At 47.6% G+C, this 72,089-nt stretch overlaps 1 long non-coding RNA gene across 1 annotated transcript; it reads right to left on the bottom strand.

Annotated features, from left to right (window-relative positions):
- Positions 1–37,820: 37,820 nt before the first annotated feature.
- Positions 37,821–60,314, bottom strand: LOC129383947 (uncharacterized). The gene is made up of 3 exons (XR_008611733.2): positions 60,175–60,314; positions 39,275–39,410; positions 37,821–38,128 (listed from the first exon to the last, which is right to left on the bottom strand). It is a non-coding gene; the product is annotated as an uncharacterized lncRNA (long non-coding RNA).
- Positions 60,315–72,089: the final 11,775 nt, after the last annotated feature.

Raw genomic sequence — 72,089 nt, 5'->3', positions numbered from 1 at the left:
CGAGTCATGTTAGCGCCAGTGCGGTATCCGCGCACAAGAATGAAATAACCAATGATCCGTGTTCTGTGCGTTTGCTTTGCGATTTTGCTTCGTCGGTACTGTGCACTCCTTCCTGAGGATATCGATTTTCTCCGACTACAGCGCGCTGCCAGGAATTATAAGTGGATCATTGGAGATCGACGAGGTGCCTCGAGCAGACGACGCATAAAAGGACACTGGTGAAGGTTGTCGTCGGGAAACGGTCTCCCGCCCGAGGTCCGCAAACGTAGTTAATCCGGTCGGGCTTCGCTAGGAGGAATTCTAAGATAAAGCTATAAAGCGCGTGCTTTTTATAACGCCCGGTCTATTCGCAGGCAGAAACTAAGCAGAAGTATGTAGAGCAGGATATCACGAAAGTTCATAGAATTTGGCAGGGAGGAATGACAAGAATTTTTCAACGTGCCGTTGATGGCATCGCGATTTCGTTCATGCTATAAGATGGCCTCTGCATTTTTTTATAAGAAACACAAAACATGCGCATCAAGTGTTCGTTTCAGAATGTTACTATGCTGCTCGTGGTTACAGTGACGTGCTAATGATGTTGCGACGTCTAGAGTGTTAAACCTTCTCAAAACGAAAGTTACGTGAAAAAGAAACACTCGGGCTACGTGAATGTTTTCGGCATGATGTGCGTATATATAGGTACCTCATTGCTGTATTAGTTTTCTTTTTGTTGCAATTACCACTACCAGTCTGCAAAAAAAAAAAAAAAAGAAACGGACATTGTGCCTCACCATATGGTAGTAAATGTTGTGAAAATTTATACGAAGCATTGAAACGTGGGCTCATTTACGTATTGCTCTTTGTAAGTCGCTCTCACGTTAGCCCCACAAAGCCTGACGTATCATATTTCCTACGCAGAATCGCATACCTCAATATTCTGGTTTAGAGGGTCCCTCACTAGGCCCAAATGCAAATTTTGGCTACGACTGGAAGTTTTGTAAGTCGCCGTTCACGGAGCGTTTCAGCGGAAACACTTTTCGCATCGGGTAATTATTGGAGCAGGTCGAAGAAATTGAACGGCCCTGTTACCATGCCACCAGGGGGCGAGCGACACTGTCAACAGATACACTCTTCCCTTTCGTCTCGGCTAGCGTCCGCAAGCCGCGTACCTTCCTCGTCTTCTCCCATATACAAGAGCCGAGGGACTGCGTGACGGTCACGTGACGAGCCTCACCTTTTTATTTTCTCTCCCACCTTGCTTGTAGTTTGGCGCATTTCCAGTGGCGGCATTGTGCGTTCCGCATTGGATGATGAACCGAAGTCACGTGCCATGATCCGTGACGTTGCAATCAGTGCGTCTTGCGCAGACTTGTACGTAACGAATTGCGTGTTTTTAAATACTTGTAATCAGTTACACCGTTTGGTTGTTTTGTGATTTAACTACTTTGTTTACTCGGTAACGCTCACTGGAATTCAATTAGCTGTGATCAGTTACTTTATTTACGAAAGAAGTTGCAACAGGGAATAACGCAGCTTTCTGAACCTGAATTTGGCGAAAAACCACAATAGGACGCTCGAAATGGTGCGACGCCGCAGCCTGGCGAATGCACATGTTCCGACAGGCAAACATGGGGGACTCAGAATTTGTTTCCTCATCTTAACGCTCCACTAACTGTGGAGGGGATGCGTTTCCTCACCAGATGTGTTTCCTCATCTTAACATTTCACCAGAGGTGGAGGGGATGTGTTTCTTCACGAGATGCGTTTCCTCATCTTAAGACTCCACCAGACGTGGAAGAGATGCGTTTCCTCACCAGATGTGTTTCCTCATCTTTGGAATCCACCAGACGTGGAGGCTATGTGTTTCCTCATTTAACGGTCCACCAGCTGTGGGGATGTGTTTCCTCACCAGATGTATTTCCTCATTTTAACGCTCCGCCAGATGTGGAGGGGATGTTTCCTCACCAGATATGTTTCTTGATGTTAAGGCTCCACCAGATGTGGTGGGGATGTGTTTCCTCCTCTCAGCGCTCCGCCAGATGCTGAGGGGATTTGTTTCCTCATCAGATGTGTTTCCTCATCTTACAACCCCACCAGACGTGGAGTGTCGATGCTGAGAGAGCGTCGATGTCTGAGGTGAAGCTCGCCTCCTGAAATCATGGGTTCGCGGCACTGAAATATTTCTATCTCGCCTATTAATAGGCCGATTTAAAAAAAAAAAAAAATGGCGGCAGAACGCTCTCTAGAGGGCAGGTAACAACTTCCAGCGTACAACCGAAGTTTACTGTGTGTGGCCTGGTGAGGGATTCTTCAACGCTTCGCACCAGATGGGGAGGGGAAGTGTTACCTCACGAGATCTGTTTCCTCATCTTAACGCTCTACCAACCGGCGCTGGTAAGTCTCGATAGCGACGATCAGTTTGGACGCTAAATGGACGATTTCTTTTTTTCAGCATTTCATTGGCTCAACCGGGAGCTTCTTCTCCAAGTACCGGAAGCAAACAAGCGCTGCGCTCTACAGAGGACCCTGTTGCTTGGTTATCACAATTTTGTGCGCAAGATCCATATACAGTACAACACCGCCTTATACCCTTGCGGGCTCATCAAGCGAACTGGCTAACATTCCTATCTCTCTCCCTTTATTTTTCCTCTTAGGACGAGTTTCCATTGTCGCTCTGAGTGCTCCCCCCACCCCCCAAGAATAAAATAATTAACAAAAAAAATGGGGACAATTACTACCAAGCTCTTTAAAACAATTGTTACTGCAGATAAGTAATGTATGAATGGCTGCAGAAGACGCACTTAAAGTATCAGGCCGGCTCATTTTGTTTACTGCGCCTATGCAATGCTAATAAAAGTTTCTAGGAAAGTAACGTAGAAGTAGTTGACTACTTCTCACGGAGTAATTCCTGAATTACTTCTGCGGGTCAGTATAATTGGCAACTGTAATCTGCTACCTTTTTTCTGTAACGTCTACAAGTCTGGTCTTGCGTACTTTGTGCGCGTGACCTTAACTCTCTCGCTCGAAACGCCACTCTATCGAGGGGAAGGGAGCGCAGCGTTCTGCTTGGAATTCCCGTCGCTTTATTCCACGCAGCCGTTTCACATTTTGCAGGCACTATCGCCACTGCGTGATATACGATCCGCGCTTGTTTCTTTGCAATGCCCAAACCATGTGAGAGGCCCTTTCAGAACGGGAACGTAACGCAAAGTACGCATAAATAGCGTTGGAGCAAGTTTTCAGTTGTGAATAGCTATACGCGCAAAGTGAGATTTATGTAATTACGATACGCCCTAATTATTTTATTGAAATAGTGTTTAATGATTTCTTTTAAAGGGACTGACAACAGATTTTCAAGGACCTAGTCCTTCATGGCGCAATGCAAAGCTCACCCTCGGTAATGTTTACAGTTGCAGCGGTTACCTTCAAAAGCACGTGGATATTTAGTAAGCAGAACTTTTAGATCCGAGCGGCCTCTAAAAAAATAAGAGTCCGTCCTCCAGCAACGCCGAGAAGTGAGAGCGATGTCGATAGCCCGCCTCGCAAATTGCGAAAGCGGCTCATCGTTCCGCTTTCACAGGAGAGAGCGTGACTGTGGTTAACCACCTACATTTTGACATATTCAACCACTTTTGAAAATAAAAAGCTGGTGCAATAAGTTCGCGCTGTTGTAAAGACAGTTCTTTTATTTGTACCGCGTTTTTCCCCCAAGTACATGCCTACGTCATGGCTGGCTGGCCCCCGTCTTCGTTGTTCTGTCGATAGACGAGCCAAGCCAACTCATTGAAAACGAAGGCGAAGGCAACGCCACTTTTCTGCTCACTACAAACGAAGGCTTATCTGCACATCGTAAGTCAGAAAAAACTTATGACAACAAAAGGTATACTGCATTTCGATACTCATAAAAAAGACCAGAAAACCACGTACACTAGTCAGTAACAACAACAACAACAACAACAACAACAACAACAACAACAACAACGATACTGAATGTTGCGGGCGTTTATTTAGACTGCGTTCGCCTGTGGCAGCCACTGCGATCGCAGCGACTGAGCGAGCTCGTTTGTGGCGACGTCATGTCGAGTCTTTCCGGGCACTAACACTGATACAGTCTCGTAGAGACAAGCGTCACAGTAAATTATGTAAGACTCCCCGACTTTTTTTCCACCTTGGTAGCCAAGGGAAGGGAAGCGCAGTCGAGGACGGCAGAAAATTAGGTGGGGTGATGAAATCAGGAAATCTGCAAGCGCAAGTTGGAGATCAGCCAGCGCAAGACCAGTAAATGGGGAACGCTTTATTTTTTTTAAATTATGGGGTTTTACGTGCCAAAACCACTGCCTGATTATGAGGCATGCCGTAGACATGGGGGACTCCGGAAATTTTGACTACCTGGGTTTCTTTAACGTGCACCTAAGTCTAAGTACACGGGGTTTTCTCGTTTCGTCCCATCGAAATGCGGCCGCCGTGGCTGGGATTCCATCCCGCGACCTCGTGCTTAGCAGCCCAGCACCGTAGCCACTAAGCAACCACGGCGGATTAGGGATCGCTGATAGGGGCATTCGTCCTGCGGTTGAAATAAAAATATGATGATGATAATGATGATGATGATGATGATGATGATGATGATGATGATGATGATAACCTTTTCCCGTGTTTCTGTTCTTTCTGGGGTTTGCAGGGTTTGGGCGCTCACTCACTGTAAAAAAAAATGACAAGGAGTAAATGCTATGTCAGTATACATCCTTCAGCAGCTACACCCTTAAAGACGCTCTGTATAAATTACATTTTATTTGGATTAACTCTTATTCTTTTCAGCAAACTTCCTGCTGAGATGCAATTGAATGTCACGTCTATCTTTTGTTTGGGTATACATCGGCGCCACGACGGGAAAAAAAATCTGTGTTGGCAACCCGACTTCAACATTGAGGCTCCATAGCGACAGCGACAAGGGGACGAATATACAGCGGTCATTACACACGCAACTCGCCTCCTCGTTCATTTATGCACTCGTTTACTCATCGGCCCCCCCCTTTAGTATGGATCCTGGTGTCGCCGCTGTTTTCCCACGCCCACTCAGATTACGGCGCAGGGAACGGTTTGTATCATTAGACGTGCGTCAGGCCCGGACGAGACTCCACCTATACCGGAATACACCCGCGAGATCTCGCACTGCGGACTGTCGTGGCAAGCACTTACCTGATTAGTCGATAGGACGTGACTAAGAATACAGCGTCAATTATTTTTCATTTGGTTGTCGTTGTAGGAAGCGATGGGCAAGGCTTTCTTTCTTTAATATTTGATGCGGCATCACGAGTGGAGGTGGGGCTGGGATGTGTGTTACCAGCCTAAAACTTTTAATGTTGCTCGCGTTTATTTTTCTGTTAGTTTTTTTTAGCTTCTCGGTTCCATTCAGGCTTGAACTTGAGAGTCCGTACACTTGATCGACGGTGCTTTGATGTTGTAGTGTACGCGCGGAATTTTGGGTTCGAGCCGGCGGTACACACGTGCGCATATATAACACACATGTGTACACTGTGCGCGAATGGGCGCCGTGTAGACGTGCACCACTAGCCATGGGGGGGGGGGGAGGGGTGATGGGGGGCGTGGACGAGACGGCTCAGTGCGGTGGGCGGACAGTGTTTAGCTTGTCCGTAAACGCATTAAGAGGAAGCTTTAGCTCGGGCCCAACTCCGACGCGGCCTATTCAAATACATGTAAAACGCAAAGACGCTTTTGTCAAACAACCCCTGGACCGATTTTAATGAAATGTGTTGCATTTAAGAGAGAAAGTTAAACTCTTGTGAATGCTGGAAGCGGAATTTCGATTTAGGGCCTGGATTTTAGGAAAAGGATTTTCAAAGACTTGAAAGCTAGAAAAAGTCGACTCATGAAGTTTCTAAATTACTAGCTCTGCATCAAAAACAGACATCGCGGTTCTGTACACGGCATCCATTAGATCATTCAAAGCGGACAAATTCAATATGTCAATTTATATCTTACGTGAATCTATTACGTTGTGTACAAGGGTTCTGCGAAAGCTGTATTTACATGTTACAAATATTTTTAGAGATTCATATGTAACATCAGTTTTGTCCGCTTTAGATGTGCTATCAGATATAATTCACAGAATTGCGATATCATTCTTCCTTTCCGAGTTAGAGAGTTGTCAACTTGATAGTTTCGTTTTCTGAAAATTATCGAGTCTTGCCAAATTTTAATACAATATTTACCACATAAATCGAAAATTGGTAACCGACAGTCACTAGATTTTAAGTTTTCCTTTTAAATGCAACAAACCTCGTCAAATTTAGCGTGGTGGTTGCCGAGAAAAACTAATTCTCCTTTTACATGTATTTAGATACGAGCACCTGAGCTAAAGCTTCCTCTTGACCCTTCGCGCTTTCAACGCTTTAAGCGAGCAGTTAAACAGACTACGGTAAGTCACTGCGACGCTAACTATACTCGCTCTCCGGTTAAACGCAGCGTCACGAGATGCATACAGCTACTGGCGCTGTTGCTGTGTCGTACGCAAACGTATTAATCTTCGGGGAATATTACCAGGTTACGGGAGACGCCAACTGTGGTAACAACGCTGGCAGGGATACCTCGTGACCCCCCTTTTTTTTATTCCCCCAACAACAACGCGTTAGACGAGTTTCCGCGTTACGTCGAGGTGCGTGGATGCTCTTTGTCGAAGAAAAACAAATAAAAGCCACGTGTCTACGAACAGGTCCTTGCCGAAAATTCACACCGGCAGCTAAGTCGAATACGCAGCGACAATATGTCCGTGTCTTCTCTGTTTAAACTTTGCGTCAAGAGGTGGCGCCACCGACCCGGCCGGTCACATTTACGTCACTCGGTGACCAAGTATTCCAGAAAGGGGAAATACGTTCCCGGACAAGCTAATGTTCGTCAGATTTAACTTGCCCGCAAACGAATGCCTCTCCCGAAATACGCGAGTTACCGGAGACGCGGAGGGAAGCAGCATAGAGCTACTGTACGTGCTACCAAATTCGTAGCATATGCAGTAGCTCTAAAGTAGCGACGCTGGTAGCGCCATCTCGCGGCGTAGATTTTGAACCAAGAAGACAGGGGACTACTGTAGTAGAGACCAGCACTATTGCACTTAGCTGCTGATGTAAGATATCGACAGCTACACGTAGTCATTAACGCTCGGCCGATTCAAATTTTCCACCGACAAAAACACAACCACGTAAAAAAAAAGATAAACGTTTCTAACGCATTGTAGTTGGACAAAGGGTCACAAGATGTAGCTGCCAGCATTGCTACTGAAGCCCGCGTCACTGATAAACCGATGACCCGCCAAGGGTATCACGTTCATAGGATATAATCGCAGAATTCCCTAATGTGAGCCAGTTGATCGCGGTTTCGTCGGGGCGATCCTGCGACGCAGTGCGAAGGCTTCAGATTTCGTGTTGGGTCGGGAAAAACGCCTTACAAAGGAACGAGAATAGTCGCGGCAACCGAAGGGGCTCGATGCATTTCGTTACTAACAAACCAACAGACAATGATATGGCGCTCTGCTGCTGAGCACAAGGTCGAAGGTTCGATTCGCGATGACCACATTCAGACGGAGGTGGAACGCAAATGCGTTAGCATATAGTAGCCGATATAGATTTAGGTGGCACGGCAAAGAGCACCGTATGGTTGGAATTCATCCGCAGCTTTGCACTACGTGGCCTCCCTCGTAGCCCAAAGTGCGGCAGCTCCGGGACGCCAGATCCTGCAGTTTGACAATGGCGCTGAGACTCCCGTAAGGAGGTGGTCGCGCTCGGGTTTGATATGTAGCGCGTCCCTCTGATCCGGACTCTCAAGAGGAACCATTAGCTCGGGGCCAACTGCAATTAAGTTCTGGGGTTTTACGTGCCAAAAACCTCGATATGTTTATGAGGGACGCCGTAGCGCGGGACTTCGGATTAATTTGGACCACCTGCAGGCGTTGTTTAACGTGTACCCAAATGCACGGGCGCCTTTTTTTTTGCATTTCGTTTCAGGATTTGATCCAGCACCCCCGGACTTAGCAACGCAATGCCAAAGCCACTACGCCGGCAAGGCGGGTACGACTCTGATGGTCCTATTTTGAAATGCTACACGTAAAAACGCAGCAATGCTTTCATATCGACAACGACTGGACTTATCCAAATAAAAGTTATTGCCACTGAGAAATAAAGTTTAATCGTAGCAACTGTACGGATGAAAATACTCATTTAGCACCTTACGTGCTTTTTTTTTTACAAAGAATGCCGAAAATAGGTAAGTTTCAGGAATAATTGGAGCACGAAACTTACAGATCCGCAACTCTACACCAAAAACAGATATCGCGGTTCTGTAAACTTTATGTATAAACTTACAGATTTGTGCGGAATTGTTACAGTGTTCAAGAGGTTTTTTAAAAATTCTTGTCACGAGTTTGTGGCATTATTTGAGAGCGCTGTATAATGAACCAACTTGGACCGCTTCAGACGTCTTAATCGTAGAAGTTTCCAGAATCGGGATGTTCTAATACTGTGTTACAGAGTTGTAAACTTGGCATTGCTATTTTTTAACAATTTGCGCAATGAAGTTGACGACCTAAACAAAACGTCTGCTTTCTACAGTCGCTAGATTTTATAATCTTTTAAGTGCAACGAGAGTCATCATGATTCGGTGGACTGGATGCAGAGAAAGAACATTTCTCGTTTCCCATGTATCTGTATATGGCCTCCCGTTGCAAGACTTACTTCTAATAATGTTCGCTTCTGTCTGCTAGCGGAGCAACAGATTCGGTAGGTCTGTAGAGCTTTTCTTTTCGGCTGCTGCTGCTGGTGCATAAAGCTTGCTAAAAAAAATGCGGCAGAACCCATGTGACGACTATTGCTGACGGTAATGCGTTGTCGTTGAATTAATACGAGCGTATAGCGACACAACGTATTGCCACTGTCGAAACAAGTTATGTGCGAAGTGTGTACTGCAGCGGTACTCATCTATCAAGCTTTAATTATTCTTATTATTATTATTAGCATCTCCTTTGAAACGGGGCGGTGACAAATAGTCACCTAGCCTTCTTGAGTTGATCAGGTATGCTATACGTGCTTTTCATTGAAGCATTTCTTGTACAGATCATCCGAACGTTCTTTAAGAACACTCGGTGCCATACAACGCCGCCGCGAAGTCTGGGCGTGGCCTCCGAAATGCGTGGCGCGCCGTTGCGTGCGAAGGCTCTGAAACGCGTCGTGCGGGCAACCGAGCTCCTCTCGCGCGCTTCGTTCTGGGCCCGTTGCGCCATCTGGTGGCACCGCCGAGAAGTACGCGCGTGCCGGTGCCTGCGAACGCTGTTGCTTCGCTTGCCGCACACTCAGTGGCACATAATGAGTGACACAAGTTAGCGAGAGGTTAACTCAGGAGCGGTACATGCCCAGTGCCTTCGTGGCGCAGCTCGCTAAAGCGCTGGCATGAAAGGTGACCATCGAAAAGCGTCCTACACTCACTGTATTTGTGGCGCAGCCCGCCAATGCATCGGGCTGCTGTCCTTGAGGAACCTCTGTGACGTTGGTTAGATTCGGCTCAGGATAGGAGAAATTTAAGGGGCAATTTTTTTCGTCGTTGTAGCGCGGCACATTTCCAGGGGCACATACCTAATTAGCCAAGTTGTCGCCAGAGATGTTCATTGAAGAGTGGCACACACGCATTGGCATATACTCGGTGACCTGGGTTGGCATCAAAGATGTTCATTGGAAACCAGCACAGACCCGAGTGGTACGTACCGAGCGCTCTAAGTCGGCGTCGAAGCGTTTCTTCGAACAGCGCTACAGTGACCCATGTCAGCGTGATAGAGGTTCGTTGAAGAACCGTACGTATATGTACACATTGCCACGTACTCAGTGATCCAAGTTGGCCCGATGGTTGGCCTCGAACCCGGTTACCTCAGTACAGCCGCCCGATGCGCCACCCGTTCGACCACTGACTACCCAATGACCCAGGTAGTCGATGAACTTCGACGTCAATGCGATTAACATTGAAGCAATGTAGCGCACACAATGTAGCAACAATGAAGTGGCACCGACGCTAGGTGGCGTGTTTACCGTGTCCACGGCGATGGCCGTGCTAGTGCATGCGTAGACGTTAGTGTGTCCTTTTGCGCTCGAAGCAACTTGCAAAAATGAATTACCAACTAGCCCAGCTACGAGTTATTTCAAGTTTTAACCCGGACCTTTGACGCAGGTGGCATGCAATGCCTCCCGATTTCTGCAATGTTTCGTCTTAGTCCAACTGATAGTTCTTTTGCAATCTGTGGGGACTTTCTTAATGCGTTAGCATTAGGAGTGTAAGAGCGGAAGTGTATGTGTGCTAAGTGTGTGAAGCCGGTCTGAGGTGTGTGAAGCCGGGCACGTGGTATCGGTGGAGAGGGGGTGAGAGGGCTTACATGAGCTTGCCAATGGGAGGGCGTAGAACAGTGTGGGCGGTTGAGAAGCTAGTCGGAGCTGGGAAGGAGGGACAGAGGGCAGCACAACTATGGTGGTTAGATGCACAACTGCGAATGAGCCCTGGAAAGAGGAATCGGGCGGCCGTCGTAAGGCGCCAGCGGCGCGTTAGCGACGTAATGGCGAGCAGCGCCGCGAACGGCAGGAGTCTGAGCACTGGCAAGTGAAGCAGACGACGGAACAAAGGCGCTCGCAGTGCTTCCAGTGATTTCGCACTGCGGGTTTTGAGGCCTGACGTACCGGAAAACGCATTCCTGTGCATCTACTTTTGAGAAAGGTCGCCACTTGTACGAGGCAGGCCACATTCGTGGCACCAGGTAATACATAAAGTAGAAATTTAAGTGAGAATTGCGATGCAAATTCACCCCGCCAACAGAGCTCACCACGATACGCTAAAACGTGCAGCACCAGCACTTATAATATGCCAGAAATTATTTTCTGTGCACGTTAACGTTATCGCGTACTTAGTACTTAATCATGCAGCAGGGGAAGAGCAAAAAAAAAAGTATCACCGACGAAGTATGAAAAATGTGCAAAATACATGCCACTCGGTATGTATGTACCGTGGAGCCGCTGGGTGTATAACACTTGGTATGTGCCCCAAGGGCAAACGAGCATCTGCCGCTCTTCAATAAATCCTTTTGACGTCAACTTGGGTCACTGCAAGTATAACAACATCAAACCTACACGCAATGCGATTTTCCTTGCAAATGATTGTCGGCGTTGACGTTGCAGTTCTTTTTTCGGCGCGTCAAAAGCGTGTTCTTGCCAAGCATGACCTTCAACAACGCAATTGTGCCTTCGCATAGGAGATATTGAGCTAAGAAGGTTTCGCTGCTACCGAAGCGATTTACGAAGATCGTTCTGATGTTCTCGTTAATCGTACAATGACGAAGTATTTGTAAGAAAGACTGCAAAGTTGGTCAGAGCGGCAACTGTGGTTATGAGCGATAACACGTAGGCTTGCGCGCGCACTTTTCGACTCCAATGGCAGTACCGCCGTGGGCGTGATGTTAGTGCAGATGATTAGAACGAACCCCTAACGCCGCAAGCACAACAACAGCGCATTGTTCAAACCATACGCAGGTTTATCTCATGCTGACGCCAGCTGCCAGTCGAGCATTTCTACACGTTTAGACAAAGGTACACCATTTGGGTGTGTATTTGCCACACAACGATAATCGTCATCTGTCTCGCGTGCGTTTCCTTTCTTGAAAACGCCGCGCCCGCCACTTTCTTGTCGAGAATGCTCTGCCAGGCTGATAACGCGCATGCCGTTTGTGACATAGAAGTACCGGGCTCGCAGCGTTAAAGAAAGGAAATGCGGACAAGACAGATGACGATTATCGTTGTAGATGCGACCCAAAGGGTGCAATTTTGTGACCTGCAGGTCACAATAAAGGCGTTTGACTGCATTATATTTATTTGGCACGACCGACACGTATACGTCACGTCCCACATAGTACGAGCTATAGAGCACTTGTGTCCGCTCTGGCTTCCTTTCAGCTACTAGAATCAGTGACTTTCATCTTTGCTTCACGAGCGGCAGCGTGTCAGTTTGTCCCGTTCTCGCCTCGTGGCAGATAATGCTTTGGCGCGCTGTGCTAAATTGGACCCCCGCCTTCGGAGTCGGCTCTCATTCCCTAGTCATTTCCTCGCAGCAGAACGATATGAAGACGCTGCGAAGCATTTTACCGCGTTCGGGTTCGATCCAAGTTGTACCGTTTCTTTCTCTAGCAAAACACACACACACACACACACACACACACACACACACACACACACACACACACACACACACACACACACACACACACACACACACACACACACACACACAGACGATTACGATACTCCCTAACGCCAAATAAAATGTGTTTTCATTTTGGCACGTGTTGGCTGACGCGGACAATGTGTCTCGTGCGCACATTGCAAATGGAGCGAAGGGAGGCTCGACACACCTCGCTAATCGGGAGATCGCGAGAGGCAGCGCGTGATTGATGCGCGGTCGCGATTCACAGCGGCTTCCGCAGACAGACCTCCGCTCATGCAGCGCTTTGTTTCCATATATGGTATCGGTGGACGCGCTCTCCGCATGCCATCAGTGAACAGACGACGACGGCGCGCTACTCTGGCGCCATCTCGTAGCGGTCGTCACCGCAGAGTCATTTTCGCGGCATTACGCTTTTCTTCTCACGCTTTCGCCGTACCCTTCACCTCCACGTTCCTCCCCCACTCTCTTTGCGATCGCCTTCTTTGATACCCTGCTGTGTTCTGCATTCGCTCTTTCATCCTTCGCTGTGCTCATTTGCTCGGTTACGCCGACGCAAGAACAGGCGCTTAAGAACTGCGCTCTAGAACTATATATATAAAAAAATGGAGGCATATGTCTCCATTTATTGTTTCTTGAGTTTCTTCGCTAATCGCAGATGTGTCGGTAAGATCGTGTTCTCTGTCTGTTGTATTTTTACTCTTGTAATGCTTCGTCATTGTTAATTTTCTTGCAAACCAGCCCAATCTTTAGTCACGGTCCATTTTACACAGCTTAGTGCGACGAGAGCCGTCGGTGGCGGCATGCGCGAACACGCCAGTGTCTTTGCATTCGCCGTCGATGCACAGCAAACAGTCATGTGCCGGAGGCAACTAGAGTTGGGAAGCGCGAGGAAGGAAAATACACCACAAAGGGAAGACTGATGCACTGATATGACCCCAAAATGGCGACCACAAATCTGAGCGTTCGCCTTCGTAGCCCACGCTCCGGAGCCGTTACAGCTGTGGAGGCGAAGATGGGCAATTCCCATGGAACACGAAGCCGTTGCCTATGAACGGGTCCCTTAGTAATGTTAGAACCACTAGACCATAGCAAAGCGGCGTCGGAAATCTACAGTGCTCAGCGACTGAAACGCTGTAGTCGCGCGGCTGCCACCGTCTTCCTTCCTTCTTTCTTTTTTTGCACCACAGGTGAACTCTAGGTGATCGCCGTGGGGCCAAATGCAGTCACAATGCGTCACAAAGGTTCTCGTTTTCACTGTGTACTACGATGCACCAGTCCGTAACCCTTAATTAGAGAAAAGTGTATCACATCTGTGTCTCAGCAGTTCTCACCAACGGGGCGGAAATCTGGAGGCTTACGAAAAGGGTTCTACTTACATTGAGGACGACGCAACGAGCTATGAAAAGAAGAATCATGGGTGTAACGTTAAGGCATAAGAAAATAGCAGATTGGGTGAGGGAACAAACGCGAGTGAATGACATCTCAGTCGAAATGAAGCAAAAGAAATGGGCATGGGCAGGACATGCAATGAGGAGGGAAGATAACCGATGGTCATTGAGGGTTACGGATTGGATTCCAAGAGAAGGGAAGCATAGCAGGGGGCGGCAGAAAGTTAGGTGGGCAGGGACAACATGGCCACAATTTGCACGTGACCGGGGTAGTTGGAGAAGTAGGGGAGAGGCCTTTGCCCTGCAGTGGGCCTAGCCAGGCTGCTGCTGCTGCTGCTGACGATGCACCAGTTTGATGTATCCAGCGTTTATAGTCGCCGCAAAAAGTGCCGGCGATTAGGCGCTTCGAATATCGCGCTTCAATTGCTGAGCCCTCTACGTACTGTTGCCTACAGACCGTGCGTATCCAGTCCTTTCATCGCTCCATCTGGCGAGGCCGCGATGAAACACGATTGAAGTGAATGGCCTAACCAGCTTCATTCATGTTTCAGTAATCGTTTGTGCACCCGAAAACGGAGCGCGTTTGATCGGATTTGGTTTCACTTGGCATTTTATTTCGGCAACGCAAAGCAGAAAAAAAAAACGACGGAACATACTAAATCAACGTAGCTGGTGGCAGCGCCTGCTGAGCCCGGCCCGACCTTAACATGTCATTACATTCTTGGTGCCGCCGCATGAAGGCGCCACCATTTCAAGTTCATCCCAAGCCCGGTGCCTACACTCTAAGAAACCCGCCGTGGTTGCTCAGTGGCTATGGTGTTAGGCTGCTGAGCACGAGTTCGCGGGATCGAATCCCGGCCACGGCGGCCGCATTTCGATGGGGGCGAAATGCGAAAACACCCGTGTACTTAGATTTAGGTGCACGTTAAAGAACCCCAGGTGGTCGAAATTTCCGGAGTCCTCCACTACGGCGTGCCTCATAATCAGAAAGTGGTTTTGGCACGTAAAACCCCATAATTTAGTTTTAATTTTACACTCTAAGAAAAGTTTACACCCTTTGGGGTGGCCCTTCTGCCACACAACGATAATCGTCATCTGCCTTGATACACCCGCCGTGGTTGCTCAGTGGCTATTGTGTTAGGCTGCTGAGCACGAGGTCGCGGGATCGAATCCCGGCCACGGCGGCCGCATTTCGATGGGGGCGAAATGAGAAAACACCCGTGTACTTAGATTTAGGTGCACGTTAAAGAACCCCAGGTGGTCAAAATTTCCGGAGTCCCCCACTACGGCGTACCTCATAATCAGAAAGTGGTTTTGGCACGTAAAACCCCATATATTATTATTATCTGCCTTGATGCGTTTCTTTTCTTGAAAAGGCCGCGCCCGCTACTTTTCTTTCGGGAATGCTATCATGCTGATAACGCGCATGCCGTTCGTTACCGGAAAGTACCGGGCTCGCAGCGTTAAAGAAAGGAAACGCATCAAGGCAGTTGACGATTATCGTTGTGTGGCAGAAGGGGCACTCGAAAGGGTGTAAACTTTTCTTAGAGTGTATTGCACCGTCGCCTCAACTCTTATCCGGACTACGGTCAGTTGTACTTCGCCTATCACCGAGCGAGTGCGTTCTTTCACGCTTTGAAACAATCAACAAAAAAAGAAAAGAGAAATATGGAAAGTCACGAGAAATTATCGGGTTCTCCCAAAGTGCAAATAGCGCCGTTCGGGATATTTGAAACGATTGCTGTAAGTGAAGCTAAGCGTTGGATCGGAACGGAACCTTAAAAGAAGTTAAAAGAGAGACCCTTATCGGGGTTTCCTTGGTGGCTTCGGGTTGCATTATATTGAATGACAGTTTTCTCTTTCGTTAAGAATGGAGTGGGCATTCATTTTGCAAGACACAGTGGAGAAGCTACAGAGACGTGGGGTTAAGTCTGGTTGACACAAAGCCGACAGGACCGGTTTTAGAAGGCTTGCAATGGTTCACGCCGCATAACTAAAAGCGTGAGCCAATGAGAGCGCCTCGCGAACGCAACCTATCAGATGCCCCCCGAAAAAAAAAAAAAGAAAACGAAAAGAAAACAACAGTCATCCGTTCTTAGTTTGCTCGAATACGACAAAAAGGAAACAACTCTTCCTGTTTGAAACCCCCTATACACACACGACAGAAAAAGAAAAGAACATGATACTACGCCGCATTCCTGTAAGCAGACCTTAGGTTACGTAGCAGGAATGGTTTACACGTCGTCTGGAGGTCCAAGGGTAGAATAGTTTACGTTTTACCGCCAGCATCGCGTTCGTTTGTTTTTGTGCTGTCTTTTTCGGTTCCGAGCCGAGGAAATTTTTAGCAGAGCCTGTTCCTCTTCGACGCTTACGGGGCTTTGCAAAAAGGACGGTCGTAAATGTCGTATGCCCACTAGGGACGGACGTCATGGACGCTTCCGGCAAGTTGCAGCACACGCGCGGTCCATTCTCAAAACGGGAGCGGTGCTGCCAACAAGGCGTCTGTTGCTAACGGCACATTTCGCTGACGATGAATGCGTACGCGTTGGAGCTGTTTATAGACGCGCTGCTGCAGAGAATCTCTGCGTACGCGCGCAATTCAGTGATAAGACGGTCCGTAAATCTCCGGCTAAAGCTCACCACGCAGGATGCGACGTCATTTATCTCGCAATGCATACTAGGCAGTTCTTTGCAGCGACCGTCTCTCCTGGCGACTACTCGGACGACCGTGTCATCACCGGCACGGGATGCTGAATTGCCGGTTATATCCGTCGCCGCGACCTCCATCTTTTTTTTTTTTTTTTTGCGATGCAACTTCCTCTGTTCAGCTGCCGTCTGGAATGTCGTTTGACATCTGTAACGGATATGCGTTGATTGCGAGTTGTGCCTTCTGCTCTATGAAGCCAACGGTGTGACGAAGACGACGCATTTCTGGTTTTGACAGGAACGGGGACTGGGGCGTATTACACATAGTGTTGCGCACATGAAACGCCAAGTATACGTGTCTCTTCCGCTTATACCGCTGTACCGCTGGAGCCCTAATTTTGCCCAGGAATAGCACTAAGCGGAGAATTCATTTTGACACCACGTTTGGACACACTGTGCTCACCTGTTTCGTGTGTGATAATTCAAAAAGTTCGTCTCGCCTACAGCCCGATGCCGAACATAACAGGGCGAAACTTGCGTGAAAGGAACCCTGGCGTCGTCTGTTAATTTAGCGGGGAAACAAACCGCCCCGCTTACACTAATAACGTGAACACTTCTGGAATACCGGAAACGTCCGCATTCCCGTTGGCGGAATCTTGGTAGCGACAGAAAATACGCAAGAATAAAATACGGACTTGAGTTATTTTCCTAAGTAACAGGCCATATACACGGCTGCGTCTCTATGGCCTTGAATGGCTGGCGTTGGCTAACACTCCCAGGGCTAATTTTGAACGCATTGCACAAATACTCGAAAAAACCTGGGAGAGAGGATGGCCACCGCGGTATAGTGGAATTGCTAGAGCATCGCAAGTGTAATGCGGAAGGCGGTGGCTCGGCTTACGCTAGCGACGATTTGTCTTCTCGCCTACCTTCAGTCCCTGTCTTCTGACATTTTTTTTTCACCACATTTCAAGTAAACATAAATAATTTCCTCTGTTCTTTATCTGGCTTCATTGTCTGTTTTCACCACAAGTTTGTAACTTCACATCAGACGGTAGACGAAATTAGCATAGGTGGACGAAGAATATAGCTAACGCGTTTTGACACTTCGGCTTGTTTGTCCCGTCCCTCGTATATACGGCATGTGAGGCGCGCGTAGCCTCGCAAATGGTTTTCTTCTAACCTTCCGCCTCCTCCTCCTCTTACTGTCATTTTATTTTCCTGTTTACGCTTGAGCCGGACGCTGACGTCCTTATCGACTTGCGAAACCAACCGAGCACAGACGCCCTTTATAGTAAAGATCAACCCTAACTTGTGAAACGACTCGCTTATATACCAGCCCGCGTGTTCAAGGCCGAACTCGCTCGTGGGTGCATCCATCTTCCGCGTTCACACGAATTGAGTTCCCACGTGGTTTTATGGGCGTAGAGTTTCCTGCAACCAGTAACTATATTACGTTAGGATGGATAGTTGGGCGTGTTGGTTAAGCATGATTTCTGAAGTGAAGGCGCTAAAAAGACGGAGGTGTGTGCGTGTGTTTCTTCTTTGTCCTCCGTCTTTTTAGCGCCTTCACTTCAGAAATCAGTAACTATAGAGGCAACTCCGGCGCTAATGATAGCAACCAATGTGCCGCGCCTAAGCCAGCCTGAGAATATGACAGATCGCGCACGCGGATTTGCCAAAGAATTCGTCCCGCACGACTTCAAATGGCTTTTCCGCGACTTAGCGTTAAATTGATCATCTTTGTCGCCATATTGCGTTATCGAGGCCACAATTCGCAACGGCAGGCAAAATTGATCGTTTTCGACGAGATATTGCTTTAATGAGGCTACATGTCACAGGTCACATCAACGGTGGGGAAAATTGATCATTTTATCAACGAAACATTCCGTTATTAATGCCACACTTCACAATTTCTGGCAAAATCGATCATTTTGAACGATACATTGGGTTATTACCGCCGCGATTCGCAATTATTGGCAAAAGTTATCATTTTCAACGAAATATTGCGTTATTAAGGCCACACTTCGCAGTGTCTGGCAAAATTGATAATCTTCAAGAAAAACTTGCGTTATTAAGGCTGCACTTCTCATTGCTTGGCGTAATTGGCCATTATCAACGAAAACTTGCGTTATTAAGTCCAGACTTCGCAACGGTAGATAACATTTGTCGTTTTCAACGAAGTATTTCGTTAATGATGCCACACTTCGCAATGTCTTGCAAAATTGACCCTTTTCAACGAAATATTGCGTTATTAATGTCACACTTCGTAATGTTTGACAAAATTGATAATCTTCAAGGAACTATCGCTCTATTGATGCGATATTTCGCTACGATTGGAAAAACTGACCATTTTCAACGAGATATTGAGTTATTAATGCCACAATTCGCAATAGTTACGCATGCGAGCCGTGTATAATTGCCTCCCTGCGTTTGAAAACTGGGAGTGCTTGGAAATTGAGCAAAATAAATCGTAATGAATAACGTCCGCAAAAAACGTTTGAAGCCAGGAGCAAGAAGATTAGACAATTTCATTTACTAACTTTCATTCCGATGGTACCGGCACCAACTCAGTGGCAGAGTTCTTCCTCGTAATTAAACAAAGAAGACTGCGTCGTTGTAGTTGTCCTAATGCATATTGTTACATCTCATCACAGCCCAGGACATTAATTAGACGTTCGCCACGAGGCAACCTCTCCCATCCGTCAGCGCTTACCCAGAAGTGAACGCAGCATTGACACCCACTGCTGAAGGGTCCACAAAGGGCTCCCCTACGACTACCTGACAGCCTGGAACTAATGATGAAAAGGGCCAACATCAAATGCTACCGAAGAATGGCGTCCACCTTGGATTCCCAGGTTGCTGTACTGTCACGCGTTCCATACCATCGGAGATACGAGTGCTGCTGAGGTAGGAGTGCTACTAAGGTAGGAGTGCTACTAAGCTAGGAGCGCATTGGAAGTGGGAGTTCTGCGGAACGATACGATATCATGGGCGGGGTAGTGCAAACGATTCGACGTTTGTGATTGGCCGCGATACAGTCATCAGATTCCCTATAGTTGAGTTGCCTAGGGAAGACAACGGTATTAAAAGCGGAGACCTTACGTGCAGTGGGGCCAACATGTCCTGACGGGAACTCGGACGTTTAACGTGCTCCTTCATGGAGTGGGCTTCCGTATAACTGGAGCCGTGTAATTGATGTCAAATAAACACTTCTTCCTTCATTCCTGCTATACTGGACGTATTCGTAGATGGGCTTGGTGGATTCCTTGCCCTAACGCCACCTCGAGCCACAGCAATATATAGACGCTCTTCTTCAAGCTCGTGATGGGCCGCCAACTGTATTTGACGAGTTGCGTACTGTGACGAGAAAACGTGGTGGTTCCTTGTTAAAAAAACTATTATTGGAATGACCAAGGATGTGTGACACGTGCATTTTTACTCATAGCACGGCGTCGCAGAGAAAACAACATGCCGCTTCTTTTATTGTTCTTTGATTTATTTCTTTGAGATTCAGATGCTTTGCGCGTATGTAGAACAACTATTAGAGTATAGCGGTGTATTTTACGTCGACAGAAGCTTCATTTAGTTTGCAAGTCTGAACGCGTAAACAAGTTTCAACACATTTTCATTACGAGTGCGAACTCTACAGATCTGGATACAGGTTTTGGAAGAGACAGTGACTAGTCTTAGCGACAGTGCCAGTGAATAGTTTAAATGTTACGAAAAGAGTATAAACGAATAGATTTTTTTTTCGCCCATTTTCGTGGCCGGTGGTCGGACTTTATTTGCCGATAGACCTCAGACTCTGCCCAGGTGGCGCTGCGGAAAAACCCGTCACCAACGCCCCCATCGCAGACTTGGCGGGAACTGAGTAGAGCAAAAAGAGCAGGCCGCAAGCGAAGGTGCATAGGCCACAATGGACCCTTCTCTTTCGGTTGTGTTGAGACACGGTTTCCTAAAAATCAAGGGCCTGGAAAGCTTCTTCCGCCCATCCACGCTTCGGAAAGGGAGGAAGCTCAGCAGGGCGAAGTACGTGTACAATATAAAAGAAGTCTCAGGTGTTATTTCGGCGTGCTGCAACACGCAAGTACAGGTTCAGGTTCGTTTATAGGCATATCAGCATAAAAATCTAAGCATCTAAAATTGGTTCATATTGAAAATGTCCCGAACACAAGACTTAAGTATCTCCTACACTTTTATGCATTTTATCGTATGTTTCTTTCTCGCAATTACTTACAGAGAGTAAATCCTTCCATAGCCTTTTTCAGGGCAGCAAACAGAAAACGTTTTCCAAGGCAGCAAACAGCGTGCGAACATAACGAAAGTAAGCTTCCTACAGTGCCTACGCGCCGCATCTTTCTTTCTCGCAGGAATTACAGCCTCGCTCAGTAGCTTTGAACTTTTCACAGACGCTTCGAGCAAAACGCACGCACCAATAGATGTAAACAAACGCGGCATTTTTTTCTTTACACGCCTGCGTTACTTCGCAATTACTCATCCAGTGCTCCTACAGCAACTTTATTGCTCACATTAGAAAAACGCAGTCTAGCAGGCTCAGCACATTGCGAAACGTGCTTGTTGTATCGGCGCAGACATAAAAAATACCGAAACTAGAAATGAGCTCGCGATACAACGATGCTCTAGAACAGAATTTTGAATTCATAAGCGAACCAAAATGTTTGGTTAAATTGACCCGCCAAATCTCTCCGTTTATTGTAGAGTCAAGCGGAGGCGGACGCCTGTTAAAAGGTGGAAATATCGATGGCACATACGCAGGATGGTTCGATCGCAACGTTTTTTTTCTTCTGTTACCAACGAAGTCGCGGCTGCAGATTATTGAGTTTTCGCTTTGTTACCGCGGTCCTCCGTCAGGGCTACGCAACACAACTACACCACAACAAAAGTGTCACACTATCTCATGCGAGGAGGCTGCAGGCATCTTGGAGGCTGCAGGCAAAAGAAGAAAGCCTCAGTTACTACGGTGGAAGCGTGGGTGAGTTTGTGATTCATGTATGACTAAGAACAGTGCACAAAACGCTCCATGACAGAAAACACACACATACAACACTGTTTTGAGTGTGCATTTCCTTCAATGGTGTCCTTGTGCGGGCTGTGCTTTGTGAAGCCTCGATTAAATTTTTTGCCAGCTACTAGGTAATGAACACAGTAATTTTATTATGTATCAAATGATATTAATCCAACTGTATCACCGGAAGCACACACTTGCACTAATTTGCTGCGAATTTATCGCAGTGTATCATTCATGCAGACACAGCCAAAACTATCTATTTTTTATACTGTACTCCATGTTAGGAATTTTAGCAACGTGGCAAAATAACAAGAGCCTTGTTTGAATTGGCTTTGAAGAGCAATAACTTTATTATGATTTTGCTCTTTGAAAAATAAATGACTACATCAATCTGTTTTACCCGCCTTGCACCCGAAGAAATTGAAAGTTGAAAATGCGAAGCAGTGTTTTTTTACTCACCGGTGCACACACCCAGACGCTGCAAGGTTAATCCGCTTTCTCGGGTAGTTTCCAGACAGACTGTGCTCGGTTCCAGCGACGAGTTTTCACGCTAGCTAGCACATTTTTTTTCAAGCAACCCGTCATTACGCGGCTAGACGCGGCAGACCACTGACGACGGCAGCCGTGTATGTACCCATACGCCAGTGAAATGCCGCAGCTGATTAAATTCATAGTCTTTAAACACGATCGTCTGGTAGCGGCTATCGAATGTCAGATGCATGGCTGAGATATTATTGTTGGCTAATTAAGATGAACCTGCGTGATGCTGCACAAAGGAAACGACCAGCCCGTTCGCAAATATAACCGCCGTACAATTGGAATCGGTAAACGGCACGGATTGCAATCGATACCAGTGGGCTGCTGCTTAACACACGTCAGTGAGGTCTCAAAACCTTTATTCAAGTAATAAAGCACAGGCTTTAATAACGTAAGTTTAATAAAAAACAATTATCTGTTTATTTTGCAGAAAGTTACACGTTAACTATGTTTGACGGTTATTATGCGCACATTTATAGGTCAAATATTTAGCCGCGTTGAGCGCCCCTAGCAGAAAAATACAAATTAAAGTATGCGACCAAGTTACAGTAGCTCCACTTACGCGCTCATGCTGGAAAGCGCCGCGGTTGATTTTTCGCCCTCTGTGGCGATCGCTAGAACTTGAGAGTGCGCCTGTCTGTACAGAGGCGCGCCTACACTGTAAAATAATTTACACCCTTAAAAGTGAAAAAGGGTGTAAATGTGTCTATAACTCACACACTTAGGGTGTAATTTATATGACTCAAACCCTAAGGGTGTGAGTTATAGACAAATTTACACCCTTTTTCACTTTAGGGGTGTAAATTATTTTACAGTGTACGCAAAGGACGCGGACGCTCGCGTAACGCACTCAAAGGGCGCGTTCATTTATCTTTTATCTTTTAGCTTTTATCTTAGCCCCCGTCATTGTATTTTAGCAATTAAAACAAATAAAGAAAGAAACAAAGGAACTTCCTTGAGTCCCACGTGCTATCTACGTATACTACCGTGCTATACCGATGTGCTGATTAACGGCTCTCCTCTATATGAAATTACGCAACGAAAAAAAAAAACGCTACCTAAATACCCTCACTGCCTCAGATATACACCGTCGAGAGCCCCATTTTTTCTTTTTAAATAAAGCGAATACATTTCTTGTAGCGTTCGGCTATATTCGCATACACTCACTATCATCGCCTGTAGTTTCCGCACGAATATTTTATTCTTCTTAATATTTTTTTTTTGTAAAGAGAGTATGATTGCAGCAATTAGAGGGTACCTATGACACTGATCAGTTCTATCAAACCACGTTATAATATGACAACTTTAGGTAAAGTGGCCCTGAAGCGAAAATTATAAGTTGACTTCGTTCAGTAAATTCCCCGCTCTACAATATATATATATATATATATATATATATATATATAAGCCATAAGGTGAGGCTTTCATAGGTTAGAAAGGACTTGACAAAACAAAAAAGCTCGAAATCCGCGGCTTCTTCTCGCGTACAAGAAATGAAACACGAGCGCACACAGCGACTTCTTTTGCATTACGAATCCCCCCTCCCGGACCTATCGAAAATTCTAGATTTCGCGCACACGTTCCAGACAGTCGAGCCCTCCCTCCTACACGCTCCTTTATATTATACAGTACGTAATACGGTACGCAAATAATAACCTTTTCCTTCGCCGAAAAAAAAATTATGCGATTCCCCATTCTTCCGCTGTTTCGCGTGTCATAATGACGACGGTAAATTAAACGCCGTTGTCCTTCACCGTATGCGGGCAAATTACAGCACCGCGTTTTACGACTGGAAAACAAATCGGACCCTCCCTTTTCGGTATGGGTAAATTGCCAGTTCCGCGAAACCGAAACAACGAAACCGAAATGGAAACCACTCGAGCGAAACACTTCGCCCCTCTTCCAAATGCTGCGTTGTCTGAAACGTAGGCGCCGTTCACGATCGCATAATCTCCGTAACGCACGTCGAGGGTAGAACAAAAGAAACGCAAGTATGTAAGCAAGCGAAGAACGAATTAACATAAAAACAAATAAAGAACAGAAAAGACCGAAGTTGGAGCAGATGGCGGTACCGGCACGAACTAAAAGAGAAGCGGACGAGAAGTCGAAGACGGAGCAGACGACGGTTATATCGCTTCAACGGCCAACGTGGGCCTTGGTCTGTTGCAGCACGTGTGCTTGCTTGCGCGCAGCCGGAACCACGGAACGGAAGGAGCTGATCCCGCCGTTTCATCGCCGTGCGCGGCGAACCGGAAGTAACGGGCCAGCAACTTCCACCCTCGCCCCAACCCCCACCCCCAGCACGCCATTCTTGTGCCGAGCGGGCAAGGAGTCGTGCGCGGGAGAAGCAGACGACGGAGTGCAGACACGGCGGAGGCAGTCTGCTACGGATCGTAGCAGACGACGGCAAAAGCCAAAATAACAGAAGCAAAAGACACGTTCGCGCGCGCACGCCACAAACAGGCCGGCGATTCCTTCTGCCGTTCATTCGTGTCTCTCTTCTGTAAAGCGCAACCTATTTTCGGTCCGGAGAAAAAAGGGTCGGGCCTCTCAGACCGCTACTGGTAGCGTTCCACGAACGGTGATGCAAATTCCCCAGAACAAAAACAAAGAATGAAACAGCGAACAGACAGAACGGGAGCGAGGAGCAGAAAAAAAGGAGAAAGAGGCAAGCAAAAAATGTGCAGACGGCCAGACAAAAGGACGTCTGCGCGTGGGCCGGCCATAACAGTGCCGGAAACGACCTGCTGCAGCACAGACCTCTTTTGCTCTGTGCAGTGTACGATACTGTCCCGGCTTGCCTATACGCTACTGTTTCCGGTTGTCGAGGCGCTCTGAGAGAGAGATAGAGAGAAAAAAAGAAACATCCCGACGTCATGACGACGTGGCCCGGCACTTAAAGTTTGGGTCGTGAAAGGCGGCCATATTCTTGGACGACGCTGTTGACCTGAATACGATGTCAAGAGTAATGTTCGCCGAGATCAAAACATAAAAAAAGAAGTATACATAAGAGGCCAGGCCTGCTGAATTATTATACGCGACTTAAGCAATGTCTAGTCCTTTTTTTTTTTTGACGTTTTACGGTTGCACCTTTTCCTAAGTGCCCCGCGTCTACATTACATTCAGATCTGGTAAGTGCGTTGTAACAACATCTCAACATGCGAACTTATACTTGAGTGTGGTTAACGAAGGCTAACAAATGATCTACAAACACTTCATTGATGCAAGTTTTCTCCTACTTGCGTGTCTTAACATATAAAGAAGACCAGCCGTGGTTGCTTTAGTGGCCGTGATGTTGCGCTGCTAAGCATCAGGTCGCGGGATCGAATCCCGGCCACGGCGGCCGCATTTCGGTGGGGGCGAAATGCGAAAACATCCGTGTACTTAGATTTAGGTGCACATTTAAAGAAATCCTGGTGGTCCCAACTATTCCGGAGTCCCCCTACTGCGGGGCGCCTCGTAATCAAATCGTGGTTATGGCACGTAAAAACCCAGAATTTTGAACATATCTTTTGATCGAATGATAACGACATGCTCCTCGGGAAAAGATTGCTCGAAAAGCATCACCAGTAGTGTAGTACTTACGTCCTGGTTAGCGCAGGTTTTTCGACACGCGCACATAGAATGGCGATTTATGGGCAACAGCATGTGAGTAAGCAGTAGTCGCCTGCGCAAATCCTATTGTAAGTACACTCCGGTGCAGTTTCACGCTATGGGAGACACATTCTTTTTTCTGAGTTCTGGAGTGTTGTTACGGTACTTATGCAACCACATGAAAAAAAAAAGAAGGAAAAGGAAGAAGAGTGGACAATGAAACCAGGGAAAGCACAGAGGGATTGAATCGCTATGCTTAACTGAAATGTAGAAACAATAAGGAATACGGAAGAAGCAAAAAGGGAAACGAAAGTGGACGAAGGGACAAATTGCCGCAGTTGCCTAATTGCCAAACCCGTGCTCTCCGCTTCACAGCTTTCTTTTCTATTTGTGTATGCGTACTAGATTATCCCTGGGAGCGAGGTGTCGAAGCGAAACCTTTTTTTTTCTTCTTCCCTGTCTTCGTTCCGATTTTCGTTCTGGTTCAGCGAAAACGGTCCGGTTCCGGCTTAACTCCGGGAAAAAAAACGATGTAAACTGGTTCGAACAGGTTCATGTTCGTTTGCATAACAGAAGAACACTTACAGAGAAACGGCGTAAACTAATATTGCACAGAAACTCTGTGGTGCTCTGGAACTGCGCAAAGAGGTTCAATAAATGCCATACAAGTAAACGCAATACGTACCATTCTGTTTCATCCCGACTCAACGGAGTGCTGCTGACATGTGTATGCACAGATAAGTATGGCATACGCATGCAAATATGCTCAAGCATTGCCCACGCCTTGTATAATACGGGAATACGAATACGGGAATATAAACAGGCTACCCGCAGCCACCAGTCTCGAAAGTTTCTAGCAATAAAAATGGCCATAAGGGGGAGTCGCAGCAGCGACTCCCCTTGTGTCCTGGATAGTCCTGGACAGAAGGAAATTCCTCGACTCTCGTCCAGGCATTTCTTTCTGCACAGGAACAAACGCGGCGAGAGTCCAGGACGAGAGTCCAGGAACAAACGCGGCGGAGGAAGCGCTATAGGAAGGAGGGATAGGCGACGCTGCACTGAAGCCACAGATGAAGTAGAATATGCGTAAACGTGTTGCGATACCTTACGTTCCCGGTGCAAGTCAGGCCTTAGACCTTGTGCTTCGTTTTTTTTTTTAATGCGCTGGTCGCACATGTGCCAGAGAAAAAAAAAACTGGGAAACGTGCTTGTATATGTCAAAGACAAGGTTCCGAAAGAAAGGAACCCAGGTGTTGCGCAGAATATTCTTTGCGCAGGCTGTAGTCACGTCTACAACACCGAGACGGGTAATTTTTAAAGGCGCATCAAGAAACCCTGCTTTGATGTAAAACAATAAGTGTCTTCTAACGATCTTGCCGAGCATTCTGTGTCAGAAGGACATGACCTTGACCTGGGTAGGGCGCATATGTGCTGGCCGTTGAAAGCAATCTAACCTCGCGGTTGCATCTCGAGTCATTGCTATTCCAGGCCACTGATACCACGCTGAACCACAGTGGCGGCAGCCTTCCTTCCGCTTGTGCCTGCTGTTTGCGCCATCAGTTCGCACGCACATAATCGTCTCCCCCTTTTCATTTGCTTTCATCGTGAACAAGGCCCCCGTATAGGAGACGAAACGTCTTGTTTTCTTTTCTTTCATTTTTTTTTTGGTCGGCGTCCGTTTTACCTTTGACTATGAGCATTCCCGACCAGACAAGTTTTCGTGTAACTCTTCATTTCACGTAAGAATACTTAGGTAACTCTCAATTTTTGTAAAATCTTCCCTGCTTTCTCCTCATTAATACTCGAAACGTCTCTTGTTTGTCTCGATCGCTGACCAGTCAACCGCAGGCGTTCATATCTGTCGTCATCCCACTTCGAAATGTGGGGGCCGAGAAACGGTCACCCAACATAGCCTGCTTGAGTTGATCAGGTATTATATACATTCGCATATCAGTCTAGCAATGTGCCTATATCTTCTTCATATTTTCTCCCTTTGTTAAAACATGCCTATACTGTAGAGATAGATATATATAAGCTTTACTGATACGCTGGCGATGTTTCTGTATATCTGCGTCTACATCTATATTGTACAGTTACCCATGCCTGCAACGACTCAGGTGCACTACTGCTGTTACTGCTGAGATACAAGGTTCTCCGTAGCCTCCGATATCGTGCACTCCATTTTCATAGATCCGATCATCTCGGAGGCCAAGTCTTTAGATTCGCACATTCTCTTACGAGTGCGTGACCTGGCGCGTGGCTCCCTCTGTGAGGAGGCGGGAGTTCTCCTGCGTCTGTCCGCAAAACTCAACTCCAAGACGGCAATTCGCCAGGCTTGTCTTCACAGCTGGGACGCGGAAAGAACAATGAGACAGGGAAGAGAGCGAGAGAGAGAAATGTCAGAGAAATGACGTAGACTGTTTACCTTAAAAGTCAATGCGAAACAACCTTCTCTGTCACATTCAACATGATCAAACGCGCGTGGCGGAGCACTGACGTCAGTGGACCAACGCGCCGAAAATGTCACGTGAGACCGTTTTCTAGAGAATCCGAAGAACATAGAATGGCCGTTTGTTCGGCGCTGCGTGTGGGAGATAACGCATCGGGCTCGCAAGTGCGCGTTTCAACGCGTGCATGAATGGCTGGCGCATTTGCGGCGCCTTTTCCATGTTGACAACAGAGGGAAAGAAAGAAATGTAAGGATGCGTTAAAACAATGAAACACAGAAAAGATGTGGTCTTGTTGCAACAGGCGGAACGTCGTGATTTTTTCGCTAGTTGGGGAGGGGAAAGGAGTCGTCTAAGAAAAAGCGAAAAAACGAAAAAAAAAGGCAAGAACATGAAGGTGAAGCAGAGGACGTGGAGGATGAACCGTCGGACTTCATCGTCTCATTGTGTCGAAACGAATCTTAAGAATGTCAAAAGCCAGGCAGTGCAGTTCTCGTAGAAAAAGAAACAGAAAAAGAAAATAAATGCATCGCGCGATGTGTAAATGAACTTAAAAAATGAAAAAAAAAGAAAGGTATTGTGGTTTCACGGAGACTACTTCAGAGGTTAACGGGCGCAGAAACAGACCTCACGGGCCGCTTAATGGACTAGCAGTTAGGACATCGCACGCGCCCCGGCATCGTAGTTTAACTGAATGATCATTTTGGGAAAGCGTTGTCGAGAACGAGCTCAACGAGACTTTTCTTTTTGTTTCCGTATAGTTTGTCGCTATTCGCTCCATAGTTTTCAACATTCTTTAAAATTATTGTTTCAGGCCTCAGAACTCCGCCTACCGTTTGTGCCCTGCTTGTATCTCCCACCGTCTAGTTTTACCCATACTTCCAGTATTTCACGTCAGGGTCATCTTAGGATCATCATCGAATAGTGCCACAAGAAAATAGAATGGAATTGAATATAGAATAGTTTACGAATAATGAATAACCGCTATCGTCATTAATATAAGACAATGTTCACATGCCGTTATTCCTCAAGTTAGCAAGTTTCTGCCATCACATAGTACGTTAGGAAGCGTTGTTAATCAATATCACAAATGGAGCATTAGGAGCAAGCAAATATAGTTTCTTCGCTTGCACAAGGCTCTTCGGAGAGTGCGAGAGATCGCTGTACATCCTGTAAAGTATGGCTACCTAAGCGGCGCAGCCGGCTCCACTACGCAAGTTCTCATGTTTTATGTCTATACTGTTTCCATGGGTGCTTAATTTTCTGTACTTTTGCTCCAAGTTTATGTTTATTTGGCCGCTACTGACGTTCTGAAATATCAAAAAAAAGTATTTGAAAAAAAGCTTCGGTGTCATTCCCCTCTGTGAAGGTGGACGACTAGCGAAGCTGTGCATAGGGGGTGGGGGGGGGATGGCCTTAATGACGAACTGTCCACTGTCGTGCGTCAAACGCCGTCTGCACATAACTGGAAGGCGAGGCGCGACCATATATTCGACCGTCCACGATGTTGAGCCTCGGACGATGCTGAGGCACGGGGGGTATACATACCCATGTAGAGTTGCAAAACACGGCGCGACACCTTTTACTAACGAATTCCGGCGCGTAGAACAGACACCCACCTCACCGCACTGCGAGGGCAAACACTGCTTCACCGTAGCCAAGGCGATCGTGCATTGGTCAACGCCCCACAGCGCAGTAACTGTTGTGAGGTCACTCTAAAACCGCAAGCGGTCACGCACAACACAGGCCACACAAAACTGGTTAGCCACAAACTCCCCCTCAAACCTGGCCGTTGCTCCGGTGAAACGTGTCAAGATTGTGGGACCGGGGCCACATGGACGGTTCGACATTTCTTTCCGCCTCGCGACCCTGGTGGGTTTACTGCGAAGTAAAAATTGCTTGGACCATGGGATAACGCATCCCTTCAACGATCATCTCTAAAAGCTTTGACAAATAACCTACTTTAGGAAAGTTAAAGTGTATCCCTTTACTAACGCTTAGTATGTCATTGGGCGCTTATTTGTTTAGTTTGTACTATTTCATTCAACTAAATCATTGAGGCTTGTCTTCAACTGCTGCGAGTGCAGAATCTACCGTTTTGTTGCTGCTTTCTTTTTCTGTGTTGACTTTTTAAGCGTGTTTACGAAATGCGCTTTATTGTCGGAACGTTTCTTCTTCTTATATGTCACATCATGTTATTATATTTCGTTATTGGATAATTTAAGGCTTGTGGATATGCCAGCGAAACAATACTTTCCAATATTTTCCAAGGATATCCAAATAAATCGCTCAATAACATCACTTATCCATCTTAATATCCGCAAGGTTATCACCTACCCCCGTTTCCCTCTCTTATTCATACCGCTCTTTGTTTTCGTTCCATTGTTTCGGTTCATTGTCCTTCACTACTTCTCAAGCCTGAATCTTATCTTCCAAGAAACACTTTTAACCTCGCTCATGAATATATGAATCAAAACCACGAGATATAGCTTCGTCACAACTTTGAAACTGCTGGGTATTCTGAGAAGAGCACACGTCAGTTCCTGGAACACATTATTGTGAATTCTATGAATCACGCTGCTCTGAATCCCACACACCAGCTTCGTCCTAGCGCCTCTATTTTTAAGTTCACTCGCATTGGTGACTACAGACTTGATGCGAAACCTGATTGTGGCTTCATGGATGACATTTGTGAATGTTTATCATCAGAGTGCTGATCTTGCTTTCACCTTTGCGCATCCTTCTTGCTATGTCTCATCCCTCATCACATCTTTATGTCCCCGTTCCCCCTCCCCCTGTGCAGAGTAGCAGGCTAGAGCACCTTAGCTCAGGCCGCCCTCTCTGCCTTCTTTCAATTAAATTATCTCTCTCTCTCTCTACTGCGAAGTTGCGCACACCATGTTATGCACAGAGCTGGTAAAGGGTGGCCTCATAATGTTTCAAAAATGGGTGTCAAGGAAATGGGAAGCGAAGTTAACGACCACCAAAGATTACGTAGTGTGATGCGATTAGCAAAGCTGCCGGCGCACGATCAAGTCTGCTCGTGCAAGACAGGGTTAATTGGCAGACCGCTCGGAGATAGGTCTTCGTCCTGCAGAGAGTGGAAGTTATCGGTAATGATAACCGATAATAATAATGACCGTGTGTTTGAGTGGTCCGTGACAGACAGCATTTCCGCGCATTCGTAATGATTCGAGATCATATAATACAGCGCAGATTATAGCGACCAATCGTCGAATACGGCAACATTGTCGCGGAACCCATCGCCTTAGCCCAATGGCTATGCATCGTTATGCTGCCGGTCTCAAGGTTCAGGTCGCGGGGGCCGATCCTCGCCCTGGCGGCCGCATTTCGATGGGGGCGCGATGGAGTACTTAGATTTAGGCGCATGTTAATGAACCCCAGGTGGTAAAAATGAATCCGGAGCCCTGCCCCTCCCGCCTCACTCTGGCGGGCCTCATTGTCACGTCGTGATTTTTGGCACGTAAGAACCGCCGAATTTAATTTATATACTTATTTACCACGGACCTCCATCAGTAAAAGCGCTTAGAAGAAATTCCAAACAAGGCCCTTCGCTTTGCTCATTCGAAGTACTCCCCTCAAGGAAAGCGTGACTGATCCGTTCTAGCGTGTGCATATTGAAACACTGTAGCAAGCCGCAGACGCATTGCTTGAACGCATGAACTGCATCACAGTCAACAAAAACGATCACCTAAAGCCACCATATCATCGCTCATCTAGAACGAACCGCGCTAAGTGTATCAGTCCATTTATTACGCACTGCGACGCGTCTAAGTGCTTTTATTTATCAACGATAGACGTATGGAACGAGTTTACGTTCAAGTGTACTGTAGGTGCAGTCTACAGAAGAATTCGTGGCGATGATGGAACATAATTTCAGCGATTGCGAAATGGATACGTATGACATATGAGCTCTGTGATAGGAACTAATTGTTTGAGTGTAATAAGCGTTATTAGTTGTATTCCTTGTTACCATTCAAACACCTTTCTTTTTCTGTCTTTATTGTAATGCTACCTTTTTACTGTTGCACTTGTCTATGCGTATGTTTGTTTGCTTACTTGCCTCAAAACTAGATACTGTAGAAAGCTAAGACATGCTGTTCTTCCTGCTGCGCAATGCTTGTTTTAAAGCGAAGCTTTATGCGGCTATGCTAAACGAAAATCTGTCTGTTAGCGCCTGTGTAGAGAAAAATATCATCGGCAATGGCTCGAACGTCGTCGTCGTCTTCCAGAGTTGGCTCCGTTGCCGCGCATCATTACAGCGTAGAGAGAGAGAGAGAGAATACAGAGAAAGGCAGGGAGGTCAACCAGAGGTAGTTCCGGTTGGCTACCCTGCACGGGGGGAGGGTTAAGGGGGATAAAAAGAGAAAGAGAGCGGAAGGGGGAGATAGAGAGAAAGCGAGACGAGCACTAACAAAGCGCGTGCACTATGGAGCGGTATGGGGCGGCGTTCTTAAAGTCTATAGTGAAGCCCCGTAGACCGCAGGAACCTTGATAATGCGAATTCCAGCGTAGAATTTCACTTTTCTGTCATCGTAATGGGGAAGCCGCGTTGACCGGTGTATGAGCCATTGCTTAAGGTGGTCTGAGCCCCATTCATTGTCTGACGTGACGGACAGATTTAATTTTGAGGAATTTTAATTTTCAAGACTCGCAAGCGGCAATGGCGGGCGGATGCTGCTAACCACGCCTCCGAGCATACTCGAGACATCGAATGCAAGCGACAACGGCGGACTGCGGGCATGCCGTCACTGACGTCATTCTCTCTGTAGCAGCCGAACGTGTGTGTAACATCCTTAAGAAACACAAATACGTAACCAATAATTGAGATACTTTAATGCATCATCGGGATTAAGCCAGTGATAAACGCCCGGTTAGCACGTTTCAGCTTCGCTGGTTAACCATCTGTACGAAGTGCTTGGGCGGTGATTTTTTTCTCTAGTTAGTTTTTTTTTTCAATGTTTAACATTCATTTACTCGGGCTCACCTTTGCAGATGTGTTGTTCCTACATACACAAAGTTCACAAATTCTAGACATTCCTTAAAAAATGCTATGCGAGAATGCTGTCGCCTTGTACAACTTCTTCTTTAACGCATCGTCAGTGCAATTGTATCGAAATGTCATTACTTTTGCCACCCAGCATTTATGAAAGCTATAGCGTTCAGCTTAATGTTACTTGAGGCATCGAATGATGTTGGCCACGAGTGACATTATAATGGTCCTTGAAACACGGGTGTATGAGTAGTATGTCCGCAGGGTATTAAGAATGAAGAAGAGAAGGAAGAGTTGACTTTATAACCTTTAATCACGGCGTAAGCATTTGTGTAGGCGATTTGCATTTTGCCACTTCTTTCTAGAGGGACACAAAGAAAAAGAAACGCTGACTCTCCCGTAATCGACAGTAGATGTAAGCATGAAATGGCTACAGGCAAAGCAGATTGGTTGGAGGTGATACCTAGCCACAATCTTAATTTGGGTGTAGTGCATGTTGGCAACAGCACACCCCACCACACCACACCGCACCACGCCATACTATGCACTGGTCCATATGGACGCAATACTTTCCTGTCACAGATAGAACCTCATTGCAAGTCTCGTGTCGGTCGGTCGAACAGAGACATTCGCGGTGCACCGGATGCTACCGGCTTTGGACGCTGCAGGACGCTACCGGCGGTGCCTCAATGACAGCTGGCGTTGAAAAGAGCACAGGCAACGCTGTCTCAGCGCCAAAGGATGACAATCAAGTCTATAGTGCCCTGCATCTGCCTTTTGAAAGTTCGCTATTGGAAGTGACAAATAGAACTTCAGTGTACTTAGAAGTTGCAACTTGAGTGATTTTGTGAACAAACATTTTGAAGAACCCGGAAGCAATATTTTTTGTAACTTATTTGGGAAGTAACTAGCGTATGCAATGCGGTCTTGACTGGTTGCCCGGATACTCTCGTTTGATGCCTCGATCGCGGCTTTGACTTTAGGCTTGCGGTAAACAGCAGAGCGCTTATACAGCGAGCGCTTCTAGAACGAAATCAGCCGCAGAACGAAGGTATAAATCTGCCCCCAGTTCAATTTTTATCTGTGCTGTGTGCGATCTTTGCAGCGAAGTGACCAGTATAACGAATTATATTGGAGGTCCCAAACACTTCCTTATAAAGGCGTTCGACTGTACTCGTTTGTAATTGGGTGGACCGAAAGGCCGAAACCAACACAAGTCGGAACGTTGCCCATGCAGCATCTTTCATCTTGATAATCGAGCACATTTTCGCAAGCTGCCATGCGCTGCGATATGCAAGGCGTGTGTTACCGCACGTCATTGAAGTGATGCACGCGAGGTTAGGCTATCGCACATGAAGCGACGGCTCGATGCAGGGGATGTCAAAAGCTGCGTCCGAACGACTGGCGTCCTAACAGGCTGCTTTCCTTTTGGAAAACGGTCTGCAGGTTTTTTGGCTTGCGCCGGCACCCCTCACGTAATTCGAAAGACCACTTTGCAACGGCTGCTCGCAACGGGAAAGCTGGGCAGTAGCGGAGCGTGCTGCATGCAACGCGCTGCGCGTAAGTTGGACGACTGGAACCGGCTTCCTTTCCGTTGTCTCCAAGCCTGGCGCCCTCCCCACTTTCCTTCTCTGCCGCCCCACCCCATCCCCCCGCTGCTGTGAAATTGTCGCCAACAGGATCCGCTTTGGAAGACGCGTGTCTATCCCACGGATCTCGTGAGAAAAATAAACAGAAGCGGTGCCGGTCGGGCTATCCACGGAACCGTGGGCCGTGGACACCACATCCGCTGTGCGTTTAACGTCGGTTACAAGAATCTAGCGGCGTCACGCTTGGCGAATGACACTCGTGTTCCGGTATTCAGCCTATCATAGAGAAAGACTACAACAAGTCAAGAACCGTAACATCAGGAAGACATTACGTGCGTAAAGAAATGTAATATGGTGAAACATTGTGTTGCTGTCATGGCCGTCTTAAGATGGCCTCGATATCATGGTTTCAGCACCTAAACACTCAGAATATTTTAAACCTGCGCGATAGCTGGCTAACTAACTAACTAACTAACTAACTAACTAACTAACTAACTAACTAACTAACTAACTAACTAACTAACTAACTAACTAACTAACTAACTAGCTAACTCACTCACTCACTCAATATTTGACTAATTTAATAATTTGTGTAGCATCAGCCACTGTGGGCTCGTCCACCACTCGAAGTAATGAAAGACTATATATCAGTTCTGACTCTAAAATGTACGTTGTAGCACGTTGGACTAGCTGTACCGTTATCATTACACTGATAAGCGCACAAGTCGCCGCATTCCGTCAGCGCCATCTGTATCGCTGAAACTTAGTGGATCGATAACGAAGGTATTGATAAACATCGCACAATCAGCAATGGAATGGAAATTGACAGGCAGGAGCTTCGAAAGGAGTGCAGCGTGGATGAAAGAATGACACGGTGTAGCCGGTGTTTTAGTTAAGATCAGGAGGAAGAAAATGCATTCAGACGAACTACGTGATGCTTGGAGAGAATAACGAGTAGTAGTTTCGAACAAGAGAATGCGCATCAAGGGAAGGCAAGCGCAGCCGAGGACGGCAAAGAATCAGGTGACGTGAGGAAATTATGATGGAATCAGCTGACACAAGTCAGGAGTAATTATAGATCTCTGGAAGAGGCTCTGGTGATGCAGTGGACATCAAATAGGCTGGTGATGGTGGTTATGATGGGGACGATGACGATGATGATATTAATGATCATGCTGTTGATACGAATGATGACAATTGTCGTTGGAAACGTTAAGACGCCTCGATAGCTGGATTCTATTGCGGCAGAAACAAATATTTAAGGACGTGTGCAATGGTTGACTCCGGACGGTGTCGGATCCCATATATTAGTTTCTCGGATGTCATGACATTGTATTTATTGCTTTATACCTTTCGCCTAGCCTTATTTATTTGACTGAAATAGTATAATACTAATTATAGTCATTAGTGTGTTTACTATATTCCTGCGTTGGCTTAACCACTGAGTGTCTAATGTGCCACCCATGATAGTGACCTTTGTCAGGAAACATGCAGTGATTGCCTCCTTTTTATCACATCTGTGGGGGAAGCATGTTGTACACAGGTCTGATTAAAATGAATTTGGAAATCCTCTCTTTCAACGGAGTTCATCTGATCCCACTGCTCCGTATGCAAGCATGCAATGTGTGAGGCTTGCATCAAGGGGACCCATGAAGCAAATAAATGGTTTAGGTAAAGATGACAGAGAGAGAGAGAGAGAGTGGGGATTTATTTACAGAGAGGCTGAGAAGGAATTCTGATTATCGAAGGGTGGTTTCCCGATATAAATTACGACATCTACAAAGACACCTCAGACAAGAAGCTGGTTCACCTTTCGATTCCGAGACACTCTCAGCAGCACAATATCAACACACCGGAAATGGGCCCACCGCCAACGCTTCTTGTTCTGTGCCTTCTCACCGATTACATTACAGGAAGTCTGGACGAAGTGGAACATGCACGGTGGCTGAATTGTCCGCTCTCAGATACGGCGCATGCGTTTTGTTATCGCACACGCTGAATGTATAGCTGCAGGTACGTCTTATCGACGCACTCGCGACACCCACGTGAGGCTGCGCTGGAAAGACGCACGGAAAGAGTCAGAGAGATAATTGTGGAGGTGAGTGACCGCCCACCGGCAAGACAGATTCACTTGCGTGTTAGCCAAGCGCGCTTTCTATATAGTTTGTAATGTGGAGGTCGGTTCATGAAGAGGGAAGTTTGCATCGACCGCGAAGCGGCATGAAGTCATGGAAGGGAGCTCCGATGAGTTTATCGGAGAAATTTCGTAGTTGAATAACAACTCGTGGTATATAGCCCGAGTATCGAAGCCTGACTAAGAATAACTACCGCCAATTCCTTGGCAATCACTCCGGAAATTGAGCAAACTGCGGGGGACGTATTCTCGGACAGTCTCCTTCGGCGACATCCCTTTCAGAGCGCGCTTTATTGGCTTTGTTGAGCAAAATCGGACGAGCTGATTCGCTAGTTGAGCATTACTAGCTGACGCTGACATTCTAGTGCTATACAGCCGACGATAAAGCAGTTTCGCATCGTTACATCATTGAGCCAGATATTGCAATGAGCACTTGAATCCCTGCAGTAAATTAGGAATATTTGTGCCTAAACGTTGACAAGAAGCCCGTCATTCCTCCCAATGCGTCTATACTGATGCACGCTCTCTACTTTCTCGCGAAAACAAACTATTTGTGGTGAAACGGAAGCAGAGTCCGCTGAATACCGAACCGATTGTCCTCAAACTGCTTCGGACAGCGGTTCGAACCTTCGCGATGAGCCAAAGCATTCGAGGCGGGCTATGAGTGTCGAGAGCGACGTTGGCTGACTGAGGCTGTCATGCCTTTCTCTGAGAACCGGCGGGAAGGAGATAAGAAGACATCTGCGATAAGACGGAGAAAATGTCGCACGTCGTCATGCGTTGGAGTGGTCTCCCCGCTCTCTTAACCCGTGTGTGCGTGTGCCTGTGCTTGCACACAGGTGCAAACACACCTGTGCTTGCACACAGGTGTGTTTGCGTGTGCGTCCACTGATTCAGGGCAGAAGAGTTGTATTCGCAAGATAACCATTGCACTGCGTATAACACAAACGGCGAACGATAACACAAACACAACTTCCTGGTCCGCTAGTTGCTTATAAGTATGAGCCTGCTGATTCGAGTGGCGACAAACAACACTTTAGAGGGACAACTGTAACCCTGCTGGAGAACCGGGAATCTCCGTGGAGTGTCATTCAAACGCAATGACTGCTTCAGTCCGAGGTGTATAGTGCAACCGTCCAATTGCCTGAGTCACGGCGCAATGTCGAGTGAAATGATCGTTCCGGTTAACCATGTTACGAGTGATTCTCGGTGTTTGAATTGCTTAGATGCTAGACCACACATTCCGTGTCTCCTGAGGAATTCTTTTTTCAGGGGATAGTGACATTGCTGCACTCCTGACTCACCTTTCATAAGCCATGGCTGTTGATATAGCAGCGTAGGAAGTACCGTGCTGTCAGCGCCCATTGTAGGTTGGGCGTTTTCCCATCGCCTATCGCTTTTTTTCTCAGGATGCGCTTGGCGACGATGATAAGTTGCAGAGGGAAGTAGCGGGAACGCCGTCGCATAGAGCGTGCGCGGCGTTGAATAGAGCAGCTCACGCGGATGTAGACCTGCAGGACGGATAAGAAAAAAAAAAACGTGACCAAGAATCTTGCTGAAAGAGGAAGTTTGCATGTCACTTCTGACAGATATACGTATCTATACGTAGATGCACCTGCAAGCTTTCTTTTTCTTAAGTTTTATTTAATTTACACAGAAAGGTGGCCGGTAAATTTTGGGTGCCGAGGCAGCTGGTTATATGGGTATACATGGACTTTACAATATCAGTGATTAGAAGACATCTTGTCTTAATTCGCTACATTAGCTCATAACTTCAACACAAAATAAATTACATCCTTATCATTATTAACTAGAGTCTAATAATGCCTATCACTGACTCACAAGGAATAATAACATTTGTAGTTCTTTTTTTGTTCAAATGACACCTTGTTACAACAAGTTGACTCTTGCTGGTTGTAGAACACGCCTATTTGTTTTGGAGGGCCGTGTCCCTTCTCTACTGACTGTGTCCCCTCGTGACACAGCTCACCGTGCAATAAACAGACAGTGAAGTATTTGTTTTTTCGCGTGGCAGCGTATCTTACGCCGTAATATAAACTAAATGTCGAAGGCCCGTTCTTCAATGATCTAGAAGCGGCACGTGTCTCATATTTTACAACGTTCGCTGGAACTCAAAGCGTAAGGGGTAAGCCACGTCTGTCTGGTGTTGCCCAAAACAGCGCACAGAAAAAAATGAAAACAAGGGAATGGTACGCCTGAGTGCGGTGTGAAAGTTTCAGCCAAAGGACTTGTTTTTGTCAACGCATTGAACTAGTAGTAGCTCAATACAGAGATAACAAGTGACTGTGAAGTTTTTGTCGGATAATAGTGACACATTTTGATGTATACTTCATTACATTTTGAATCAGTAATATATGCCAGACTCTTTCCCGCAACATATTGTGTTTTGAGTATACTGTTTATCTTCTTGTGCGCGAGTGTGTCTGTCTGTCTGTCCGTCCGTCTGCCGTCTGCACTCTTACAAAGGTTTGTACCCTGTGTGGCTTATCTTCTCCTACAATAGTAATCGTCATCTAGTTTGCCCGCATTGCCTTTCGTTAACGCTGCGTGCCCGTTACTTCCAGGTCAAGAACGACATGCGCGTTATCAACGAGACTACTGCGTCTCGTGATCCCTCAAAGCAAAGAATGCTTCACCGGCAGACGTGCAGCTCTCTCGTGTGCTGATCACGCCTCATCGTTCACTCAAGGCAACTCAGTCACTGCCATCTGAGTCTTACGGAAAAGCAGTCATGTTCCAGATGTTCGGCTGTTCCAGACATTTCGGTTGGCCCTGCGAAGGAAAAAAGACAATTAGAGCTTTCGCAGAATGAGGAGAGGGGTTGAGAGGAGGCTGGTGAGGACAGAAAAATGATTGCATAAGAAAGAGCGCGAAGAAGGAGAAATTCTACAGTCTCCTGATGACAGCGATAAGGACGGGCTATGATGCTTGCTTTTCATGTCACCAGAACTCTCTCTAGTACAAGTATGCAAATGCTAGGAGAGTATTCTTGTGTTTTCTGGTGCGCACTGTTCTGAAAATTCACCTTCTTTAAATTGCGAATTTCAGTTTTAAGAAAGGGTGAATTTTGAAGGCAAACTAATTCGCTATGACGAAATACGAAGTGAAGGACCTAACTTGCGAAGTGTCGGGCATTTCCTCCCGTTCCTCAAAAACGAAAGCAGTAGTTCTCGACGTCATGAAGGCACAAGAAGTCACAGTCGACGAAGCTGACGAGGCTTGGGAAACCATTGTTGAAAGAAAGCAAAATGCAGAGGAGCGTGAGAGGCGTGAGCTTGAAGCAGTAGAGAGGCGAGAGAGGCGCGAGCGTGAGGAAGAGGCGCTTGAGGCGCGAGCGTGAAGAGAGTGAAAGGCGCAAGCGTGAAGCTGAAATGCGTGAGAGGCTGGAAAGTGAAGAGGCAGAAATGCGCAAGTGGGAAGCAGAAATACACGAGAGGTGTGAATGAGAGCCAGCGCAATGGCATGCTCTTCGGATGGAAGAGCTTCAGCGGAAAAGTCAGGTACTTAGATGGCAGATAGCACGACGCCAGCTACACACTTTCGGGGAATATAGTCGATTTCCTCGTCGCTATTGAACGAGTGAGTGAGAAAGAGGGTGTCAGCCGGGACATGTGGACCGAGAGATTACCAGCGCTGATTGCATTTATTATCACTAGTATTTCATGAACTGCTTCTCCGAGGAGAAAGCGCGAGACTACGACAGGGCTAAGAAGGCTTTGTTCAGAGACTTTGGTCTATTTCACGGTGATTTCAAAGACCAAAAACAGAGAGCGGCAGAATTCGGCGAACATTGCTGCACACCTCGAAGTTCTCGCAGTATGCCACGACGATCAGAGATGAGCGAGAAAGCGCAATTTGGTACCGGGAAGGGAAAAGGTAACAAGTCTTTCGGTAGGAATTGCAAGCCAGTGACCTCAAATTCCCCAGTACGCATCAGGAGAAAGAGCGTCGCCCACCTGATGTAGCGCAAGAAACGAAGGGCCCGCTAATAGCGCACGCGTGTCGGAGGCGCGGAAGAGAGTTGTTACAACCGTGAAGGGAAAAGTCACATGACGAGGGGCTGTGAGAAGCGGGTGGTATTTGCCACAATTAGGGACTGGGATAACAACCTGCAACTATTGAAGCCGTATATACGAAAGCTTACAGAGAATGGCCAGGTGTGTACGGAGGTGGCAAGTTCAGCCATCCGGCCAGAAAAAGTACAAGCAACGGGGGCCCCTAAAGCCAAATGCGTATGGAGGCCGCAAGTTCAGCCGGCCTGCCCGAAAAAGCACAAGAAACCGAGGGCTCGGTAGGCCAAGTGTACGGAGGGAGGTGGTAAGCTCAGCCAGCTTGCCAGAAAAAGCACAAGAAACGGAGGGCCCGATGGGCCAGGTTTGTACGGAGGTCGTAAGTTCGGCCAGCCTGCCAGGAAAAGCACAAGAAACGCAGGGCCCGTTAGGCCAATTGTATACGGAGGTGGCAAGTTTGGCCAGCCACCACAATAAGCACAATAAACGCAGGGCCTGTTAGGCCAATTGTATACGGAGGTGGCAAGTTTGGCCAGCCACCACAATAAGCACAAGAAACGGGGTGCCCGTTAGGCGAAGTGTATACGCAGGTGGCAAGTTTGGCCAGCCTTCCAGAAAAAGCAATGGAAGCATTGGTCTAGTTAGACGAAGAGCGTGCTGAGGTGTCAAGCTCAGCCAGCATGCCACAAAAAGCACAAGAAATGGAGGACCCATTAGGTCATCTGTGTATGGACTTGCAAAGTTTGGCTAGCCTGCCAGAAAAAGCACAAGAAACGGTAGGCCCATTTTGGCCAAGTGTGTACAGGTGGCAAGGTGGGCCAACATGCCAGAAAAAGTACTGGAAACATTGATCACGTTAGGCCAAGTGTGTGCGGAGGCGGCAAGTTTGGCCAGCTTCCCAGAAAAAGCATAAGAAATGGAGGGCCCTTTAGGCTAATGTGTATGGAGGGAGCAAGATTGGCGAGCATGTAAAAAAAATCACTATAAATGGAAGTCCCATTATGCCAAGTGTGTACAGGTGGCAAGTAGGGCCAGCCTGAAAGAAAAAACAGTACAAACATCGGTACCGCTAGGCCAAGTGCATGCGGAGGCCGCAAGTTTGGCCAGCATGCAAGAAAAAGCACAAGAAACGGAAGACCCGTAAGGCCAATTGCGCACGGAAGTGGCAGGTTGGGCCAACTTACCAGAACAAGCACTAGAAACATTGGTCCCGTTAAGCTAAGTGCGTGCCAAGGTGTCAAGTTCGGCCCGCGCGTGCCAGAAAAAGCACAAGAATCGGAAAGCCCATGAGGCCAAGTGTACAGGTGGTAAGTTGGGCCAGCTTGCCAGAAAATGCACCAGAAACATTGGTCCCGTTAGGCAAAGTGCTGGAGGAGACGGCAACTTTGGCCAGCCTGTCGGAAAAAGCACAAGAAATATGGTTGGCCCGTTAGGCCACATGTGTATGGAGGGGGCCAGATTAGTGAGCCTACCGGAAAAAAGGAACCAAAGAAACGAAAAGACCATTAGGCCAAGTGCGTAGGCAGGCGGTAAGTTGGCCAGCCTTGCAGAAATAATACAAGAAACGGAGGGTCCGTTATTCCAAGTGAGTAAGGAGGCCGAAAGTTCAGCCTGGCTGTAAGAAAAAGCATAAGAAGCCGAGCGCTCGTGAGGCCAAGTGTACGGAGGTAACAAGTTCAGCCAGCTTGCTAGAATAAGCACAGGAAACGGAGAGACTGTTAGGCCAAGTGCATACGGAGGAGGCAAGTTCTGCCAGCCTACAAGAAAAAATCATAAGAAACCGAAGACCCATTACGCCGAGTGTGTACAGAGACGGCAAGTACGCCAAAAAAACGCACAAAAAACGAAAAGCCCGCTAGGCGAAGTGCGCGTGCAAGTGGCTAGTTCGGCCAGCCTGTCAGAAAAAGCACAAGAAATGGAGGGTCCGTTATGCCAAGTGTATGCGGAGATGGCAAGTTCAGCCAACCTACCAGAAAAAGCACAAGACACGGATGGCGCGTTAGACGAATTGCGTACGGTGGTGACAAGTAGGCCCAGCCTCCCAGAAGAAGCACCAGAAATATTGGTCCCGTTAGATTAAATGTATACAAGGGTGGCAAGTTCGGCCAGCCTGCCACCAAAAGCACAAGAAACGGACGGCCCATTAGTTCATGTGTGTATGGAGGTGGCAAGTTTAGCCAGCCTGTCAGAAAAAAGCACAAGAAACGGAAGGCCCATTAGGTCAAGTGTGTACAGGTAGCAAGTTGGGGGGCAGCTTGTAACCTCTCTGTCTTTTCTCCCCTTTCTCTCCTCCTCCTGGGGCAGCTTGCCAGAAAACGCACTAGAAACATTGGTCCCCTTAGGCCAAGTGTGTGCGGAAACAGCAAGTTTGGCCACCCTGCCAGAAAAAGCACAAGACACGGAGGGCGCGTTAGACGAATTGCGTACGGTGGTGACAAGTAGGCCCAGCCTCCCAGAAGAAGCACCAGAAATATTGGTCCCGTTAGATTAAATGTATACAAGGGTGGCAAGTTCGGCCAGCCTGCCACCAAAAGCACAAGAAACGGACGGCCCATTAGTTCATGTGTGTATGGAGGTGGCAAGTTTAGCCAGCCTGTCAGAAAAAAGCACAAGAAACGGAAGGCCCATTAGGTCAAGTGTGTACAGGTAGCAAGTTGGGGGGCAGCTTGTAACCTCTCTGTCTTTTCTCCCCTTTCTCTCCTCCTCCTGGGGCAGCTTGCCAGAAAACGCACTAGAAACATTGGTCCCCTTAGGCCAAGTGCGTGCGGAAACAGCAAGTTTGGCCACCCTGCAAGAAAAAGTACAAGAAATGGAGGGCCTGTTAGGCCACGTGCGTATAGAGGTAGCAAGATTGCGAGCCTGCCAGAAAAAACACTAGAAACATGGGTACCATTAAGACAAGTGCGTGCGGAGGCGGCTAGCTTGGCCAGCCTACCAGAAAAAGCACAGAAAACAGATGCCGGTTAGGCCAGGTGCGCACAGAGGTGGAACGCTCCGCTAGTCTGCCAGCAAGGGTACAAAAAACGGAGGGCCCGTTAGGCCAAGTCTCTATGGAGGTGGCTTCTTCGGCCAGGCTACCAGAAAAAGCAGAACAAACGGAGGGCCCGTTAGGCCAATTGCGTACGGATGTGCCAAGTTTGGCCAGCCTGCTAGGAAAAGCACTATAAACATTAGTCCCTTTAGGCCAAGTGCGTGCGGAGGCGGCCAGTTCGGTCAGCCTACCAGAAAAAGCCCAGGAAATGGAGGTCCCGTTAGGCGAAGTGTATATGGAGTTGGCAAGTTTGGCCAGCCTGCCAGACTGCGCACAAGAAACGGAAAGCCCATAGGCCAAGTGTGTACAGAGGTGGCAAGTTCGACCAGGCTGCCAGAAAAAGCAGAAGAAATGGAAGGCCAGGTTAGGCCAATTGTTACGGAGGTGCCTAGTTCGGCCAAGCTGCCAGAAAAAAGCAGAAGAAATGAAAGGCCCGTGAGGCCAAGTGTATACGGAGGTGGCTAGTTTGGCCAGGCTGCCAGAAAAAGCAGAAGAAATGGAAGGCCCGTTAGGCCAAGTGTATACGGAGGTGGCTAGTTCGGCCAGGCTGCCGGAAAAAGCTGAAGAAATGGAAGGCCCGTTAGACCAAGTGTTACGGAGGTGGCTAGTTCGGCCAGGCTGCTAGAAAAAGCTGAAGAAATGGAAGGCCCGTTAGACCAAGTGTTACGGAGGTGGCTAGTTCGGCCAGGCTGCTAGAAAAAGCAGAAGGAATGGAACGCCCGTTAGGCCAAGTGTATACGGAGGTGGCTAATTCGGCCAGGCTGCCAGAAAAAGCAGAAGAAATGGAAGGCCCGTTAGGCCAAGTGTATGCGGAGGTGGCTAGTTTGGCCAGGCTGCCAGAAAAAGCAGAAGGAATGGAAGGCCCGTTAGGGCAAGTGTATACGGAGGTGGCTAGTTCGGCCAGGCTGCCAGAAAAACCAGAAGAAATGGAAGGCCCGCTAGGCCAAGTGTATACGGAGGTGGCAAGTTGGCCCAGCCTGCCAGAAAAAAGCAGAAGAAATGGAAGGCCCGTTAGGCCAAGTGTATACGGAGGTGCTTAGTTTGGCCAGGCTGCCAGAAAAAGCCGAAGCAATGGAAGGCCCGTTAGGCCAAGTGTATACGGAGGTGGCTAGTTCGGCCAGGCTGCCAGAAAAAAGCAGGAGAAATGGAAGGCCCGTTAGGCGAAGTGTATACGGAGGTTCTAGTTTGGTCAGGCTGCCAGAAAAAGCAGAAGAAATGGAAGGCCCGTCAGGCCAAGTGTATACGGAGGTGGCTAGTTTGGCCAGGCTGCCGGAAAAGGCTGAAGAAATGGAAGGCCCGTTATACCAAGTGTTACGGAGGTGGCTAGTTCGGCCAGGCTGCCAGAAAAAGCAGAAGAAATGGAAGGCCCGTTAGGCCAAGTGTATACGGAGGTGGCTAGTTCGGCCAGGATGCCAGAAAAAGAAGAAATGGAAGGACCGTTAGGCCAAGTGTTACAGAGATGGCTAGTTCGGTGAAGCTGCCAGAAAAAGCAGAAGAAATGGAAGGCCCATTAGGCCATGTGTTATGGAGGTGGCTAGTTCGGCCAGGCTGCCAGAAAAGGCAGAAGAAATGGAAGGCCCGTTAAGCCAAGTGTATACGGAGGTGGCAAGTTGGCCCAGCTTGCCAGAAAAAGCAGCAGAATCATTAATCCAGTTAGGCCAAGTGCGTGCCTAAGTGTCAAGTTTGGCCAGCCTACCACAAAAAGCACAAGAAACGGAGGGCCGGTTAGGCCAAGCGTGTACAGAGGCGGCAGGTTCATTCGGCCTGCTAGAAACGCCAAAGAAACGGAAATCCCATTAGACCAAATATGTACGGAGGTGGCTGGTTCAGCCAGTCTGGAACGGAAGGCCCATTAGGAAACGGAAGGCCCATTAGGCCCAGTTTGTACAGGTGGCAAGTTGGGCCAGCGTGCTAGAAAAAGCACTAGAAACATTGCTCCTGTCAGGCGGAGTGCGTGTGGAGACGGCAAGTTTTCCCAGCCTGCCAGAAAAAGTACAAGAAATGGAGAGCCCGTGCGTGCCGAGGTGTCAAGTTCGGGCAGGCTGCCAGCAAAAGCACAAGAAAGGGAGAGATGTTGAGGCCATGTGTGTATGGAGGTGCCAAGTACGCCCAATTGCCAGAAAAAAGCACAAGAAATGCAGAGCCCGTGAGGCCAAAAGTGTACAGAAGTGGAAAATTCAGCCAGCCTACTGGAACAAGCACAAGAAACAGAGGGCCCATTAGGCCGTGTGTGTATGGAGGTGGTGTGTTCTTCTATCCTGTCAGAAAAAGCACAAGAAACGGAGAGGCTCTTAGACCATGTGTGTACGGGGATGGCAATCTTGGCCCGCCTGTCAGAAAAAGCACAAGAAACGGAGCATCCGTTAGGCCAAGTGTGTCTGGAGGAGGCAAGTTCAACCAATCTGCCACAAAAAGCCGAAGAAACGGTGGGCCGCTTAGGTCAAGTGTGTACGGAGGTGGTCAAGTTCGGTAAGCTTGCCAGAAAAAGCACAATAAAGGGAAGGCCGCTTACGCCAAGTGTGTACAGATTGGGAAGTTCGGCCAGCCTGTCAGAAAAAGTACAAGAAACGGAGCGCCTCTTAGAACAACTGTGTGCAGGGATGGCAATTTTGGCCCGCCTATCAGAAAAAGCACAAGAAACGGAGCACCCGTTAAGCGAATTGCGTACTGATGTCTCAAGTTGGGTCAGCCTGCCAGAAAAAGCACTATAAACATTGGTCCCGTTAGACCAAGTGCGCGAAGAGGTGGCAAGTTCGGCAAGCTTGACAGAAAAAGCACAGTAAACGGAAGACCCATTAGGCCATGTGTGTATGGAGATGCCAGGTTTGGCCAGCCTGGCAGAAAAAAACACAAGAAACGGGAGGCCCATTAGGTCAAGCTTGTACAGGTGAGAAGTTTGGCCAGCCTGCCACAAGAAGCACTAGAAACATTGGTCCAGTTAGGCCAAGTGCGTGCTGAGATGTCTAGTTTGGCCAGCCTGCCAGAAAAAAACACTAGAGACGGAGGGCCGGTTAGGCCACATGTGTACGGAGTTGCCAAGTTCGGCCAGCCTACTAGAAAAAGCACAAAAAACGGAGGGTCCATTAGGCCAGGTGTGTACGGAGGTGGCAAGCTGGGCCCGCCTGACATCAAAAGCACACAATACGGAGGCCCGTTAGGCGAAGTCTGTACGGAGGTGGCAAGTTCGGCCAGCGTACCAGAAAAAACACAAGAAACGGAGGGCCCGTTAGGCAAGTGCCGTGCGGATGCGGCAAGTTGGACCGACCTGCTAGGAAAAGCATTGGAAACATTGGTACAGTTAAGCCAATTGCGTGCTGAAGTGTCAAGTTCGGCCAGCCTGCCAGAAAAATCCGAAGAAACGGTTGGCCGCTTAAGTCAAGTGTGCACGGAGGTAGTCAAGTTCGGCCAGCTTGCCGGAAGAAGCACAAGAAATGGAGGGCCCGTTAAGCGAAGTGCGTACGGAGGCGGCAAGTTGGCCAGCCTGCCAGAAAAAGCACCAGAAATAGAGGGCCCATTTGGCCAAGTGTATACAGGTAGCATGTTGGGCTAGCCTACCAGAATAAGGACTAGAAACATTGGTACGGTTAGGCAAAGAGCGTGCGGAGGCGGCAAGTTTATCCAGCCTTCCAGAAAAGCACAAGAAACGGAGGGCCCATTAGGCCATGTGTATATGGAGGTGGTTAGTTCTTCCAGCCTGCGATAAGAAGCACATGAAACGGAGAGCCTGTTAGGCCAAATGTGTACGGTGATGGCAAGTTCGAGCAGCCTGCCAGAAAGATCCGAAGAAACGGTGGGTATAAATACTATATATATATATATATATATATATATATATAGCTTTCTCCAAATAAGGCCAACTTTCTTTTCAAACGTCAATGCTCCTTTCGCAGCCTATGGATTATGCTTTTCTTTTTATATTTTACCTCTAGGAACACGACATAAACGCCCGTATTTCGAGCCTCGCTGTGGCTATACGGATTCTGCGCCCACCGTGCATAGAGTAATTTGTACGCTTGGGCGGTTCTCAAGAATAGCTGGCCGCCACTCGTGATATAGGGACCGTGTTATTATACCGAAGGCCACCATACGTGCGGTCCTTCGATTGCCACACGCATACAGCTTTAAAAGCTAATCATACTTCTTTCTTTTATTTTTCCCAAGCGTATCAATAACACAAAGAAAGGAAAGAAAAGCTAGGAAGTAGCACGGCATCATGCAGCTAGCCTCGGCAAGGCAACCTCCTCTGACGCCGCGCCTCCCTCCCTTCTAGGTCTCTCTGAGCCTTGGCTGGCGGGAAATAGTCCCTACATGGTTGTCGGACCTGTCAGGCGTTGAATGGTTCGTGGCAGCTCGTTACTGACAACCTCGTCACTATCGGTGCTCGACACCCGTTCTCCGCTCCACTACCCATCTTCAAAACTCGGCGGCTAGAAATTACCGCTTGCCTACCACGTGACAAAAGGGCACGTGATGCTTTCGCATAAATAAAGTGGTAGCACCCCATCCGCAGCGGGCACCTCCACATCGAGCCCGGCCGCTTGATGGATAGTCATTGCAACGAAGTGGCAGCCAGGGTAGCAGGGATAGCGAGGCTTGCTATACGGAGTTTCAGCTGGGGCGTAGTGACTACAACAACATATACTGTGTCGTGGTATCATTCGGCAGCGAGATTATGCCGCTTCGTGCGTCTGTGGACGTGCCCCTCAGGCTTCGCGATTCATGGGTGGCGTGGAGATATGGCGTGGATATGCAGTAATCATAATAAGTACGATATTTCTCTAAGACAGCAACGATTACACATTCATCATACGAAAAATTGCTGATCGCATTAACGTCGCCGGTCATCTCCTAATTATGGATGTGCCGCTAATTCTTTTTTTAATGGACTGTAGACTTCAAGTTTGCCGCGTGACGCTCTCTTCTGGTGTTTTTTCTTCCTCCACGACCAAGGAGCACCTTCCGAAAGCGTTGTTGTGGTTCTGAGTGTCTGTGACGTATGGCCACAGTAAGAGTTCGGCCATGACTTGGGTGGTTATAGCGAGTGATAGACAAAGACAAAAGGGAAAAAAAAGAGAGAAGGCAGGGATGTTAAGCAGAAAAGCGTGTACTTGGCTACGCCACACTCGGGGAAGACAATTGGAAGAAAATGGGGGGAGGAGAGAGAGGAAAGTGGTGAATGTGTACATGGGGCACACCACAGACAGAGGTGCTCGCACAAGCCACTCGTTTTTCGAAAACGGGAAAGAGAGAGAGAGAGAGAGCGAAACGGACAAAGTGAGAGGAATCAACAATTTGTAAATTGCAACTTACGGATAAGAATTCTAGCGCCCCCCCCCCCCCCCCCCCCCCATCAGCGACTTCCGCAACGTACTACCTCCGCACACGGTCGTCCTTCTCAAAAAGTTTACCCGCGTCCCTCACGCGCCCGCGCTTCTGTACAGCTCCTCCTCAACTTTCGCATGCGCTCATTGTCTGCACTTGTGTAGCTGTGTACACACATACACGGTCATACGCGTAGTACGAACGGACCGTTATCGCATTACTCCGAAGCACTGCGTGTTAGGCACGTCGACGGGGCACGCCTGAGCGGCTCCGCAATGAAATGGCGCGAGGGACCGAGGCGCGGCGATAACCGTCAATGACGACGTGACTCACCTCCACCTCCACGTCCTCCCTCTTCCGTTTTTGTGTGTCGTGCGCTGGCGAGACGCAGATAAGGGCCTTGCGGTTAGCGGCGTGTTCTTAGCAGCTTGGCGAGGTTTCCGCTTGTTCTGCCAGTCCTTTTTCTCTGCAACCATGCGCTCGTTAAACGCAGAATTAAAAAAAGAAAAGAAAAGAGAACCGAGACGGTATAGGCTGTTTGGGCGAGGTAACGGTCTCTCTGTACGCAGTGGGAAAAGGGTGGTTTTTGTGGCCTGTGGAAGTGCTGTTAAAGAACATGGTTAAGTCTGCGCACGTAGTACTGACTGGGTCGCACACAACAAACAGAAAGCTGGAAGGCCAAGCGGAAAAAGAATTTCGCCGCAGCTACAGAACCCTTTAAGTGCATAGCCAGTACGCGTACGCTCTAAACAGCCTGGTCAACTGTAGTTAAACACGTTATGAGAGACGCACCGATATATTATAGGGGGCAAGGCTTCGTATTTTATTGTGGTAAGAATCATACGAACGCCGTCGCCGCCACCACCACCATGGTCGTGCTGTCCCTCTATCGACGGCGCATGCGTGCCTCACGCGCGGAGGTTTTTAGGGCTTCCACAGACGCAGAGTGAGTTTAGATGAAAAAAAAAAAGCGACGAAGCAGAGCGTACACATCACCACACCCAACTTAATCGGTTCGGTGGTGGAGCCAGGTCAGCGTTGTGCTTTCTAGTGCTGGCATGGGCTTTGTGCACTGTTACGTTCGACCTCCGGAGGCTGGCTACCTTCGGAAAAGCGACAGTCCCCAACCGAACGGCGCCACCATGTCTACTGCAGCGACTCGCTTTGAAGGACGACAATACGACAGTCCCCAGCCCGTCGGCGCCATCATGTCTAGGCGCGGTCGGCGGACCAAGTATTGTCAGTGGATTCGCCGTCTCCGTCACGGTTAGTTTGAAGTGGTGGAACTCCTGGAAGAAGGTGTTTTGTGGCACCGTCTCACGGGTCTTAGAAGTCGTCAGTCAATGGGCAGATGCGACGGCCACTGTCTGCGGGGTCAACTGTACTGCTACTACACAAACTAAGCGCACTCAACATTGACCCGGGAGTACTCAGCTGGATCCAATCGTTCCTTTCGTCTCGTTCCCAATTTGTTGTAACTAATGACTCCACATTTAACGTGGCTCCAGTTGAATCTGGTGTTCCACAAGGGTATGTTCTTGGTCCTCTTTTATTTTTAATATATATTAACGATTTACCTGATAAGATTTCCTCACAAATTTGTTTATTCACTGAGGACTGTGTTATATATCGAAAAGTAACTAATGTATCTGATATAGCTACCCTTAAATCAGATTTAAATAACATATCTAATTGGTGCCTCACTTGGTGCATGGAATTCAACATTAATAAATGCACATATATGCGGATTTCTCGTTCTAACACAACTTGCCCTACCTACGCCCTTAATGACTGCCCCCTTCAATCCGTTACATGCTACCGTTATCTTGGCCTTCACATAACTAGCGATCTTTCTTGGAAGCAGATGTACAATATGTAATATCTAAAGCCAACCGCTCCTTAGGATATTTGAAGATAAATTTTTCGCTTGCGCCAGCTTTATTAAAGCGGCTGTTGTACACGACATACGTCCGGCCCCAATCAGAATATGCCTCATCCGTTTGGGATCCTCATCAGATCACATTATTTAACGAAATTGAATCAGTGCAATATCGCTCTGTTCGTTTCATCTTAGCTAACTACCATCGCATTGCTAGTGTTGCATTAATGAAGAGTACCCTTCAAATCCCATTATCATTTCTTCGCAGAAAAGAATCACGCATTTCCCTTTTTCATAAAATCTACTACCACAACGCATCTCTTCGCCCTCTTTGGATTCAACCTGCGCCTTATTATTAGGCTCGTTGTGACCACTTACATAAAGTTAACGTTCCCCGTCATAACACCGTCGCGTGCTCACAATCGTTCCTTCCTAGGACTTCAGTCGACTGGAATAATCTACCTACATCATTAGTAAGCATCAGTGACCCCACTCGTTTTAAGAATGCACTAATCAACATAAAATAATGTATGGTGGCAAATGGCGTAATTATGTACTTATTCGTGAACATTGTCTGCTTGCTAAAGTGTACTCTTTCTGTATTTTCATGTTATGTAAGTCTCTGTTATTTGTTATGAATGCATTACTAGTGTTTTCATATTGCTTTTGATCCTTAGAAATTCCTTGAACTAAACCTGTATTTTTTACTCTTGGAATGTATTCTCGCCCCTCCCCTCTGCAATATACAATTATGTACCTTGAGGGTATCACAAATAAATAAATAAAGTCTGGGACCAAGAGGCCCTGCTCAAGGTAAGGCCCGTGTCTACGAGAACCCTCTCACCTCGGAGTGGTTAGTGAAACCTGTGCGGAAGTGAGTGTGTAAACTCTGCCCCTCAAAGGCGAGTCGGTTACGATGACTTTGGACGCTCCGAATTGGTCGACGGTTGAACGGCGGTCATCCGAGCTCGAAAATTTGGTCTCACGGCACCTCGAATTTAATTCTGGAGTGTTTTACGTGTCACAACCACGATATGATTATGAGGCGCGCACCACAGCGTGTGCAGAAAGGGGTGCGGAGATAGTTTACCGTTTGTGGCATACGTATTATTGCTGCGAATAATTGTAGAATACTCCTTTTCTGCCTTTGTTCAGGCGGTCCACAAGGCACGGCGTGTCCTCGGTGAACTAAGCGGGACACCTTGTTTATATTTGAAGATGTGACTGGTTATGAGTGATGCGTAGGTAAAGTTCAAAGCATGCGCGTCAATTTAAGGCCTTTGTAGTACACTTCATATACAACCGCTTCTGAGCGTTATGAGCGTTCTCATGAGCGTCGCAAAATTTTGCTCTCCGTCTATATAGGCAGATCGTGGGTACATTCTTCGGCGCTATCGAGCGAGCCCCCTTATATGGCTATCGAGTCGAATTAAAACTCATTCTCGATCGGAAAAACTGCCTCGTTTCACTGAGTAAGGGGTCCAAGCATGGTATAAAACTACTCTGCTTACCTTAGAATCCTAACGCTAGTTATATTTAAAATCTACGCTATAGGGGGAGTTTTTTTTAAATTTTACGGTGAATAAAAAGATGGCGATGCGTGAAACTTCTCGCGCGAGCTAAGCATGGAATGCCTCACTGTAAGTTTGGAAAGCAACAGAGACAGCACGGAAGAATTCGGGGCACGTATGCAGAGAGAGCTTCGCGAATGGAATGCAAGCCGCTGAGCGATGGCTTCGGATAGACATGGCTCGGCGCGTGGCTATGGCTGTCTACTTTGAAAGCTGTGCGCACAGTCGTGCCGGAACGCACCAAAACTCTTGCGATGTTTTTGTTTACCACGCGAGACGACGCCGTCGACTGACCATTTCACGATGCCTCGTTTCAGCACCAACGACAGGCTGGAATGTTTTCTCCGATTCACATCACCGCATGGCCATCAAGATTACTCTTTTGCGAGTGTTTCGAAAGAAGTGCGATTTCAATGAATGCTTGTCTCCGGGTTTTCTCATAACTTCCACTGCTTTTCAGCGTTCGCCGCGATGCTCAGAAGGGAAGTGCGAAGCGAAAAAAAAAAGAGTAACAGACAAAAAGAGAAATTGCTGGAGGAGAGGTGTAAAGGTCCTTCTTCTCCTCGTGGATGTTTAGAAGTCTCTTGCTTTCAACGCGAGAACGCTGGCATGCTCAGATGAAAGTCTCCGTGTCCCAACACTTCGTTGCACTTTGTGCAGCGCGGAGAAGCAGCACGCTCCGACTAATTTTACGCCCATGCTGAAGTGTACGCTGGTCCCGTTCGTATGCTGCATTTGGCGGGGTGACTTTGCTAGATCACAGTCCCTTCGTAACGCGGGCCTGATATGCGGAGACGTCCAACGAGCTCGAGAGTTTGAACTCTCACTGTTTGTTGCATATGAAAACACATCATTGGCAAAAAGCAAATGCCATTTCGTGGTCATCGACCCCGACACGACGGCCTTATAGTACAGCACCAAGGGACTGAATCGCACATGCAGCAGCACAGCTGTCAGAGTTCGCGCAGACCAGTCCGGCCGCGTAGGCATGGAGGTCGTTCGGGTAAGTTTCGTTCAAGTATTACAGCACCAAGCAGTGGACGCCAGAGGAAGGAACAAATTGCTTGGAACGCGACCCAGGAATTGTGAGGTCTTGGGAGATGACCTTCAACATCCAGAGTGAACAGGTCGTCGCTTTCATCTTGCGACTTTCGAGGAAGAGGGCGTCTATATTCGAGGACTTAAAATTGGGCTAGTTCATACCGATTCATCAGGTTTTCTTAGGCACCAAGTACAACATAATAAGAAAAGAACGACTTCCTCTTTCGTTGTCTATCTCTTTTTATTGTGTTGTGCTGGGCGCCTAAGACACTACAGTGATGACTATTTCATTAGGGCAGCATAAATGTGAGATCTATAGGGGTATAGTGCTGATTTTTTTAAAAAGGGATTTTCCAGGTGATGGAGTCGCAGAGCCGAGAAAGCTGGTTTAGTATAGGCTTCTACGATTTCACAACGGTTTCCTTGACAACGAACGTTGCTGTTCTTTCAAACGTTCTTTGAAGCTCGGTTATGCTTTATTTTACAACTATCAGCTGCTGCACGTTGAAAATTACATTAGATTATAGGGCCAAGTTCTACGCGCACGATTAAATGAAGACGGCCAAGAGAGCGCGCATCAGCCGCTGTAATTCCCTCCAAACCTAGAATTAGGTAAATTTAGCGTGCGGTAGGACACAATCGAAGTCGCCAATCACTGTGAGCCCTTTTACGAAGAACATTGGATGTAACGAACGAATTTTTTTAAAACTCTGATTGCGACTTCGTTATATCGAGGTTGGTGCTACACGCAGCTTTCGCCCTCGTATCATCGCGTGGCCAAGGCCATCGAACAGCTTCCCTCTTGACCCTCCCGCACAAGCAACATGAATGGCATACAAGCGTAAAAAAAAAAAGAAGCGGAGCATCCCGTTCGCACGTTATCTTTACGGCAGGAGCTACGCGCGAATGTTTAGTTTTATTGAAGCGCCTGATGATGCCATTCATCCGTCGGCGTAGCCAACTTGCCTTTCCTAACACTTGAATGGAACAAGATAGCGTAAGTATAAAGACGGGAGATCCTCCTGTACATGATGGAGCACGCGATGGCGAACGCTATACATACGCGTTATAGATATGTACTCAGTCGAGCGATATGAAAGGGAGCATCCAAAGTGGCTTCAAGAGGCCGTAGCGGCTAAGCGCATACGCACCGCGAAATGCACTCAACAAAACTGAATGTTTAACGGGGAAGCTACTCGTTATATACTGACGTGTCAAATGAGTACCTGCACAACACGTGTAATCGTTACTTTAAGCGAATTCAGTGTCTCTGTAATGTTGCTTAGGGCTGTACATCTCAGTGGTGTTTTCCAGATGCCACATCATGCGTGTGAACAAAATCGTTCGCGACGATCTGCTTCTCTTTGCCTTTAAGGGAAAGAGAAGCAGCCAGATACTACATTGTCCTTTCGGATTCTGCGTTTTTTTTTTTTCGTGTTGAATGCATGTAAGGAGATGTTGGCGCTTCGTTCCGACACCGGTTGCTCGCTTCTCCGACGCGTGCTAAAAGAAGAAACACCTTGACAAGAACAAATCATAGCGGTCAGAAAAAAAGAAAAAGAAGCACTGAGTTAAATATAAGTTACTGTAATTACGTCAAAAGTCGTGACGCACAATTCCACATATTCACGAGCCAAGTTCACAAGCCAGAATACAAAACTAATGCAGTGAGGGTGAAATAAAAAAAACATGAAAAAAATACAGACCCCTACAATACGAGAACACACAATAGACAATGAACGTTCAATAATAAATCTCTGGAATGGTGGGCACAGCGTAGCCACAATCACGCACGTGTCTTTATTCGCAGCTTTGAATGGTAACTTTTGGCTGAATATAACTCGAAAGAAATGTGGACTCCTATACGGGTTCTGCTTCATTTCATGTTATCTTACGTGACAGCATACCGCTGGGAGCCATTGTATCGCGTATCATTTGCGTCAGCGTGCCGAGAATAATTAAATATGCACGGACTACTACCGCGCCATTTTAGCACTTCTTTCCCGACAATAAGATTAAGTTTTTTTTCGTTAAACGTCACTTGCGAGTGTGTGACGTCAAGGAGGTCACTCGAGCCAAAAGAAAGCAGCCAAGGCAGCCGATTGTTTCAACCGCTGAACCCTACATTCGGTGGGTGAGCGCCCCATTGTCAAAGAGCAAGATACAAAGGTGGTCCAGTTTATAGCGGTTTGTTGCCTTACACAGGGAGATGTGAACGCTTAGCGAAAATTGTTATGCGTGACAGCGCATCACTTCATTCACGCTTGCGCTTTTTTGTCTTGCCTTTCTTTCTTTCGCCTTTTTAGTAATCAAAGTAGTCATCATAAATCCTAGTCACCATTAACCCCGATGGTATTCTTCACCATTAACCCCTCAGGACCTAAACTTTATTTAGGTCCTGAGGGATCAGTCTGGGACTGATGCAGGCCACTCCCACGTCGGGACAGAGAGGCCAAGCCCCTCCGCCCTCACACGGGCCCTCTGGACAGCCCTGAACGGGTCCGCCAGTACTTCACTGTGCAGCATCCGCTGCCACCACTGTTCACCTCGAGAACCATCACCGGCCAACGCTGAGCAGCGCCAAAGCATGTGTTCTAAATCGAGCAAACCCCCACACTTACTACAATAGACTGAAACGCCGCAGTCCGGATTAATTTTATTTATGATGACCGGGTTAGGGTACGTTCGTGTCTGCAGAATCGTTAATGTAACTGCCTGTGGCCTATTTAATTTAGAATGTGGCAGCGGGAATGCTCTGCGCCCTAAGTAATAGTGCTTGGTGATCTCGTTGTAGGTTAACAGTTGGTCCCTGAACTCAGGAGCGGGAGATATATCCCCTTCAGGGAGTACACGGCACACTAATCCTCGTGCCTCCCTGTGCGCCACCTCGTTGGGGTTACGCGGGGCTCCCTCCACTGTCCCCATGTGCGCCGGGAACCAAGTAACTGTATGCGAAGTGATATCCCTACCTTGCAGCAGTCTGTTAGCCGGTTCCGCAACAAGTCCTCTCGAGAAGGCTTTAATCGCAGATCGCGAGTCACTTAACACCAAAACTCTTCTTGAATCACTTAGTGCTAGAGCAATAGCCACCTGCTCGGCGACCCCCGGATCTTTGGTATAAATGGAAGCGGCATTTCTAACGCTCCCTTTTCCATCTACAACCAGAACAGAATAAGCATCTTCCCCATTAATCCATGCGGTGTCAACAAACGCAGACTCCTCCTTCTGATCATTTGCCTCTCGCAACAGAGCCCTAGCTCTCGCGACCCGCTTCCCTACAGTATGCACGGGGTGCACGTTCCGTGGAAACGGACGAACCATGATATTTGCCCTAAGGTTCACGTTCAACTCGTGTAGGGGCGCCCCATCGTGCGATACAGCCACCGATTCTTCAAGTGACCCTAAAATATACCTACCCGCTGGTGTACCTAACAACCGCTCCCTCTGTGCCGTACGCTGAGCCTCGGCAATTTCATCTAAAGTATTATGCAAACCCAGTCGCAACAACATATCGTTTGACGTAGTCACAGGCAGACCAAGCGCAGCCTTGACGGATTTTCCGAGTAAATTTTCCAATGTATATTTCTCCCCCCTATTACAATTTAGCATAGCTGCCACATACGAGAAATGACACATAATAAATGCGTGAACTAACCGCATGGATGAGCCCGTAGAATTTCTTACAGAGATTATCAATGGAAACTACGGCGCTAGTGTATACGGGAGTTGCAAGGTACATGACGGCTAAGCCAGTATTGATATATAGTGGGCGTTTAGATGGATTTGTCTAAACTTTGTCCTTCTGGGTTTAAACGGCTTAGAGTTCTTGCAGACTGACGATTCACAACGAAATGCAGTACATTGTGAATACAATTCGGAATCATTATGCTCGCGCGAAAGAACTTTTACACTTGATGCACTTAGTTTCTAACAGTATTATCTGGATTGAAAACCATAGCGCTGCGACGCTGTTGTATGCATGGGAATGCCAGGATATATCGACTTCGGATTGACATCGTTCTCGGAAATCTGGGACACCACGAAGGGGCGCCTGGATAGCACCATCTGCCACAATTGTTCATTTTCAAATAATTTCGTTTGAGCTTACGTGTACTCGGATTGGTGAAGATTGAGGGTATATATGCTCTGCACTTCTGCTATGATTTCAGGGTAAAAAAAAGAAACATAAAATTAAAAAAAATCGCTGTACAGTCCACAGCTGCACCTTTCCGCCCCGTCTGTAACAACTGTTCATATTCAAACAATCTCGTTTGAGCTTACGTGTACTCGGTTTGGTGAAGGATTAGGATATGTATGCTCTGCACTTCTGCTACGATTTGAGGGTAAAAAAAAGGAAACATAAGATGAAGAAAAATCGCCGTACAGTCCACAGCTGCACCGTTCCTGGTGCATCGTCGCACTCGTCAAGCGCGATTCGTGATTCCGTCACGCGTTCACCCCGCTGTTGTTGGCTCCCGCATAAACATCGCCGCATATCTTCCAGCCAATGAACGCGTTCGCCTCTGACGTTTTGCAATGAATCGACGCATGCAGCGGCATATGTGCCGTCTGTTCGACCTAGCAGCTCTCGAGAAACCGCATTTCGCCAAAGAGCAAGTCGGGAGCGTGCACACGGGTTCTCGCGAAGATCGCACGTCTGTCTCTCGCCGTGCGTCCACAAAGTCGCACACGTCGCAGGTGTCGAAGGGGCGCCAGCGCGACTGCAGCGTGCAGACATCGCGAACAGCTGTCGCGCGTGTCGCGTTATCGCGCCTGCCGTTCCGGAGGGATTGCCTACCCCCCCGGGCTGTATAACGAAGGCGAAGCCTCGGGTTCACTGCTCCGTGCCCGAGCTCTGGAAACCTCCCGGAGGTGCGACGTCATCACGAGGGCAAACGGAACTTCCGGCGAGTCGCATGCGCGAACGACTGGCAACGGGAGGTTGGTCGATCCCGACCAGCGGAATTTTCCGGTTTTTCTATATGTACCGAGCGTCCCAGCTAACGTTGACCAATCTGTTCAACGAAAAAGAAAGGAAGATTAGGAAAAGACACAAACACACAGGCATGGTACAAGATGTTATATTAAGATCCACGGTGTTCCGTCTGAGACCTCTGAAGACCAAACACTGTACGTCTTATAATTGTATTTAGCACCGCGTTTTTGAAGTGTCTTTTTTTTGTAGTTGAACAGCTCGGCTAACGTTAGCTGGTGCACCTTGTATAACCCAATAAACTATGGTTAGTGAGCCTTTTTCACAGCGAAATTGTGGTGTCTGTAGAATCGCCGCTTATGAATGCTGCCCACGACTGAGCACTGTGGGGCATTCGTGGGGAACGCCGCCTTGTGTGTGTGTGCGTGTGCGTGTGTGCGTGTGCGTGTGTGTGTAGCCGGCACATAAGATTATATATTAGAGGACAGGGCATCTTTTATGCCATTTTTTTCCTAGGTGAGTCCGTAACAATTAGGGCCACTACAAGTCGTACTTGACACAGAAGCTTCAGCTTTGAGCCACCGTGTTCTTCTAAAACGCAACACGTTTTTCTAAGTTCTTCTAAAAGTGCGTGTCCTATTTAAAGAAAAAAAATGCAGCAAGCTTAGAAATGTCTGGCCACGGTGTTCTTCAGCTGGAATTGAAGAACGAGAGGCCTTAAAGATCATCTATGAAACATCTTTTCTTCCTTCTTCTTGGAACTCCATAGTATGCAGTATTATTTTCTCAGGTCTTTATTTTTGAAAGACTTTTTTTTGCGGTCGCAAGCCTGGCTACACTCACTCACGCTTTCATAGTGTTTTTTTTTTTTTTTTTGTTCCTCCTTAGCAGCAGCTTGGCGTCGTCGTCAGGGAAACAACAAGGGCGATCTACGTATAAGCGATCACGTCCCCATAAGAAAAAAAGAAGCGACGACCGTTGAAAATACGAACGGCCTACGCGCGTCATTACAAACATCATTGTTACGGGTTCATTCACCCGATCGTTCTCTTTAATTTTCCTCAAAATGTCGTTCAACTGGAGTAGGACGAAGCTCAAGTAACCTCGTGACGAGACAACGTCACCTAGACTAGAATTTTTTCTATGTGGCGTTAGTTTAAGCCGTTGGCCCTTCAAATGTCGTCCCCCCTCCCCCCCCCCCCTCCCTACACACACACACGCAGAAACATACACGGGTAGTTGGAGTTGGGTTAATGCCCTGCTGCAGGCGCTGTAATTGGTTCGTTGAAGTGGTGAGCTTCACGTAACGGGAACCAACATTTTACAAGGAAAAAGACGAGTCGCTTACAGTTCACGCTCAGTCGATTGCGATTTATTTTATTTAGTTATTTACTTACTTACTTTACTTACTTACTTACTTACTTACTTACTTACTTACTTTTACTTGCTTACTTCCTTACTTACTTAATTACTTACTTTACTTACTTACTTTACTTACTTTACTTTACTTACTTTACTTACTTTACTTACTTTACTTACTTACTTTACTTACTTTATTTACTTTACTTACTTACTTACTTTACTTACTTACTTACTTACTTACTTACTTACTTACACACACAAATAGTGCAGTAAAGTAAGGGCTATTGCAGGAGTGGAAGTGGTTGTACATGAACAGCAAAATGAGAAAAAAACACATATAGTAACAAACAAATCCAAGCAAGATATCATCTCGTGTATTCTGCTCACCCTGCTTGGTCTTCTTGTACGCAGTATTCTATAAATGAATAAATAAAATATATAAATAAGTTGAACAAGTACAATAAAAAAAATCACTTAAAAACGTCGTCACTGTCGTAAGTGTAGTCATAAACTAAGCTGAAAATGTTAATCCCCGCAAATGTGGGCGCTACGTTTAGTTCGTGGTGTCAACGAGTTGACGATGCCTTAGCAAAAGTTAAGAAGGCGTTTGACAGGCGATATGAAGGGTTGACGGCGCAGTTGGAATGTTTCTGTAGGCTCGTTGTCCCAACGCTGAGAGAGAGAGAGAGAGAGAGAGTGAGATGTTAAGGTTCAGCGAGGCTGCAGGGCGCTGCATAACGAAGAGTTGCGGTCCTGGCGGGGAAAAATAAAGCGTGTCGCCTTCCTTTGAACGGATTCTAACAGATTAATTTCGTGTGGTTTACGAGGAGACAAGTCAACACAAGTATACTCCAACACTAACAGTATAAGAGATTTATGTAATAACAGTATAGTGTGCCTGCATGCTCTCTTACACGTTCGCTGTAAGCAGCCAAGCTTCTTCAGTATTTCGTTACAGTAACACAACCAATCAGCTTCGAACACGAGCGAGATTGAGCGAAAATAACACCCCAGTACTTGTATTCGGGAAACCGCATTAGTGTTAATCCATTAGAGGAGTAATTAAACGTGGAAGGTGAAGCTCGATTGGAAGATGTCATGACAACAGTTTTTTAAAGTTAATTTTCATGTGCCATGTATTGCACCACGTGCGCAATTGTGTAAATGAATAATTAAGCGGCGATGATCAAGGGGGGGCTTGATGGTGTCAAATAATACGCAGTCATCGGCGTACAGAAGAACTATAGAAGCGATGCTATATACTGCGCTGATTAATATATATATATATATATATATATATATATATATATATATGTATAAAAGCACCTGAAACAAAGGCGACATACTGGGAACGTTGATACAAAAAAAAAAAGCTAGTCGACTCTCGTTAACTAAAACACAGTTCTTTTTTTGAGCGTAACGCTTAGCTTATCTAAGAACTTACGACATATTGAAAGCACACACACACTGCAGACAAGGAACCCATGTGCAGGTCAATGCACCAAACATATATTGCTCGTGTACAAATGCTTTAGGAAATTTTCACGCTATAGCGTGTATGCTCGCTGCCTGTATGTGGTCTTCCATCCACGAATAGTAATTACGGGCAGCGCGCAAAGTGTGTGGAGTAGCAGTGTAGGGCACAGTAGGTAGGGCTGAGCTCTCTGCTTTCCCTCGAAGATCTCTCCCTTAATAATAATGATAATAATAATAATAATAATAATAATAATAATAATAATAATAACAACAACAACAAAACGACAGCAAGAGCATTGATGATGATGATGATGATGATGATGAAGTGGTCTGACGAGGACGGCGTCTCAAAACGCACGGAGCGAATCATCAGACCTCGTTACCAGCTTATCAGTGCTGCCGTAGTAATACGGCAGGAGAAAAAAAAGGAGCCTGATATATATATATATATATATATATATATATATATATATAACCGAACCGAACCACAACCCAACCATACCGAACCTAACCGAACCATAACCGAACCCACAACCTTCGCGAAATGCGAAGGTTGTGGGTTCGGTTCCTACCTGCGGCAAGTTGTTTTTTCATCCACTTTAATTTCCATTAATTTGTCGCTTCCTTATATAATTTATTAAGCACAAGTAATTTCCCCTATGTTGTCCTTGGTGTCAGTGTTTGTAGGCGTCTCATGATATGACTATATATCTATATATATATATATACCGAAGCGAGCACGAGAGAGGTGGAGAGATATTGTTTAAGGCCGCACTGATCCGCGTATAGTGTGCTAAAGAAAATGGGGCACAAGTAGTACCCATGTAGCCCGATGTATACAGGTCTACTAAGTGACAAGGGAAAGAAAAAAACATTACATACGGAGCCCAAAAATAACCAAGACAATAGAGAAGCAGAAACGTTCTTCGGTTAACATTGCCTGAGCAAGGGCATGCCTCAACCTGGAGCGAAAGCTTCGATAAGATTTGTCTTCGTCGCGGCGTTCCATTGTCGATAAGTGGGTTCAGCAAAGACGATCCTCTCGTTTGTCCAACTGTTGATCGAAGAAGTTGAAGTTGGCACATGAATTGGAGCTACCTGGTTCTAGATTTACAACTTCACGCGAGAGAAGCCTTCTTTATGCTATTCGTGACATAATCTTAAATAAAGTTGTTGGCGCCTTTACGCGCGGCACCGGCTACTTTATGGTCGCACGGCATGCAAAGTGATATCACGGTACGTTCCGAAAGAACACTGCTTAGAGCCAGAGAGCAGGAACGCAATTCCGTTTCGCACATGAATACAAGAAGCAGCCATGGATAGTACAGGAACACGCACGAGCGTAAATAAATAAATAAATAAATAAATAAATGAATAAATAAATAAATAAATAAATAAATAAGGGAATTCAAATAGGTCACGAATACGCACAGAAGTTCACAATAATGGCGGACGAATGGCCGTACCGCAAGTACTCACATAACATACCACCTAACTGGTTGACATCTCACAAACTTAGACTTGCATGAAATGTAGCCTCCGTAGTATTACAATTTTTGCACTATAGGACTCGAAAATCTATTGTCCTTTTGAAAAAGCAGTAAGAAATTTTCTTCGTATAGTAGCTTCGTGCCACTTGCAATGCGAGTAATTTTTTTTTATTTTTGCTGGTCGCAGAAACGTCTCACTCCTCTGGCTTCGCGGTAAATAGGTTCGGGTCCCGTATTTTTGTGACATGAAAGTATCGGACTTAATTTTTTTTTTGTACCGGATCGCACGACGCACGCCTATACCGTTCTTTCATATTCATATTGGACGTACGATCTTTTCGGTCGTGAATGCAAGCAGCGAGAAACGTCGGTAGCCTTCACAGCATTGTCTATTGAGCCTGTGACCTTGGCCGAAGTACCATTGTTAGTAGAAGAGCTCTAAAGCGTTATAGTACTTCTCGAAGGCGACTGAACTACATGATCGCCTACGACTATGCTGGTGTGTGCGCACTGACGGACTCTTTCGTTACTACTATATCCTCCCTCCCCCAAGTTTAGGGTAGGCAGCCCTACACAAGCATTTAGTTAACTGACGCAAGAAAAAAATTCTCCATTATCATTTCGTTGTTTTTCATCTATCTATCTATCTATCTATCTATCTATCTATCTATCTATCTATCTATCTATCTATCTATCTATCTATCTATCTATCTATCTATCTATCTATCTATCTATCTATCTATCTCTATCTATCTATCTATCTATCTATCTATCTATCTATCTATCTATCTATCTATCTATCTATCTATCTATCTATTTACACCTGTCTGTCTGTCTATCTATCTATCTATTTACACCTGTCTGTCTGTCTGTCTGTCTGTCTGTCTGTCTGTCTGTCTGTGCCTGGCTACGCCTGTCTGTCTGTCTGTCTGTCTGTCTGTGCCTGGCTACGCCTGTCTGTCTGTCTGTCTGTCTGTCTGTCTGTCTGTGCCTGGCTACGCCTGTCTGTCTGTCTGTCTATGCCTGGCTACGCCTGTTTGTGTCTGTCTGTCTGTCTGTCTGTCTGTGCCTGGCTACGCCTGTCTGTCTGTGTGTCTGTCTGTGCCTGGCCACGCCTGTCTGTCTGTCTGTCTGTCTATGCCTGGCTACGCCTGTCTGTCTGTCTGTCTGTCTGTCTGTCTGTCTGTCTGTCTGTCTGTCTGTCTGTCTGTGCCTGGCTACGCCTGTCTGTCTGTCTGTCTGTCTGTCTGTCTGTGCCTGGCTACGCCTGTCTGTCTGTCTGTCTATGCCTGGCTACGCCTGTCTGTCTGTCTGTGTCTCTCTGTCTGTCTGTTTGTGCCTGGCTACGCCCGTCTGTCTGTCTGTCTGTGTCTGTCTGTCTGTCTGTTTGTGCCTGGCTACGCCTGTCTGTCTGTCTGTCTGTCTGTGCCTGGCTACGCCTGTCTGTCTGTCTGTCTGTCTGTCTGTCTGTCTGTCTGTGCCTGGCTACACCTGTCTGTCTGTCTGTCTGTGCCTGGCTACGCCTGTCTGTCTGTCTGTCTATGCCTGGCTACGCCTGTCTGTCTGTCTGTCTGTCTGTCTGTCTGTCTGTCTGTCTGTCTGTCTGTCTGTCTGTCTGTCTGTCTGTCTGTCTGTCTGTCCTATCCGCACCGCACTATAATACATACATCTAACGTCAGCGCGCACGTCAGCAGCAGCGCTGTGCGTTGGCGTTTCGGGAACACAGTGCCGTCAACGACAGCAGCAGGAGCAGCAGGTGGCCGCAGGAGCAAGCACGCTGCTGCTGCTGCGAAAGAAGAAAGAAGTTGTACAAAAGAAAAACGGAAAGTTAAAAGAAAAACAAAGACAAGGGAACGCGCGCCTGCATCGTGACTCACACGCCACGCGTTTGCGCCAGCAGGAGTTTTGCATGCGCGCCCAGCTGCGGACGCTTCGCTCCGTTATTGTTCCGGCGCCACGTAAGCACGGAATCCCGAGAGCGAGCGCGTGCACAATAAATGGACAGCGCGAGTAGCGAAGCAAGCTTTGTGCTTTCACGCAAACACGGCGGTGGTCAAGTCGCGCGAATGTAGGTCGGCCTCCCCACCATTTCAACACTGCTCCCCCACCCCGCAACCTTTTCCTCCCCCCCCCCACCCCCCAACGCCCCCGCTTTTCACCTCCGCCTCCCACACGGACACACGCTTACGAGGCTGCATAATTAAGCCTTGCTGATACACGAACGAGCTGTCAGGCGTATCGCCCACTCGAAGTGAGTTCGACTCGCCTGGACATTACTTCGCGGTATTTGGTTTAGTTGACGTCATTCCGGAGTGCGGTTTTCCATACAGCGCGAAATGCGTTGACCGGAACAGCGACACGCATTTCGCTGCAGATTTCGGGCGCGAATTTCTGCGAACTGGTCCAAGCCGCGAAGCTTCCTTGAGCACTGCTTGGCTTCCATTCTGCGAAACATGCAACTTAATTGTTCGTCAATTCAAATGTGCATATTGAAATGATCCTATCAGATGATCCTATATTAGCGATTATTCTGCAAATCGTCGTGTCTACCGCTGTGATGTGAACGTTTATTGGGGAACGTTGTCATTTTTATCGAATCCTCCATATTTAATAATCTCAGATTCATAAAACTCAGATTTTCAGCGTGAAATTTGGCACGACGTGAAAAAAACTAAGATAAAATAAAACGCTAGCGTCAATTTTTTGCGAGTCCTGAAGCAGTTGTAAGCTCCTCAGATGACGGTCTTCAAGTCTTTCATTAAGGTAACTAGTTTGGTTCTTTCAGGTAATAAGTTAATTGGTCTAATTTGCATATATAGTTATCTATGTTTACTCCTTCGAGTCACCTTCAAATGTATGCATCTGTGTTAAAAAAAAAACAAGGAAATTATTGAATTATCTCCCCTTTCCCATTTTTTAAGGAACTTGAAACGTACTTCGTGAAACACCCGGTACAGGGCTGGCGCATCTCAAGAAACGCAGAAGTGCTTCTGTAGCCTTGCACATCGCAGACGAACAGGGCCAGGGTTTCAGTTTTTTCTGAGAGAGAAAGCTTAACGCGCGCCAAAAGCAGAGAGAGGGAATGCCAGTCAAACACTCGACCCAAAGCCGTACGAAGGGCAGGCCATCGAGCGTCGTGCGATGAGCTGTGTAGATACCACGGCATACGTAAAGTAAAGCAGGGTACTGCAACAGAGAAACAGAGAAAAGTGGTAACGAGGCTGAGTGGCACACAAAAATTCGACGTTCAATGAATGTAGGCGCGATGTATCGGCCGCGTAAGATCGGTGCATAAAAGAGCCCCCTTTTTTTCCCGACTATAGGCCTCGGCGACGCTGGTCCCTCGTGGACACCTACAACTTTTGACGCGTGCGAATCTGTCTCCTTGCGGGGAGAGGGCTCTTCCGGCCTCGACCGACAGCCCAGTGCCGACGAATTGTTCATAATTCCGGCACAACTGCTGGCGAAGCAGCCGCGTGAATCGTCAAGGACGCTTTCGCTCGCGCTTCGTTCGAGCTTATTGCGTTCGCAGCCGCGAAGACACTGGAGGTACGGATCGCATAGTCGGGTCGCCAAGTCTTCGTCGAATACGAGAAGCATGTATACGAAGGCATATAGAGGCATATACGAATATATATATATATATATATATATATATATAATGAAGAAAGAGAGTACGGCGTACGTTGAATAAGCACAGTATATTGTACTGACGTTTCGGCTGGTGGACCAGCCTTGAAAGGTCAGTACAATATACTGTGCTTATTCAACGTACGTCGTACTCTTTTTTGTTCGTTTGACTACCGGGGCCAGCGTGATTTCCTCAAGGCATGCATATTATATATATATATATATATATATATATATATATATATATATATATATATATATGGTCTGTGTGGCATGTTTCACGATTGCAAGAACTGCTTTATTGTTTATTGTCGGAATGATATGCTCTGATATCATGTTGTCTTCTGATAATTTGACAATTCCTTGTCTGCAGTGAAGCCAAGACACATAGTTGCTGACATTTACAATTACATCCAAGTCAGTCAATCACTCAATCATCGCAAAAGATAATGAAAAGGGGCTTCGGCTTCACGATTAATGCACTCCGGCGTGAGGCTTTCCCCGTTATCGTTTAATTTTACGAGCACATGCCTTGGAAAGTCATTACGGTTGTTTCGTTACGGGTTCAGTCGAATTTTCTTTACAGAATTATTATCTACTTACACTGTTAATTTCGTCTTATCCGTGTCTGTACTACACAACGTAATTCGGCATAATTGTAACTGCAGTCGCTGGACATTTATCATAAAGGTCGCGCATCGTATGACCCCATAAAGGCAAAAATTCTGGCACCTCTGTCATCATCTCGTAATACCTTGCCTCAAATAGCCGTGACAATACGTCATCCATACGCTTAACGTCAGTACGTGTACGCGTATGCATCTTGATGATCGTCAACGGCGAAGATTTGCTTGCCTGCCTGCTTGCTTTGCTTGCTTTGCTTGCTTTGCTGCTGCACCACCACGAAGTCACGGGGACGACTCCCAACCACGTCGCCAGCAATCAATGAGGACGAAGTGCAGTGAACCTCCTTATATACCACGATTCGGGTGCACGTTAACGAATCCAGCGTAGTGAAAATCAGTCCGGTGCCCCTCATTACCGCGTCTCCGAGCTTTGCCTCGAGACCGTCCTCCAACCTCATAAACCAAATCCTTAACGATGGCCCTTCAACTCTGCATGGGGATGGTTAACTTTAGTTTTAGACGAAACACGACGCATTCTTAAATGGTGACCGGCAGGCAGCGGTTCCAGAAATCTCAGCTTCATGCCATAAGAAATGTAAGGAGATGGCCACCTTGTCCATTTACTCGGGGATGATGCTTTTCGCATCTAACAATGGTATTTCAGAAGAAGATTACGTTCGTAACAAAGCGGTTAGTAGTAAGCACCGACTCGAAAAGGGATTAAACATCCTTCAGCTGTCCATAGAGTTTCAGGAGGACACATACAACGAAAACAGTGCAATAAACAGGAACAGCCAGCGCCAGCGCTGACTCACAATCGAACTACATAAAATACACATACGGGAAAGAGGTGGTACAAAGAAGGCAAAATAAAAATTCAGTTTCAAGTCAGCGCAGTGAATGTCTTCCTTTCTTGTTCCTATGGGTGGGCAGCGTAACCCGGACGACACCCGGCCCATCCATAGGATGGGTGGGCCGGGTGTCGTCGATGATGTTCGATCACCAACTCGCCCAGCTTGCCGTGTTAATTCAGTTTATTCCTTTCTTGTCCCTTTAGTTGCACTGTCTCGATGTTCGTATACCGAACTGCATAGCTTGAGGCGCTTCCGCGAAGGAACCCCCATGTTTATGCCGGCTTCTCCCCGGCGTATGCAGACACACGGGAGAGCACCAGCCAGCGCGCCTGTTCAAGGTCGCGCCGGATCCCGGCGGCGGGAGGTTGCGAAAACGCTAGAGAGGCGTCGATGTGAGGAAAACGCGTAAACGTTACACACACACACAGGCGGACTATACGGGCACCGTAGTTGTGGTACCGCTGCATGAAGCGAGGCGTTTCGACATCTCGCTCCCAGCTGCCACGGGAGGCTGGCTGGATGCGAGAAGTGAAACCGACTATGCGGAAGAGGATTGGGCCATGGTCGAGTTGGTATGCATTTTTTTTTTTATTTACGCAACCCACGCTGTATGGATGCACGATTCTCCGGAGACTCGGCGATGCGGATACATGCGACGATGCGAACCTGGCGTCGACATTCGTAACCACGCCATGGAACGACATGTTTGGCATGTTACCGTTGCCTCGTACACGGTGTTGGGGACTCGGTGTTGACGCCCGTTATTGCCAATGGGTCGCAAGCCCCAAGGGTAGCGTTGGCCTGGCGGCCTGGGGCATTGGAAGCATCCGGAGGTCCCGGCAAAGCAAGAGTAGACTGGTAACAGAACAACTTGTTTATTCTAACATAGCAAAAGAGCGGCCGGTCAGGTCGACCGAAGTGGAGAGACGAGAGAGCACGTAACTCAACAGTACAAATCGGAGCCTCTCTCCTGGCGTCCGGGGGCAGCTGCTCTTATACTCTCGGCGTCGCGGGCCAGAAGGAAGGTCACGGGATGAGCCCACGCGACGGCGGAGCATGAGCCCACGACGGCGCGCACGGTCGAGCCGAGAGACATGTTGAGCCGAGTGTAGTGACGCATCGCCAACCCGCCGACGGACAGACCTCCTGGCACCTCACTTGGGGAGCTCCGCTCCCCGGCTGCCGCGCATTGACAAGCGTGGGCACACACACACACACGCACACACGAAGACACGTGGCACTGAAACACGCCTGGACACGCTTGGCGGGGAGGCGTTGCGGCGGCGTCGAACGGGCCAAAATGTCCGCCGCTTTGAACGAAGCCCCGGCGTCCGTTGCATCCGCGCCGGCATTACCGCGCGTTGTAGGCGAAACGTAACAGACCGCCCCGCCGGGGGAAGGAGATCCCGATGGTCAGGGGACTGCATCCGCTGTCCGGAGGGATGTCGCTCGATGATGCTCATAACCGAAGTCGGGCGTCCTTTGGCGTTTCTTGAGCGCAGCGCACAGAGAAGGCCTCGTTCTCACGTTCAGGTTCACACAGGACACTGCAAAGTGACTTCGGGAGAGTTGACATTTTTGTTCTCGTTTCCGGCAAGCGTTAGAACTACGCCGAAAGTCAACCGCTCAGTCAGCAAGCACGGCACAACCCTCACTAAGCCCTGCCAGGCTCTTTCCCCTTTTATACTGCTGCCTAGTTCCTTACAGTAGTTTAGCAGCACTCAGAACGCGTCCACAAATCGGAAAATTGCACTAGAAAGCACATCATCACTTTGAAACACTACACAAAAGCAATAGGTTAAAAATCCTGCCTCAGGAAGAAAAACATCAGTAACAAGCAATTTTGAGGCTGATTCCCACGTTAGGGGCTTCGACTTAAGCCATCGGCGTTACCGTTGAGACTCCCCTTTTTGTAACGCACCTCAAAGGAATATTGTTGCAAAGCGAGGCTCCAGCGCAGGAGGCGGCTATTTTTGGGAGAGATGGTCTGCAGCCATTGGAGAGGGCAGTGATCCGTTTCAATGATAAACCTCGAGCCGGCTAGGTAACATGACAATTTCTGAACGGCCCACACGATACACGCACACTCTTTCTCGGTGGCGCTATACGCCTGCTCACGACTCGTCAGCTTACGACTAGCATACAGGACGGGGTGTTCTACTTCTCCATTTTCCCGTTGGCACAGTACAACGCCCATGCCTCGCTCACTAGCATCACACTGAACAACGAACCCTTTTGTGTAGTCGGGCGATCGTAGCACAGGCTGGCTTGTTAGGGCGCTCTTTAGGGCGCTAAAAGCTCTTTCCTTTGTCTCGTCCCAGACGACTGTTTGCGGCTCTGTCTTTCTTAGAGCATCCGTTAGGGGAGACGCGATATCAGAGTACCTGGGGATGTACCTCTGATAGTAGCCGGCGACACCTAAGAACGACCGAATATCGGTCTTCGTGCGCGGTTGCGGGAAGTCTCGCACAGCGGCCCCTTTATTTCAGAGGGGCGGCGACGACCCCGACCAATCACGTGTCCGAGGTAGACAACCTCGGCCTGTGCTAACTGGCACTTGGGAGCCTTGACTGTCAAGCCCGCATCGCGCAGGCGGGTTAGCACTGCCCGCAAGTGCGCCATATGCTCAGGCCAGGATGCGGAGAATATCGCTACGTCGTCTAGATACGGTAAAGCGAATTCTTGCTGTCCCCGCAACACTTTATCCATGAGGCTTGAAAAGCAGTATGGCGCGTTCTTCAAACCAAAACTCAAAACTTTAGGACGGAATGTCCCCATTGGTGAAATGAACGCCGCATACCTACTAGCCTCTTCTGTAAGTGGAACCTGCCAATAACCCCTGACAAGATCTAGGGTGGAAATAAACTGAGCGCTACTCACTCTCTCAAGGCGCTCCTCGATGTTAGGGATCGGATAAATTTGATCCTTAGTGATGGAATTAAGCCTGCGGTGGTCGACGCAAGGACGAGGTTCCTTGCCCGGTACCTCAACTAAAATCAAAGGGGAGGTATAATCACTCTCACCCGCTTCAATAACACCGAGCTGTAGCATTTTCTTTACCTCAGCCTCCATAATATCGCTCTGGCGGGGTGACACCCGGTACGCCTTGGATCGTACTGGCTCTGGGGAGGTAAGTTCTATGTCATGAGTAAGGACAGAAGTCCTACCAGGCCTCTCAGAGAACAGACCTTGAAACTCTTGTAAGAGCTGGTGTAGTTCGGTTTTCTGCTCAGGCGACAGCGATGCTTTACTTATTAAGTCACTAATGACTTGATCGGTGTCTTTCCTGTTCGTCACTGAGCCTAGTCCCGGAAGCTCGACAGGAAGCACTTCGGGAACGTTTACCATCATGCACACCACTGCTTCCCGTTGCTTATAGGGTTTGAGCAGATTACAGTGGTAAACTTGCTGTGCTTTCCGCTTTCCTGGCAGACTCACCACGTAGTTAACGTCCGACAGTTTTTGAACAATCCGTGCTGGGCCCTCCCACTGCACGTCGAGTTTGTTCTTTAGCGATGTGCGCAATATCATGACCTCATCGCCCACCTCAAAACGACGGGCCCTGGCTGTCCGATCATAATAAACCTTGGCCCTCTGCTGGGCCTCTGCCATTGCTTCACCTGACAACTCCTGTGCCCTTCTTAAGCGTTCGAGGAGCTTAAGCACGTACTCTACCACGACTGGGTCGTCGCCCCTGCCTTCCCATGATTCTCGAAGCATGCGAAGCGGAGATCGCAGCGAGCGACCGTACACCAGCTCAGCTGGCGAAAACCCCGTAGCCGCATGCGGCGCGGTCCTTAATGCAAACATCACTCCAGGCAGACACAGCTCCCAGTCAGTTTGATGTTCAAAACACAATGCTCTCAACACGCGCTTCATGACGGAGTGGAGCTTCTCAACGGAATTCGACTGGGGGTGGTGCACTGAGCTGTGTAACAGCCTTACCCCGCACCTTTCGAGAAAGGCTGTCGTCAAAGCGCTTGTAAACACTGTACCCTGATCTGATTGGATTTCTGCAGGAAAACCAACTCGCGCAGATATGGACAGTAGTGCATTGACTATCTCAACTGAGCTGAGTTCTTTAAGCGGCACTGCTTCAGGGAACTTTGTCGCTGGGCAGATCACAGTCAAAATGTGTCGGTACCCCGTGGCTGTTACCGGCAGAGGTCCCACTGTATCAATAACGAGCCGTCTAAAAGGCTCCGTAATGATAGGCACCAACTTCA

Source organism: Dermacentor andersoni, chromosome 9 (assembly GCF_023375885.2).
Source record: "Dermacentor andersoni chromosome 9, qqDerAnde1_hic_scaffold, whole genome shotgun sequence".
NCBI classification, from domain to species: domain Eukaryota; kingdom Metazoa; phylum Arthropoda; class Arachnida; order Ixodida; family Ixodidae; genus Dermacentor; species Dermacentor andersoni.
Note: the sequence above shows the minus strand (reverse complement) of the source record. Positions and strands in the feature narration are given on the sequence as shown.